Genomic DNA, 65,340 nt, shown 5'->3' on the forward strand with positions numbered 1-65,340 from the left:
TGCTGCACTACATCACCATCATCATCATGACCAAGGTGAGGAGCCACATGGGGTGCCTGGCAGGATTTCTCCACGGCCAGCCCTCCCTGCTCATCGTGTCCCTCTGTCCTGCAGGTCAACCGGTGTGTGGCCCTCTTCCTCTGTGGCCTGGGTAAGGGAAATGGGGTGTGTGCCACCTGCGGTGCCCTTTTGTCCCTGAGCACAGCCAGCCTCCCATCCCCTTCACTCCCTCCACCAGCACAAGGCAGCTCCCAGGCAGCTCCAGCCCGGGAGGCCAGCAGCCCCCAGCACACACTCACCTGTGGCCCACATGCTGTCCCACAGCCATCTTTGCAGGGACAGTCAACCTACAGGGCTGAGACCTGGCATGAGCAGGAAGCCGCCCCAGCTCCAGGAGAGGTCACAACCTGGATTTCCTCCCAGTCCTAAGGCCTCTTCTCCCTCCCAGAGCTCATGGCTCTGAGGGACCTGGACTGACCTCCATCAGAGGGCTCAGGTGGAGGGCAGAGAAGGCTTCACAAGGGGCAGACACCCTTCAGACCTTCAGAGCTGCGGTGGCACCCATGGGGGCACAGGGCAAGGTCCCGCTGCTCTGTGACCAAGCCCCTGGGCATTGCTCCCTTTCCTAGAGAAACCACGGACCTTGTCCCAGCAGGAGAACAGCTTCGCCGTGAAGATCTTCATCTTCCAGTTCTTCACAAACTTCTCCTCGCTCATCTACATCGCCTTCTTCCTGGGACGGTGAGTGGAGAACACAGGGCAGCCAGGGTTTGGGATGGATGTTGCCCAGGGTGTAAGAACACCCCAGCCCCTCTACCCTCCCCACCAGGCACAGAGGCCCCATTTGGGACTCAGGAGGGCCATGACCCCATGGATATCACTGTTGCTCCCTTGCTCAGGATCAATGGGCACCCAGGGCACTATGTGCGCATTGCTGGTCGCTGGAGGCTGGAGGAGGTGAGGCACCCACTCTCTGACCCCCCAAACAACTCCTCCTCTTCCTTTCCCTACCGCCCAGGGAGCCTCTGGGAAGCTCAGCTTTCTCCCATAGCACCTGCCAAAGGGTCCCTCGGGCCCACCCACCCTTGTTGTCCCCTCCAGTGCCACCCCAGCGGCTGCATCACCGACCTCTTCATCCAGATGGCCATCATCATGCTGCTCAAGCAGACCATCAGCAACATCATGGAGTATCTCATCCCGTAAGCTTCCCACACTGACACTTTTCAGAGAGGAACCCTGGTCGTTTTCCTTTTTCCCTTCCTCCAGGGATGTGCCGGCAGCAGCCCAGCCCTGCTGTCCTCTTCAGGCAGCCACACAAATCCATCTCTCCCACTGCAGCTTGATATCCCACCAGCTACGGAAGAAGCGCAAGCGCCCCAAGAAGAGAAGCATGATGTTAGGAGAGGAGGAGGAGGCAGAGGACCCTTGCAAAAGGAAGTGGCTGAACAACTACGAACTCAATGACGTCTACATCTTCAGCTTGTTCGACGAGTACTTGGAGATGGGTACGTGGGGCAGGGGGCAGATCCACGTGCACTCCTTGGCTGGGGAGTGACAGATGCTAGGGAGGCCGTACGCAGGCAAGGGAGAGCTCTGAGCCACAGCCCCACACCCCGTCCCCCTCCGAGAGCCCTGGGATGCCAAGATCATTCCCAAAACAGAGAGCAGGCAACTGTGCTGGCCTCGGGCCCTGCCTCGGACCTTCCTCTCCTTCCAGGGCCACAGCTGTAACCCCAGGGTGTGCCTGTGCCTGGCTGGCTCAATTATCCCCACAGATCCCACTCTCTGACAGCCCTGTGAGAGCTGGGCGTCCCCAAGACATGGCTGTCTCCCCCTTCCACCCCTGCAAACCCCCTGACCCAAGCCACAAAGCAGGACAAACCCAGTGCTTCACACCAGCACCTGGTGTGTCCCCCTCCACAGTGATCCAGTACAGCTTCACCACCATCTTCGTGGCAGCCTTTCCCCTGGCCCCGCTGCTGGCCCTCATCAACAACATCATCGAGATCCACATGGACACCATCAAGATGACGCGGCTGCACCGGCGCATGGTGCCCAGGAAGGCCAAGGACATCGGTGAGGGGGTCCTGCCAGCTGAGCCCCTGAGCACCCCATGGCCATGGGACAGCACAGGGAGAGCTGTGGGTCGGGCAAGGAGAAGCTGCTTCAGACCCTGCCAGAGGCTGAGGGGCAGCTCGGAGGCCCCTTCCTTGACCTGGCCATGCCAAAGCTGTCCCTGAGCTGGAATGGTGGCAGTGAGCTGGCAGAGGGACCTCACCGGCTGCTCCTCTCCCACAGGGATCTGGCTGCAGATCCTAGAGGCCATCGGCACCCTGGCTGTCATCGGAAACGGGCTGGTGATCGCCATCACCTCTGACTTCATCCCTGTGCAGGTCTACAAGTACATGTACAGCCCCTGCACGAGGGAGAACCACACCAGCATGGAGTGAGTTCAGTTCCGGGACAGTCCCTGCCCACAGCATCCCCACGGCCCTGTCCCCACAGCTGTGTCACCACCTGCCTCGGTGCCACCACCGCAGGAGCGTGAGGCAGCTGAGCTGTGCCCCAAAGCGAGGTGGGGGGGAAAGGGGAGCAGGGGAACATTCCCACACGGCATCACCTTCAGCCTCCCACTCACATCATCCCTGTGGTGGGTGAACTGACTGGGAAGGGCAGCGTGTGACACTGGAGAGCTGCAGGATTCCCAGGATGCAGGCACATGCTCTCTCTTGCCCTCTCCCTGTTCCTCCGAGCCTTGGCTGCCTGACCAAGTTCACTCAAACTGGACAGAAGCCTCCGAGCCCTCCATTTTCACCAGTCTTCGTGAAAGTGGGTAGTGAGAGCCCCAGGTGGGTTCTGCTTCCCCAAGACAGGAGGGTACAATCCATGCTCAGCCCGGTCCTTCCCCACAGCTGCTCCACCGGCTACATCAACAACAGCCTCTCTGTATTCCGCATCCAGGACTTCGAGCCCCACACCAGGGTGCTGCCGGAATTTAAGGGGCACCATATCAAGGAGTGCAGGTAAGAGCAGCCCCCTGCCACGCCCCGCCCCTCACCGGGACATCCGGGCTGGAATGGAGGGGCCTGGGCTGGCACCGACAGAGCTGTGCTGCAGGTACCGCGATTACCGGGATGCCGACGACTACACCTACACCGTCCAGTTCTGGCACATCTTCGCAGCCCGGCTCGCCTTCCTCATCGTCTTCGAGGTGAGCACCCGGGGAGCCAGGAGAGGGCTGGGAAAGGGGTTGGATCCGTGCCTTGTGCCCGGGCTGGGAGCCCCTGACTTCCTTTGCTTCCCACAGCACGTGGCTCTGTGCGTGAAGCTGATCGCAGCCTGGTACATCCCCGACGTCCCCCAGAGGGTCAAGAATGACATTCTGAAGGAAAAATACGAAAATCTCTGTAATGAATCAAGGTGGGTGATGCCCTGGAAGGTGCCAGGTTTCAGGATTTGTCTGCTCTGGGGCCCCTTTTCCTTTAGAAAAAGAGAAGCTCCAAGTTAAAACAAGAAGCGATTCTGCCAAGGGAAGGACTTTGCCCATGTTTTCCATCTAAACTTTGCTTAAAGAGAAAGGATTAAGTATCACAGTGGGAAACAGAACCATTGTACCTGCCCCAGTGCTGCTGTCCCACACTGACTAAGCCCTGCTCTGGCAAGGGCTCAGCCTGACCCCCCTCCATGGCCACCCTGTCCCAGCTGCCACCCATAATCCCGATGGGAGCAGACAGCAGGGTTCAGGGAACACCTGTCGTGGTTTGACACTGGCCAAATACCAGGCACCCAGGACAGCCACTCACTCACCCTCCCCTGCCACAGCTAGGCAGAGGAGAGAAAAAATTAACAAAGGGTTCATAGGTTGAGATAAGGACCCGGAGAAAACACTCCAAGGGCAAAACAGGCTCAGCTTAGAAGTACAAAGTGAATTTAACACTAACAAAACCAGAGGAGGAGGATGAGAATTAATAAGCCCTTAAAAACACCTTCTTTCCCCCAGCCCCTCCCTCCTTCCCACCAACAGTGCGGGAAAACAGGGCACGGGGGTTTGGTCAGTTCGTCACCTGAGGTTTTCTTCCACTGCTCAGGGAGAGGAGTCCTTCCCCTGCTGCACCGTGGGGTCCCTTCCCACAGGAGACAGTTCTCTGTGAACCTCTCCAGTGTGGGTCCACCCTCACGAGCAGGAGTCCTCCCAAAACTGCTGCAAAGTGAGTCCCTCCCACATGTACACAGTCCTCCCAAAACTGCTGTGGCGTGGGTCACTCTTCCACTGGGTGCAGTCCTCCAAGGCCAGGCTGCTGCAGCCTGGGAGCAGGGCACCCTCTCTCCACCGGCTCTCCCACTGGAGCACAGCCTCCTCCACGGGTGGATCTCTGCATCCCCGTGGATCCCCAGGGGCTGTGGGTGGATCTCTGCATCCCCCGTGGATCCCCAGAGGCTGTGGGTGGATCTCTGCATTCCCCGTGGATCCCCAGGGCACAGCTGCTCCACCACGGTCTCACCACGGCCTGCAGAGGAATCTCGGCTCTGGCTCCTGGAGCACCTCCTGCCCCTCCTTCTCCACTGCCCTTGGTGTCTCCCTGTTGTTTCCCTCACAGGTCTCACCTCCTTCTCTTCTCTGACTAGCAAAAAAACCCTGTGGCCCTTTTTGTTTTGATTTTCTTCTGAAATCTGTTATCACAGAGGCGTTACCAACCTCTCTCACTGGCCCAGCTTTGGCCAGCAGCATGTCCATCTTCAGAGCCATCGGGGACTGGCTCTGCTGGACATGGTGGAAGCTTCCAGCAGCTACTCGCAGAAGCCACCTCTGTGGCCCCCCTGCTACCAAAAACCAGCCCATGCCAAACCAACACAACACCACACTGCCACAGCTTTCCATCTCTGCCTTCCTATTGACTGTGGGATTTCCCACAAACAGGGGTTTCCCACAAACAGCCTGTCATTCTTTCTCCATCTATTTTGGGAAAAAAGCCCTGTTCCTGCGCAGAGTGCTTTTCCACACCTCCCAACTCAGACAGTTCCCTTCCCAGCACCTCTCTCCTCTCCTCTCTCCCCAGCATGATGGAATGTGTCTCTGAGGTGTAGCCACCACTCACCAAGGAGAAAGAGAACACGGACTCGAGCCCCTTTCCCAGCCTGGCAGTGCTGCGGGTGCTGGATGAACCCCACGACACAGGGCCACATGTCCCATCTGGGACCGAGCTGGACTTGAACTGGGAAGTGATGACAACACAGTGGCTTCACAGGAGCAGGCTGCTTTGTGACTTGGGAAGGAAGGATGCTGTGGCAGAGCCGGGATGTGCCTCCCAAGCATGGGGAGTGGCTGGGACAGAGCTGTGGCACTGGGGACAAACCCAGGGGCAGCAGCCGGCTGCTGGGCTGCAGGAGATGACCGGGCTCCTTGTCACTCACTTCCTTAAGCACAAGAAACACCACTTTACCTCATTCCAGGCTCCCTCTCCAGCCCTCTTTTTGCACCTTGGCCTCTTTTTCCACTGCCTTCCGTGACCTCCCCACTCTCGAACCACTGGGGAACCCGAGTCCCTCTTTCAGCACACTCCTCCCCGGCATGACTCCCACGTGGCTGCCGCTCCGCCCTGCTGTCCCCATGGACACAGCTCCACCCTGGTGTCTCCATGGACGTTGTTACCTTTTGCTTAGCTCCGGGCTCAGCCGGGTGCTGAGAGTTGTTGCTGGCTCAGCTGCCACCGGCCATCAGTAAATAAACACAACACCCACGTGGACACGCAGACCGTCACCTGCTGCCCAGTATTGCTCCTGCCTTCCTCCTCTGCCATCCCAAATCATCCCCCTTAACCTTTCCTTGTCTTACTGGGGACAATCACAGCAGGTGGGAGCTGGCTGGTGGGACATCAGCCTGGTAAATGTGCCAGGATAATGGAAACACCTGGGGAAAATGGGGAAAACACAGCAAATCCCAAATGATAGGGTTATCCTACCTTTTCCTTTGGAGACACCACTGCTGGCTGCCCCCCCTACTCCAGACAGAACGGGTTTGTCTGTAGCAGGAATGGGGTGACACCCCGGGGCTGGACAGGTGCCACAGCTCAGAGAGGTCTGACAGGGGATCCCAGAGGCAGAACTGGGGGGCAGCCCCCTCCTTTCCCACCGGTAGTGACCCCAACCTGGCTGGACACCAGCCTGACACTGCCCGTGTCCCTGAGGATCCTGCCACAGACGCTTCCCAAGGTGCCGGTCCTGGAGGCTGTGCCCTGGAGGTGACATACCCGAGTCAGGACTGCAGGGAAAGGCACAAGGGTTAACTGAGTCCCAAGAGCATGGAAAGCTGCTAATGATCCCAAAGGGAATGGAAAGGAGCTTGCTGAGCCCTCAGGCTGGTCCTGTTGTTGCACCATTGTGACCAAAACGCTTCTGCTCCTCCATTTAACGAACCTACCACAGGGATAACCCTGACGGACAAGGAAGGTCTCATCAGCTCCTGATTTACTCCCAAGCCTCCCCACACCCCTGCCTTGCCCAGGACCTGGGCTTGTTCCATGCAACCCTTCACCATCCCACAAATCCAACAGATTTACACTGGATTTTGCAGCTGATGCATCACAGTGTCCATGACAAGTGGCCAGCCCTCAAAAAGGGCTGCTCCAACACCTGCTGCCCCAAACACACACAGCCAGTGGCTTTGGGGCCCAGGAGCAGGGGATTCTCCCCAGAGATCCAGCAGGATTCCCTCTGTCCCTTTCCTTCCCACAAGAAGCCAGCAGCACTGCTAGTTTACATCCTAAACAATGAAGAGTCAGTGTCAGGGTGTTTCTCCATGGGAACAGGCCCACAGACCTACCAGTGACCTGTACCTGTTTATGTATATATAGATAGTTATTCAGTATACATCTACATATATTTTTATATTATTAAATATCATATTATATTATTTTATATATATATATGCATACATACACTGCACCCATGGCCCTCTTCTCCCCTTTTGGGCCTCAAATCACATGCTGGTTGATGCTTTTGCAGCTCAGGCTGGTGTTTGTCCAGAGGCTGCTGGTGCTGCTGTGACCACGTCCGTGCTCAGGGCGTGCCAAGGCTCTAATCACCTCCATGGTAATTAGCACAGGGGATACCTGCTGTCCACCAGTGGCCGCGGCAGGATCCGGCTCCCCACAGCCAGCACCAGCCGGAGCAACCACCTCCAGTACCAGCTTCATCCGGCAAAAAGGCTCTGAAGTCACGGAGAGAGGGAAAGGGAGGAGAAGGAAACAAACAGGACACCCCGTGATGCCCACGGGTACAGCCGATTGCAGGTTTCTTCTTGCCCTGACACCTCCGTGGGCTCTTCCAGCCATGGAAAAACAGGGGGCTCCTCCTTGGCCCCCAAGCCTTGTGATACCTGCTGGGTGTGCTGTGTCCCCCTTTGCTTTTCTCTTTTTTCCTCTCTTTTCCCTCCCCTGAAGCCGGAGTTGTTGGATTTTTCCCCGCAGGTTCAGGTGGAGGTGGAGCAGTGGGAGGAGGGACAGCCAGCCCTTCCCACGGGCCTGGTGCCTGGGGATTGGGGCAGCGGGAGTGCCCTGCCGAGGGCAGGGGCTGAACTGGGAGGAGAAATAGATAAACTATTAAAACAGAAAGGAAAGAAGAGAAATTCCAAGCACTGATCTGGCCAGTCCGGTTGGCTCGAGCGGGAGGCGACAGAAGGAAGCCCGCAGCTGGGGAAGCTCCAAAGGTAAAAGCAGCTCTGTTCTGCTCCCCTTTCCATGCTGAAGCCACCTCAGATGAGGTCGGCAGGGTTTCAGCCTCACCCCATTCCCTGTGGCTCTCCTCTGGCTCTCCTTCGCTCTCCTCCGGCTCTCCGTCCCGCTTGCTCCCTGGCACACCCACCCCACAACTCCCTGGCCACGGTGCTCCCTGCCCTCCTCGCTTTCCCCATGGCCGTGCTCCAGGAAATGCTGCACCCAGCCATCATTTACCACTCCACAACATCCACACAGTCCTCTGCCTTAAATCCCGGGTGTCCCCATCCCAAGATATGGGAAACAGGAGCCACTGCTGCCCGTTAGCCGGTGCTCCTCCCTCCCTGGCACTCAGCAGCCCCGGCACCCACTCACTCCCTTGTGGGCATCCAACGCTGTCATTCCCTGGAGCAAAGGGCTCCAGGGGTTTTGGGGCTCCCCACACCCCCTGGCCAGGCTGCAGCTTGTTGGAGCTTCCTTATTCCAACCATCAGAGGAAATGGCTTAGGAGTGACCCATCCAGGAGCAGAGCCGGAGCATTGTGCCAGGCAGAGACAGCCCCACGCCACACTCATGAGTGTCTCCCACCCTTTCTCTGTGTGAAATACAGGTGGGCTGGCTCATCTCCATCCTGTCCTCTTCCTTCCCTGGCCATGGAGAAACTCAGTTAATCCTTTAGGCATAAATCACTTCCAGCTGGTCAAGCTGAACATGTACCGGGCGTCTCTCGCGTACCTTGATCCCTGGTTTCACCCCACGCCTGGCACCAGGCTGTTCCAGAGGGAAGCACCGTGCCTGCATCCCTGCTCCAAGCCAGGCAGCACCACAGGCCTCCCACTTCCCATGCCACACCAACAAACACGGGGGGACCAGCCCTGCTCCCACCCAAAACCAGGAGCGCTGAAGCTCCAGAGCAAAGAGGAGCTCGGGAGAGGCTTTCACCCCTCCTGACTCCCAGAGTTAGGCCGGGTGTTTACCATGGAAACACCGGCACCGTGATGTCCCTGAGGCTCCCCCCTCAGCCCCAGCACCCGCATCTCCCGCAGCGGGCGTGTGGGCACAGAGGAGCCCAGCCTCGCCAGGCTCTGCTCCGCTCCCTGCTCCCAGCATCCGCCTCTTCCCGCGGGGCCAGCGCAGTGACACCGCTGCGTGGTGCCAGCTGGGGGGTCCCCGTGTGCCATCCCTGTGCTCCCCGCTTGCCTGGAATGCCGTGCAGCTGTGCCAATCCCTGGGCACGGCCACGGGGTAGCAACGCACTGAGGAACACCGCACCTCCAGGTGGGAGGCAGCGTTTCCATAAACAAAGCAGACCGCTGGTAATTAACAGGTTCAAGGGCATGTCAGGCTGGAGGCAGCTCTGCAGCCCAGGCAGGAGGCTGGCAGGTGAAGGGGGTCCCACTGAGACCCCGAAAGCTGCGGTTTCCCATGGCTGAGCTCATTTCCCCTCCTTGGTTTTGGATTTAGGCTGAAGCCAAATTTTTAAAATCCTGCGGCCCCCGGCTGGTCATTAATCTCCTCCCACCCATGAATTCATGGTTGGGAAAGCCAGGCTGGGAGTCAGTGCAGGGCGGGCAGGTGACACAGCGGCCACCAGGCCGTGGGTGGGACATGGCTTTGGCTTTACCGCAGAGCAGCACCCACCACCCCCAGACAGAATCGCTGCGGGGGCCGATGGGGGTGGCCGGGCCCTCCCTGTGCCAGCACTCACGGAGCCCTTCCCGGTCTGTCCCAGGCCCGGCCCGCCCTGCGGCGGAGGCAGGTGGACTTTGTCCGCCCCGGAAGACGCCGCCGCTTGCGATGCCGGCAGCGCCCGCGCCTGTCACCTGAGCGTGCCATGGCAGGTAGGTGAAAGCCCAATTCTCCCCTGTTCTCAGCTGGGAAGGATCCCTGTGCAGGCACAGCTGGGGGTCCTGCTCTGGTGTCACCTCACAGGGAGGGCGAGGGTCCTTCCCAGGCTCCCAAACCGGCTCAGCCTGCTGCTAAACAGCCACGAGCACCACTCACTGCCAGACCCCCACGGCACAGCTTGCTTTTCCGGGATGGCTATACTACTCACCTGCCCAGCGGGGAGCTGGATCAGCTTTCCCACCCAAACCCCCTCCCCTGTGTGCCCCCAGACCTTTGCAGTGTGCCCCCCGAAATCCTGGTGCCAGCTGCCAACGAGACGCTGGACCTGGTGCTGGGGAGCCAGGTGGAGCTGAACTGCACCGTGCGCTGGGCGGGCACCGAGCACTGCCAGCCCATTCCCGCCTGGAGCAAGGACGGGCAGTGGCTGGGCAGCGGGAGCAGCCAGGACACCACCTGGTAAGGAGCCTGCCCTGGGGACACCCATGCATCTGCTTTTGGGGGGTGTCACCACAGCATCCCCATGTCCCCTCAGGTCTGGCCAAAACTCCTCGGAGCAGCTCCTGGCCAGCGTCCTGCAGCTCAACCTCACCCACGATGCTGATTTTGGGGTGTTTGCCTGCTGGATCAGCAATGCCACGGCCACCTTCACCCTGCGGCGAGCGGGTAGGGACCTGCTGGGGACAGGGAGGGGGCATCCCACGGAGAGCCCAGGTGCACGGGGGATTGAGGACAGTGATAGGGGCACCGCTGCCTCTCTCGCACCGGGGTGGCAAAACCTGCGCCAAACCCAGGTGCGCTGCTCACCGTGCCCATCCCTGTCCTGGCAGAGGCGGCGGGGCACGTGCCGGCGGTGCTGGCGGCCCTCCTGGTCCTGGTGCTCCTGGTGCTCCTGGCTGTGCTCTACGTCCGGTGCCGCCTGAGCGTGCTCCTCTGGTACCGGGACCGCTACGGAGAGCTGGAGATCAACGGTGAGCCGGAGGTGACACCCCGCTGGGAACAGCCTCCCGCGCTCCGGGGGCTCACCCAGCCCTTCCCGTGTGATCCCTGCTCCCTGGCTCTCCCCAGACGGGAAGCTCTACGACGCCTACGTCTCCCACGCCCACCGCCCCCGATGACCGAAAGTTCGTTCACTTCATCGTGAAGCCGCAGCTGGAAAACCGCCACGGCTACAAGCTCTTCCTGGACGAGCAGAACATCCTGCCCAACTCAGGTAGGCACCACGCAGGGCTGGGCAGGGGGTGACACGGGGACCTGGGCGCTTGAGACCCTCTTTGCCCGCAGAGCCGTCAGCCGACCTCATCATGAACGTCAGCCGGTGCCGGCGCCTCATCGTGGTGCTCTCCGTCGCGTACCTGGAGCAGGAGTGGTGCAACAGCAGCTTCAGGTAGGAGTGGAGCAGCTCCCCCAGGAGAGGAGAGGGGCTGGCGGGTCCCTCACCCCCCTGTCTCGCAGGGAAGGGCTCTGGAGGCTGCTGGAGCTCTCCAGGAAACCCATCTTCATCGTCTTCGAGAGCCAGTACCGGGAGATCACTCACCCCGCCATCACCCTGCTGAAGCAGCACCGGAGCGCCGTGACCCTGCTGGTGTGGAGAGCCGGCTCCATGGTGAGTGCCGAGCAGGATCCTGACCCCCCTCGGCACCCCCTTTCCCTCCCCAGCACCCCACAGTGCCAGCCTCCCTGCTGCCCTTGGGGCTGCCCCACGGTGAGAGCTGAGCAGGACCCATCCCACCAGCACGCCCCTTCCCCTCCCAGCTCCCCATGTTGTGTCAGCCTCCCTGCTGCCCCCGCCGGGGATGCTCCCGGGCTCCAGGGCTAAACAGCAGGTTGGGGCACTCGCCTTTCGGAGGAAATTAAAAAACCCAACCAGAAAAGCCCTGGATCTGGGAGCTCACCCCCCCAAACCTGCACGGTCAGGACCCCATGGCACTCCAGGGTCTCCCCAGCCTCAGCTCCCGGAGCGGAGCTCTGGCCCAGGGCCACTCCGGCCCTTTCGGGGCCAGGCGGGGAGCCGGAGCCCTGGGGACTGTTCCAGCAGGTCGGGCCGGTTTCTCCGCCGGCGCCTGGGCACGGTGCCACGCCGGAGCACAGCCCTCACCTTGGCCGAGCTCCCAGCGCCGGGGAGCGGCGCCGTGCTCCGGTGGCCCCGGCCCGGCTCATCCCCGCCCGGCCCCTTCAGACCCCGTCGTCGGACTTCTGGAAGGAGCTGTGCCTGGCCCTGCCGCGCAAGGTGTCCTTCCCGGGGAGCGTGGGGGACCCGCAGACCCAGCTGCAGGAGGACAAGGACCCCATGCTGATCCTGCACAGCAGCTACCTGGACAGCGCGGGAGACCTGGACCCGGACGGGGACCTCGGCACAGGTCCGTGTCCCTGCTGCTTCTCCTGAGGGGACAGATGCGCGCTGGACGTCCCTCCTGGGCTTTGCCTCCCGCTCCTGTGGCGGCGGGGGTGGGTCCGGCCCCTTCCCTTCCACCTAAACCCATCTCCCTGCTCCTGCCAGGCCTCCGAGGGCGCGTCTTCGGAAGCCCCCCGCCCCCTCGCCTCGGCGGGCGCAGCGCTCCCAGGGCTCCGGCAGCCGGCGGGATGGAGGATGCGCAGCTGCGGGACGGGCAGCGCTCCGAGCTCGACGTCTCGGATCTGGGATCGCGCAACTACGGCGCCCGCACGGACTTCTACTGCCTGGTGACAGATGACATCTGAGCAGGGCCACAGCTGTCCCCCATCCCTGTGGGGACACACGGACCAGGACACGGCCGAGGAGCCCGGGACTTAGGATGGGACCAGAGCCGCGGCCATGCTGGGAAAGCAGGAGCTGGCTCCTAAGTGGAAAACTGGAAAACCATCACCAGGAACACCCTGCCCGTAGTGCCTCAGTGCCACCCCAGGGTGCTGGGCCCTGTCCCTTGCCCATGTGGGCAGCAGGGACCTTCCTTGCGTGATGGACAAGTGCTGGGATGGGTGATGCTCTCCGAGGAACAACGTGCCCCAGCCCCAGGGAGTGTCCGACGGGAGCGGCGGCAGGACCTTTGTCCCATGGAAACCGCCGTGAAAATAAAAGGCTGCTGCAGCCACTGGGTCTGTCCATGGTGGGGACACGGGTGACACTGGCAGGGTGACACAGGGGGGGTCTCCCCACCGCAGGCAGTGCTGTGCTCTGTCCTTCCCACGTCACTGTCCCTGTCCCACTAACTCGGAGCCACGCCGGGCACGGAGTGGCACCGTGGGGTGAGCTCACCCTGTGCTGGTGTCCCCATGGCACTGGGTGTCCCCGGGGCGCTGTCCCCCCTCCCAGGTGCCATCCAAACACAGGTGCAGATGGGCAGCACTCAAGGCCTTTATTTCAGGGGTACACAGGGCTGGGGGTTGTACACAGAGAGCTGCAGAGCCAAACACCCCCTGCCCCCGAGCTGGGACTGCACCGGTGCCGCTCACTGTGGGGACCCCTCCAGCCCCTCCGCCCACTCCCCCATCCTCCCACCCCTCCACCTACTCTACATCACCCCCCCGGGGTGCCCTGTGCCCCTCAAGCGCGGGGGCTCCCCCAGCCCCAAACCCGCCAGCAGCCCAAAGCCACCCCCAGCCCAGCCGTGTGTCCCCTCCCAGCCACCACCGCGGCACAGAGAGCTTTGGACCCGTCTGCACCCAGCAATGGGGACACCGGGGACACCCGGGGCATCTCCCCACCCACGGGGCAACACCGTTCAGCAAACACGACCCGGATGGCCCTGCCCGGATCCTGCTCCTGCTGCGCCAGCAGGGCCCAGCCCTGGCAACAGCTGGTGAGGAGCGACAGCAGCGGCTCTGCCACGCTGGGACAGTCCCCACAGGGTGACAGATGAGGCCCTGAGGCCCCCCTGGGCTTCCTGCACTGAGGGCCAGGGCAGCCCCATCAGACACAAGCCCCTGCCCACCCTCCCTAGCGAAGGGGAACACAGCACTGTCACAACATCACTTCCCAGCTCCCTGCAGCCACCGTGCCACCCCATAAACTGTGGGAAGCTGCCTCAGAGCCCTCCAAGCTCCCAAGCCATGCAAAGCCCCATCCCCACCCAGCCAGGGCACCACACAAGTGTAACGCGCAGCACATCCCACATTGGCATGGGGCACGGACACCCCCTGGCCCCGCGGCTCAGGGAGCTGGGATGAAGCACCCCCAGAAGCCCCCTTGCCCCAGAACTGCTCTACAGGAGCCTTCCCAAATCCCTGCGGCTCCTGCCCCCTTCAAGCTGCACGACAAGCCAAGTTTTGCAGACAGCTGGCTGAGAGTGGGGGAGAGCCCCACAACTGGGGTCCCAGTGGGGCCCCACAGCAGAGCCAAAAGCAGCAGCTGGGATTAAGGCTGAGCAGGAGGGAGGACAAGTGTCCCCCGGCCGGGGAAGGGGACCCGGTGGAAGGGGGAGGTGCATGGGATGTAGGGATTAGGTTACAGGGCAGGGGGCCGGCAGCGAGCAGCCTCCCCACGGCGTGGCCGGCAGCACGGAGCATCCCAGCTGGGGCATTCCAGCTCCCAGGGTGTCCTCACAGGCTGAGGAAGTCCTCCTTCCGGTACCCCTTCTGCAAGGAGACAGCCCCATCAGGCACACGGAGCCCCTCTGCTCCGGCACTGACGGGCCACGCCGTCCCCACCCCGCCTGCACAGGGACAACGCTCTGGGAAAAGCAGGCATGGAGTGGGGACCCAGCACAGGCAGCATTTGGGTGGTGTGGCTCTCCAGGATGAATCCCCTGGCCTCCATTCCCTTGGGATCCCCGCTCAGGATCTCCCCCAGGGCCTGCTGGCTGCAGGAGGCTCTGGAACGGGTACGTACCATCTTGAAGTCCCGGTGGAGCTTGGTGTACTGCCACATGTTTCCCAGGAGGCTGGCGGCGGCTCGGGAGGACTTCTCGTTGTCCGAGCTGGGAAAGGGACAGGATGCCATGAGGTTCTGGGCACCACTGAGCACGGGACAGTGCCCACCAGGCCAAGGAGACCACCCCAGAGGGGCCCGGAGGGACTGGGGGCTTAGTGTGGGTGGGGAGAGGCAGGAGGTGAATATCTTGGTCCCACCACAACAGGCAGGAGCAGAGAGAGGCTCCCTGACAGGAAAAGGCAGCTGTGGCAATGGTGGGGCATCCTTAGGGGGTGAGACAAAGGGCTGGCAGGTGGCCACAAGGCCACTCTGAGCCGGTCTGGGGACTCCCATCGCCACGGCTTGGGAAGGGACACTTGTGCCCCTCTTGCACTGTGCTGGAGCAGGGGAGGGAGGGGAGACCAGGACAGGAGCCCGGGTGTGAGCTGGGACACGGCAGCTCCGACCTGTCCCGTCGCTTCTTGATGAAGAAGAGCTTCCTGAGGCCGTCGAAGTAGACGATGTCGCGGGCGGCCATGGGGCTCTCCACCACCAGGTTGTTGAGCACCGCGATGATGTTCACGATGACATCAGCGGGCGGGGCCTTGTCCCCAACGCTCCCCGGCAGCTTCTCGATCAGGTGGCTGACCACCTTGGTGGCTGCAGGCAAAGGGCATGTCAGGGCTGGTGGCCAGAGCCGGGGGAGACAGAGCCACGTCTGGGAATAGGGGATGGAGCAGCCTGCACGCTCAGCTGTGAGCGGGGGGCACAGCAGGCAGGACAGGGCTGGGATGTGGCTGGAGGTAACGGGAGGCCAGACTGAGGAAAAGGCTGGGAGGAACCCCCCCCGGGCCTGGTTCACCCCCGGCACTCACACATCTCGTCCTTGTTGCGGGCGTGGCGGGACAGGTTGCGGATGAGGCCGGTGAGGGAGCGCAGCTGGTGGTGGTCGGCGGTGCGGACGCGGTCCAGCACGGGGTTCAGGATGCGCTCCTGCTCCAGCGCCAGCCGGCTCAGCACACCCGCCCACTGCAAGGCAAACACCCCCTTGGAGACTCCTCCTCCTCCTCCTCCCACTCACGGGAGCAGGTCAGGATGAACCCTGCCCAGGTGCCCCCCTGCCAGCACGGCTGTGGTGGGCAGGCGGTGGGGACTGCCTGGCTCTCCTCACCCTGCGGTCCCCGGCCGTGATGTTCTGCAGGGCGCCCGAGGCCGCCTCCGTCGTGTGCTTGTTGAGCTCGCAGCGCTGCAGCAGCCGGTTGTAGATGCCCACGATCTGCGGGTTCCAGAGCCACTCCATGCCCTTGGGGTCCTTGGAGACCTCCGTGAAGGTGACGATGTCCGCATTCAGGTAGTGCTGAGGGACACGGGCACTGTTAGACTCCAGGGCTGTCCCCTCCGCAGTGTCCCTCACTGCCAGCGTCCCCTTTTCCCTGCCTGCCTGGCCTGAACTGCTGGACAGGCAGCTGGCAGGTCACCCTGGCTGCATCATGCCCCATGGCATGGAAAAGCGGGGCTTCAGCACCCTGATTCACCCCAAACACCTGATTCACCCTCCGCTGAGCTCACCTGTGTCCCACCCACCAGCCGAGGCCGGCGTCCACCTCCGCCCTGGCATCGCCTCCGCTGCCAGCGCTTCCCAGCGCCAGCCCCACCCTGGTGACACGGCCACAACGTGCCCCCGCTGACCTCCCGGGCTTTCTTGCTCTGGGGGCTGAAACAGCCGACCAGCTCCCCCGTCACCGTGCCGCCGGCGTTCCTCCGGTGGCCCTCGAGGCGCTGGAGCGAGGACGGGGGCATCTCATCGTACAGGCGGTAGGAGAGGTTGCGCAGGACACAGACAGCGTTCTCCACGCTCTGGGGGGGACAGGGAACACGAGGGTGGCATCCCAGGGCCACCTGCAGGGTGTGTCCAGCTGGCACGGACGCTCCGTGACAGAGTCATGACACCGGCCGTGCCCAGTGAGCCCGGAGGTTCTGGTTCTGCCAGCATCACATCAAGGCGTGCCTGCCTTTGCACCACGGGACGGGGGAGCAGCACCTCAGCCCCCCCAGCACCAGCTCAGGAGCTCACCTTGTCCTCCGACTTGCCCACCTCCAGGGAGCTGTTCACGTAGTGGATCATGGAGTCCACCAGCCCGTGGCACTCGCGCATCTTCTGCCGGGTCTGCTGGCTGGCAGAGCTCAGGTTCCTGCATGGGAACGGGGCTGTGTCATGGAGAGGAGGGGATCCCCCACAGCCACCCCCTCCTGAGCCCAGAAATGAGCCCTGCAGACCCGGCTCCTGTCTCCTCCTCCCTTCCAAAACTTTGCTCCCAGTGGGAGGACCTGGAGGAGATACCTGAGGAAGCCTGTGGAGTTATAGAAGATCTCTGCCTCTGAGGGGTTCTGCTGGATGACACCCGAGCCCCCCAGCCCTGAGAGAGGGACCAGGACCAGGTCTGTGAGCTGCTCCAGCGTGTCCCGGGCCAGGCGATCCTTCAGGTTGTCACTGGAGGACAGATTCCACAGGATCCCTGCACAGAGGGGGCCCCTCAGTACCGGAATGGCTGGAGAGCACATCCACCCCACCTCCCCTCCCCGGGGGGCTCACACTGCCGACAACGATGCAAAGGGATCACCCCTGTGGAGCATCATCCCAGCTCCCCTCACACCAAGGGGAGTGAGGGGAGTGCCACCCCCTGGGGACGGGGGACCCCCGCTGTTGTCCCCAACCTGTGACGTTCTTGCGGAGCTCGTCGTCGGGCTCCCGCAGGGTGCGCATGAGCTCGTAGATGCCGTTCTCCTCCACCAGCGCCAGCTTGTTCTCGGCGTTGTCGTAGATGAGGTTGCGCATGGCGCCGGTGGCGTGGCGCTGCACCTCCTGGTTCGGGCTGTTGAACAGCTTCACCAGCTTGGGCATGGCCTGCAGGCTGCGGGCCTGGGGGACAGCCCAGGGGGTCAGACATGCTGCGCTCCCGGGGCTCCCTCCAGCCCCTGCGCCTGCCCGCGGTGTCGGAGGGGGTGGGAAAGCCCCTGCTCCCGCTGGGAAAATCCCTGCTCCCGCCGCTCCGGGGGCTGACCTGCTTCTTGGCGCTGCTGTCGCTGTAGCACTTGTGCTGCAGGTAGGCAGCGCCCAGCACCTGCAGGTTGGGGTCGCTGGCGATCAGGTACTTCACTGCCGAGGGCAGGTCGATGTCGTCAAACCTGGAACCACGGCCGGGTGAGGGGCAGCCCCAGCGGAGCATCCCACAGGATCCTCCAGCTCTGCACCTCACCACATTCCCCACCTCCAAGGAGCCCCACCAACCCATCTGCTTCCCACTGTGCTCTGGGTATGGGACTCCGTTCCCAGGGGAAGGGGCATCACCCTCCTGCCACATCTCAGGATGTGTCTGTGGAGGAGCCAAGACCACAGGCAGGACCCGCTCAGACATCAGCCCATGCCGTGCTCCGTAGCCACGCCGCCAAACTGCGCCCGCCGTCCCACCCCTGACACCCGCTGGGAGCTGGAGGGGTTCACCCTCCCCGGGCAGGTGACCACAGTGGGGACAAGGACCAAGACACCCCGGAGCAGCCCCCGGCACTCACCCGCCGGCGTGGTGTCCGAGCAGCGCGCCGTGCCCGTTGTACATCTCCATGGCGCGCGGCTCCGCGAGGTGGTGGCCGGACTCGGCCAGGCTGCGCACGGAGGGGGCGCGGGAGCTGTGCTCCCCCAGCCCCAGGAAGGCGCTGCTGGCTCCCGCGGGCACCGTGCCGAAGGAGCCGGCGCTCAGCCGCGAGCGGTTGTTGCTCTGGAAGCGCTGGAGCGTGCGCATGGCGGGCGCGCGGATGGTGCGGCTCGGCGGCCCCTCGGCGCCGTCCAGCCAGTCGCAGGCGGCCTTGGCGGCCGTGCCGGCGCTCAGCTGCCGCTCGAAGGCGAAGGAGCGGCCGAAGCCGCCGGCGGCCTGGCTCTTGTAGAGCTGCCGGTGCCCCGGCGCGTCCAGCTGCTCCGACAGGACGCTGTAGCGGTCGTCGGCGAGCGGGAGGGGCCCGTCGGCCAGGCGCAGGGAGCGCAGCGACAGCGTGTCCAGGTTCTGGCGGCAGCGGAAGTTGCGCTCGTGGAAGGAGCTGGGCCGCGGCGAGGCGGTGGCCGCCTGCGAGGCCGCCGTAGCCGGCGACGTACGCGCGGCCCTTGGCCAGGCCCCCGTTGCTGATGGTGGCCATGCGCTTGTGCGGGGTGAGGGTCCACGGCCGAGCGCGAGGACCAGCCGCTGCCCCGCACCGTGCCGAAATCCTTCTTGGCCAACGGCTGGTAGAGCTGCCGGGGGGAGAACGGCCGGTGAGGTGCCCGTCCCTCCACCCCCGCCGGGGGAGCCCAGAGCCCTCCTCAGCACAGCCGAGGCAGTGGGCAGGGGACAGAGGCGCGGTACGTACCGAGGCTTTGGGGTCCACGCCATTGCTCTGGGAGCGGGAGCTGAAGGAGGAGCGCAGGGTCGAGCTGTACTGACCACCTGCAGGACAGCGACAGAGGAGGCAGTGTAGGGCAGGAAGGGACCTGGAGATCAAAGATCGCCCCAGCTCATCCCAGGGGGACCTGCTGCGGGAACCACGGCAGCGCAAGCGGAGCTGGTGGGACAAAGGGGTGGGAGGAGGCTGCCTTCACCTGCCCGCTGGCCACGGGGAGCAGAAGTGGCCTCCCCGCCACGCCCCGTGCCCCGACGGCGAGGGCACTAATTGCCACCTTGGCGGGACGCCGCGGCTCAGCCCGGTCCCCCCCGCCGCAGCCGGATCGGCAGCCCAGGCATCCCCCACAGCCAGTCCCGGCTCCCCCACCCTAGGAACGGGACCCTGGCAGGGCCTGGACACCGCAGTGCGCCCCATGGCACCTCACGCTGCCCATCCGCCACCGCCCCAGGGCCGCCGGCGGGACGGGACGGGGACGCCGCCAGTGCTGGTGGTGCCAGGAGCGTGACTCACGCCTGGGGCAGCCCTCGGGGTGCCACAGGGGTCTGTCCCCACCACCGGGGTCCCCAGCACGGGGGTCAGGGCGCGGGGGATCCCGGCGGTGCCGGGCGGGGCGGCAGGGCGGAGGCGCAGACGTTAAATGGAGGAGCTGGAGCCCGGCCAGCGCTGCCGCTCAGGGCCGGGGGGGCTCCGCCAGGGCGGGAAAAGCCTCCCTCCTCCCGGCCCTGGGCAGGGTGTGGGGCCCCACCAGCCCACAGCCCTCCAAGGGCAGGTGGGGGGGACTGAGGCGGGACCCCGAGTGGGGTGAAGCGAGCCCACGCTGGGGCTGAGCTACCCCTGATCCCAGTGCCGGGGGTGCTCGGGGGCGTTCGGGGGGCTCGGCCACGGTGGGGGGGCACCCCCCAACCCGCAGCCAGGGTGTGCCCAGAGCCCAGCGCCGGCCGAGGGGCTCCCACCGCCCGTCCCACCGCGTGTTCCCAGGGGTCCCGGGGGGGGGTCTCCCACCTCTGGTGCCGTCGGCGAGGTCCTCGGGGCGGGCGGGCGCTTGCCCCCGCAGCATCATGCGGATGCGGACCTGCTCCTGGACGCGGGCGCTGCGCAGCCGCTGGGCCTCGGCCGCCTCCCGGCCACGCTCGTCCAGCTGCCGGTCCGAGGGCAAGGCCAGGGAGCAGACGCCGGCCTCGGGCTGCAGGGCCGACAGCAGGAAGGCGTTAGTCTCCTGCATGGCGGCGAGGGGCCGCGGCCAGGCCGGCCGCCCTGCGCAGGTGAGCGGCGGCAGTGGCGGCGTTCCGGCGTTCCCCAGCCGTAGGGAGGCTCCGGCCCGGCCCGTCCGTCCCGCCCCGCCGCCACGCCTCGCCGGGAAAAGGAGGGGGCCCCACCGGGGCCACTGTCACCATCGTCACCATCACCATCGTCACTGCCACAGGTGGAGGTGCCCAGGGGCGACCTCGCGGGGACGAGGGCATGGGGGAGGTGCGTGGTCCAGGGGTCTGGGGGGTCCTACCTTGGGAAAAGCCAGGATCCCCTCAGACAGCCAGCCCCTGACTCCTGGGCAGCCACACCAGTGAGCCCCAGACCCCCCCATTGTCCTGTCAGTGAGCCCAAGACCCCCAAACAACCTCGCAGAAGAGTCCTGGGCCCCCCCAGAAGCCTCCCCGTTGATCCCAGAGATTCCTGCCATTGAACCCTGGACACCCACATTGTTCCCCCAGTGAGCCTTGCAGTCTCACGTGGTCTCCTAGGAGAGTCCCAGACCCCCGGACAACCTTCCCACTGACCTCCAGAGACTCACATGGCCCTGGCACTGAGCCCCAGACCCCTACAATGTCCCCCCCAATGAGCTCAAGGCCCCCAGGAAACCTCCTCGGAGAGCACTCTGGACCCCCATACGACCTCTCTGTACGGCTCTGGACCCCCATATTGTCACTCCAATGAGCCCCAGGCCCCCACATGGCCTCCCAGGAGTGTCTCAGACCCCCATGGAGACCCCTCAGCCAGCTCTGACTGGCAGCCTCCACAGGGAGCCCCAAATCCCTCAAGCCACTTTCCAGGAGCACTCTGGACCCCCCTTGTGCACAGGGGTCCGGCCTGGAGCGGGGGCTCCGTGCAGTAAACTCCTGGCTGAGCCCTCCCTGCTTTGCTTTTCAAATCAGCCGGGGAACGAAGAAACAACAACAATAAAAAAGGGGCGGCTGAGCCGCCGCGGGCCCGCGGTGACGAACGCGGTGACTCAGGCCCCGCTGCCACCACAGGTACTAATTAGCCTCGCCCCACCCGCCGAGCCGCCCCATCGCAGCCGGACCGGGGACACCGCGTCCCCCCGGCCCGCCGTGCTCGGGAGCAGCTCCCGGGACGCCCCCGCCGCTGTCCCGCAGCCCGCTGAGCGAGCCGCCCGTTCCCGAGCAGAGCTGTGGCCCTTCTGAGCCCCTGCTCGGGGACGCGGCGGCTCCGGGTCACCGCCCGGCCGCTTTGGGGTGAGCTCTGCGGCCAGCCCCGGCTCAGCGCTGGGCGTCAGCGCTCCGGCAGCGACAGCGCGTTCGGGCTGGGCCGCGTTTACAGCAGCCGGCGGTGACACCGTGTGCGCTTCAGTCGAGGGTGAAAAGGGCGGCTGTCCCCGAGGAATGTGCCGCCGTCAGCAGGAGCCGGGGCAGGGGCGGGGTGGCAAGAGCTGCGGGCCAGCAGTTTGGGGTGACAGTCCCCTGACGGCCCCCCCAAATCCCCCGCGGTGGCACCGTCCCGATGTTTGGAGGACCGGCGTGGGGGTAACCCACCTCCCCAGCTCCGGGGTTTGTGGGAGCCCCCTTTTGCCCAGGGGGCCCCCTGAGCCTTTTGGGGTGCAGCACCCAGGAAAACCCCCGAAGCCCCCCCTCTTCTCCCACCGCGGCACCGCCCCACGGGCGCACCGAGTTTGGCAGAGCTCGGCGGGCGCTCCCAGCCCTCCGAGCCCGGATGAATCACGGGTTCCCCCCGCAGCGGGCGGAGGGGGCGGGTCGCTCCCTCTGCAAGCCAACACTTGCCCGCCGTCCCTGTGCCAGGATCCCGGGGGATCGGGGCCATCCCAGGAGCCCCCCCAGCCCCGGGGGCTCCGGGGACACCCCTGAGCCCCTTGGCAGCCCCACTCTCCCCCAGCTCTGCCTCCCTCCCAAAACCCCGTTCCCCCAGCGTAACACTGCCCTGCAGCTGACAGATGGAAATTTGGGGGTCCCGGGGGATTCAAAGAACGCTTGGAGCCGGAATGGGCAGCACTCGCCTCATCAAGAAGCTCGTTAATTGGGGAAGGGTTGGATAGGAGCGGGATACACCAGGGGGCTTAAAAACAGCAAATCAGCACAAAGAAAACATTTGAAGCAAAATCGAGGGATTCCCGAGGGGAGCCCATCACAGCTGGACTGACACAGAGTTAAATAAACCCAGTCTGGGACCCCTAAAGCAGTCGCTGACCCCCCCCCAGCCCGGAGGCACCTCTGTCACTCCCTCGCGGGGTGACAGAGCCACATTCCCGGGGAGCCCCGGCTCCCGGGAGCGCCGCGTCCTCTCCCGCCCCCCGAGCAGCGCCGAGCGCCCGTCCCCACGCCCGGGTGCCCAGGGCCGGCCGTGCCCGCCGGGGCCAGCGGCGCTGGGGCAGGGAGTGGCCGGCGTGGCCCCGCGCAGCCCGGACACGGCGCGCACGTGCCAGGAGCCACGCTGGGGACAGCGAGGCACGGGCAGGGAGGGAAAAGCCGCCCGGGGCCAGAGCTGGCCGGGGCTGGGCAGCCACCAGACGCACGCGTTGGACCCCCGGCACCAGGCGGGCCAGTGCACGGGGACAGGGTGCGGGTGACAGCGGCTCGCCCCAGGGACCCGCGGTGGGGACAGTCGCGCCGATGGCCGCGGCAGTGGCCCGCACGTACCTGGGTGGGTGGCCCCGGGGGGCCATTGTCCTGCAGCATCCTCGGGCGGGCAGGTGCAGCCCTGGGTGCTGCGGGTGCGGGTGGGCGCCGGCGTCTGCGGCGGGCGTGGGGCGCGCGGGCCCGCCCCGCACCTCGCCCAACCAGTCTCCTGGGGCCGGGGTTTTGCATGGAACCTCTCGCCTCCCCGCCGAGGCCGGGCTCTCGGGGCTCACCGGGGCTCCTCAAAATCGTCAGCGCGGCCAGGGGTCCGGGGGAGCCAGCCCCCCACAGCGGAGCCACGTCTCGGCCGCCTTCGTGATGCTGCAAAGAGTCCCCAGGGATCCCCACCGCCACCGTGGCCATGATCCAACGCGTCCTTCCCGCCACGTCCCCCTGAACACCCAGCTCGGGGCACCCATGGCTGCAACAGGGAGGGTTTGGGGGTGCCAGAAGGAGAAGATGGAGGGGAGGCAGAGCTTGGGGGGCACACACGTTTTTTGGGATGCAAGGGGCTCCCCCTGGTTCGCAGGGAGCGTGTTTGTGTGCGTGGGATGGAGCAGGAGCCCTTTGAAGCCAGATAAGCTGAGAGGGAGCGTTTGAAACGGGCCAAACCAGTTTGGGGGGGTCACCACTTAGCTCTTACCACCGCTAACCCAGGCCCCCCACCACACCCCACGCTCACTGGGGGATGCCAGGAGGGGACCCCCCGGCAAAGCCCAGCGCCGGGCAGGAGGTGCCGGGACCCTGCACACGGCCACTGCTGTCACGTGTGGCCCGTTCTCAGCCGGGGGTGTCAGGGGGTTTCTGTGCTCCCCCCCCCAGCCTCCACAACCTCCCCCCTCACGCCCGTGGCTGGGGTAGCCCCTCGGTGAGGGAACTCCAGGCTGGAGTTCGCCTCTGCCGCCCCGGACAAGCCCCGACGCCTTCGCAGTGTCCCCGCGGGGCAGGGAGGGCCAGGGCTGATCCTCCAGGAGCAGGGACCTGCCCGCGCCCCGCTGGCACCTGGGGCTCCGACGCCTGGCCCGGGAGAGGCTCCCTGTGGCTCCTGCAGTCCCCGCGATCCCTGTGTCATCCCGCGGCCACAGCTCAGCCACCGCGGCAGAAACAAGCCCTCGGGCGTTGTGCTGCTGGCCCTGTCCCAAGCAGACACCATCAGCCGGCCCCAAACTGTCCCCAGCACCGGTGGGGATGGCACTGCTGGCACCAATCCCTCCCAGCACCAGCGGCAGCTCTGCGTTTGGCTGGGCCTGGTGCCCGCTCCGATGGTGGTGGCTTTTGGAGCTCTCCCGGCTGGGAGGCTGCTGGAAAAGCTGTGCCTAAGGCCAGGCTGGTTTTGGGATGGGACTGGTGGCCCGGGGGCCGTGGGGCCACCCGCTCTGCCCAGCCACAGACCAGCTCCCGGCGCAGCGGGCACAGCCCTCGCCCACAACAAAGCGCTTCCAAAGCGCTGCAAAAAACCAGGGAGCAGGGCAAGGAGAGGGGAGAAACAACTCCTGCCTGCCGGGATGGTCCCTCCCCAACAGAGCCTGGGGCCACAGGTACCGAATTTGAGACAAAAAGCCGCCAACTGTAGCTGTTTGCTGATGGCACTGGGGTGGCTGAGCCCCCCTCGTCCATCCTCACCTCAAACTCGGGATGCTCGGAGCGAGCCTGGGGGATGCAGACGGGGCATGAAACATTTGGAGGGAAACTGCGAGGCTGTTTCAGGGAGGAGCCCAGGGGATTTGGGGGACGGGGGGACCTGGCTGAGGAGCAGGAGCCCGTGGCAGGTGGGACAGGACACAACCCTCGAGACGCCACCACAGACAGACTCGGGTGAGGGGCAGCACCAGCACAGAGGGTGGGCAAGGACAAGTGTGCCAGGACATGCAGGAGCCCAGGGAACCCAGGCAGCCCCCCATGGAGCTGGGTGGAGCCCAGGAGTGGGGCGGAGGCTCAGCAAGCCCGGGCTCGTGGCCGGGCATCAAACAGAGTGCTGCCTCCTCCTCCTCCTCCTCCTCCTCGCATGGAAACAGCACGGAAAGCTGCTGCCCACTCCCACCACAGAGGGGGGACCCTCGGGGACCAAGGGACAGAGGCCAACGCAGTTCCCATGCCCTGCATCCCCACCCGCGTGTGGGGGTGACGGAGCGGAGGGAAATCCCAGCCAAGACATTGATTTTAATTTTTTAAGAATAAAAAAAAAACCAAACCAAACAGACAAAAACTTCCTGAAAACAGCTTCCTACCTCATAATTTCACAGAAATTAGCTTGGAAACGTCATCTGCCCGTACCTGCTCCAGGCTCTGCCCCGTCCCCCCCCCAGCCCAGCCCGGCACGGGCAGCGCCAGCCTCGGGGCTCTGCCCCCCACCCACAGCGTGTCCCGAGTGCAGGGCACAGCCAGACCCCCCCTTCCCTCCGTGGGTCCTGGAAGGGGAGCAGGAGGGCTTGGGCAGCTCCAGCTGCAAAGCGATCCTGGATGCCACAATTCCACCTCCGGTATCCCCAGCCTGGCACAGCCCCCCAGGACCCAGCACAGCCCCCGGGACCCACCGGCACTAAGGAGTTAATAAATTCATTGCTGACTAAGAAATAAGACCCTCGAGAAAAAAAGCCACCACCCACCGTGGCCCTCCCCGCTCCCCCCTCCCCAGGCAGGGGGTGCTGGGTGCCCCCCGTGCCGGCACCGGGGCGCGGTGGCCGTGGTGGCGGGGCACAGGCGGGTGCTGGGGCTCGGTGGCTACGGGCCGGGCTTGGGCACTAGTCCTTGGAGGGCTTCTTGCTGCGGGCGTTCCACATGCCGCGCTTGGAGTGGTAGTAGTGGTAAAAGTTCCTGAGGCGCAAGCGCTCCACCTCCAGCCCGCTCTGGAGCACCCTGCGGACCGAGGGACACAGGGACGGGGCTCAGGGGATGGGGCTCAAGAAATGGATGGACAGAGGGACAGGGCTCCGGGTGGACGGACAGAAGGGCACAGCCCTCCCAAAGGGAGGTTTTCCCCTTCACCACCCCAGCCCCCAGCCAGCTTGATGGATGTGCCCAAATCCACGTGGCCGACCCTGCTCCTGGGGGTTCAGGGGCTGCAGGACCCCCAGGCTCACCTGTCCAGCAGCTCCCAGTCCTCCCCGCCCCAGCGGTCCCGGAACTCCTCCGTGTTCATCCCTCCCACGCGGTCAAAGTCCGACTTGTAGATGCCGAAGAGGCCGAAGCCGTTCACCTCCCAGTAGCCTGGGGGGGAACAATGAGGTGAGGGGTGGGGGGACCCCCAAATGCCCATCTCATCATCCCCTCTGTGCTCTCCCCACCACCTGGGAGCCACGGGAACTCCCCATCCCAACCCCTCTTGCCACCACGGGTCCGTCCCCACCTGCGCCACCTCCTGCGGAGGTGCACCAGGGCATGGCCCGGTTTTGGGGTGCTCCCGGCCGGACAGGGGTCCCTGCTCACCGTTGGGCTCCCGGGGGGAGCTGCCGCAGCTCAGCCTCATGACGATGGGAGCGTAGGCCAGCTTGCCCTCCACGCAGTGCTTCCGGATGCTGTCCAGGATGTTGGCAGGGAAATGGATGTGCAGGTCGCACAGGAACACGATGCTGTGCTCGTCCTGGGAGGGGACGGGCACGGTCAGGGGGATCAGAGAGGAACAGCCCCGGGGAGAGGAGCCATGGCCAGAGCTGGTCCCTGTCCCCGCTCACCTCCACCATGTCCACGCCAGCCTGGAGCCCGGCCGAGCGCTCGAAATTCCCCGTGCGCCGCAGGTACTGGAACCTGGGAGAGAGGACAGGGCAGGTAGCGCTGGGGACAGGCAGGGACACAGCCAGGAGGGGGACAGGAGCCACTGGCATGGAGAAAGAACCTTCCCAGGAAGGCCCAGGTGCTACAGCTCAAGCTGAGGCTCCCCCTGTGCAGTCACAAGTTTCTGCACCCCCAAATCCACATGGAAAAGTAGTTTAAACGCCCAAAAATGAGGAGGAGGAGGAGGAGGAGGGAAGGGGCAGCGAGGCAGGCACTGAGCAGGCGGGGAAGGAGCAGCAGGCTGTGTGAGCAGCTGTCCCACCACGGGGAGCCCCCCAGACCCCCGAGGCTGCAGGCTGGGAGTTACCGGGGCAGGCGGGCGTCCCGCAGGGCCTTCTCCACGTCCATGTCCTCGCTGTCGAAATCCACCAGGATGACGTTGAAGTTGGCGTCCCTCGTGGCCCCGTAGAGGCCGGCCATGTCCGAGATGAACTGCTGCACCCAGCGGGCCTGGTTCTTCACTGCCGGAGACACGGCCCTCAGGCTCACGTGGGGCACCCACAGCACCCCCTCCCAGCCAAGCCAGCCCCTCCTGAGGCGAGCTGACACCCTCATCATGCTGGGGGAGCCAAGGGGCTGCCTTCCTCCGGCGGGAGGATGCTGAGGGAGCAGCACAGAGCCCGGGGAGCCGTGTCCTCGCCATCACCTACCTGGCACCACGAAGTGCACCATGACGTCCTGCCTCCAGCTGAGCCGCAGGGGCCGGCACAGGACGGATTTCCCATAGAGGATGCTCCAGGCACTGGGCTGGGGCTCGGTGGCCCCCAGGGCCAGCCCGTCGGGGTTGGCCTCGGCGCTGTCGTCCTGCTTGCCCTGGTGCAGGAGGACGTAGACGTACTCGGAGAGCCGCACCGTGCGCTGGCCACGCTCCGCCAGCTCCAGCTCCAGCAGGTACCGGTTCCCCCGCGCCGTGTCCCGCCGCTTCTCCACGTTGATGATCCTCAGGAGGGTGTAGATCCTACAGGGAAAAGGGAAGCCTTGAAGTCACCGCCACCACGAGGCTCTGCTTCCCACGATCCAGGACCCGGCCCCTGAACTCCTGCCGCCATCCCGCTCCCTCCGCACCCTCCGTTCTTCTCGTTGAGCCTCTCCATGTACTGGGCCACCACGTCCACCACCTCACTCTCGCCCAGCTGCAGGTTTCCCGACACGTTGCAGCGCAGGTCGTTCCAGTCGGAGCGCAGCAGCTCGAAGTCCACCGAGCTGACGCTGAACGTCCGCTGCCAGTTGATGGAGTCCTCCAGCCAGCCCTGCTGCAGCTCCCCCGCCTCGTAGGAGTAGTCCGACACCTCCTCCTCCTCATCCTCCTCCTCCTCCTGCCCCTTCCCCTCCTCCTGCTGCGACGCCGTCGTTTCCGACACCTTCAGAAAGGACGTGGCCCGCGTCCCCTCGGAGCGCGTGGCCTCGGATGAGTTGTAGCCGGCAGTGGCTGCTGTCCTGCCCGGGGCAGGGGTCGTGTCCTCACGGCTGAAGAGCCCCTCGGTGCCCAGGGCGAGGAGGCCGGGCAGCCCCCGCTGCTTGGGCGGCCGCTCCCACCTCCTGCCGCTCTTCCGCCTGGCAGGGTCCCTCTCCTTGGAGATGTTGCTCAGGAGCCAGGGGCTCCGGCGGCCAGGGACGGCCCGGAGCTTGCTGGGGGCGACAGGATGCTTCTGCGGGGTCCTGGAGCGCAGGTGGACTCTCTTCACAGGCTTTGGGTACAGGAAGATGCCGGGGAAGGCCGGCTCCTGGGCTGGGGCTTTGCGCTTCCCAGGCTGCAGCCGGGTCACATAGACCTTCTCCTGGCTTTTCCGGGGCTTCTTGTCCTCGCTGGGAGCTGCCGGCCTGCTGGGACTCGGCGTTTTGGCTTTGCCACCAAAGATGGGCACGGAGAGGTGGGGCTGCAGGCCCAGGGCCGGGCCATGCTTCGGAGACGCCGCCGCCGGCAGCCCCAGCTCATCCTCCTCGCCCTCGTCCTGGGGCAGCCAGTGGAGCGCCCGGCCTGGGCCCCGCTCCGACGCGGGATCCTGCTGGAGGGCAGGGGCTGGGCTGGACGTGCTCCACGTCCCCAGCTGCCCAGGGGTGCCCGCCTCGGCCCGCGCCCAGCCCCGCTGCCGGCGGAAGCTGTAATAGTCCAGGTCGTCCCCGTAATCCCCGGTGACCGGCGGGGCATCCTTCCCTTTGGCTCTGGGTGCCGGCCCCAAGCTCTGCTCCTTGGCCTCGGCAGGAGGGTCTGTGGGCTCAGGGCTGTCCACTCCTTCCTCCTCCTCCTCATCCTCCAGGAAGTCTAGTGAGCGAAGGCAGAGATTAATATCCTGAGGCCAAGACAAGGAGGCAGAGCCTGACGCCACCAGGAGAGGAGCCTGTTTGTGGCTGAGGTGAGGGAGCAGGGCTGGGGCGCCAGAGGGTGCCCACCCAGGGATGCCCACCCAGGGCTGGCAGCTCCAGTTGCTACCGCTTATCCCCACCTCAAATCTCGGCACCAATCCCACCTCGTCCAGGAGCAAACCCGACCTGCCAGGGCTTTGCCAAGCGGCAAACTGACCAGGGCACGCTCCAAACAGCCTCTGGTCCCCCAGGAGCACCCCCAGGCTCCATGGACATCCCCAGACTCCACACTGGGTCCGGTTCCTGCTGCCCACTGCCGAGGCCAACCCAGGAGATACGGGAGGAAGAGCAAATCCCACTCCAGTGTCCCGCTTCCCACACCGCCCTGTGGTCACGCCAAGCAGGATGCTCGGAGGGGTGCTTTGAGGGATGCCGCTCTGCACAGCCCTGCCCTCCTGGAGCCTCTGGCACTGCTGGAGTCATCCCGCTGAGCCACAGCTCGGAGGGGATGAGCTGCCAGTGAGGCTGCCGGGAGCTCGGCCCTGTGCCCAGCGATGCCGGTGACTCACTGTCGGGGCCGAGGAAGAGAAACGCTCGCTGCCGCGGATCCTCCTCCTCCTCATCCATCTTCATGTACTTGTAGAACCCAAACCTGGGGATGGAGAGGGCAGCTGAGGGCCCGGGAGAAGGGAGGAGCAAGGCATGTGTGCGGGGAGGAGCACCCAGCTGCCAAGGGAGCCGGGGTTCCCAAATCCAGGAGCCCTGCCAGCACTCAAGCTGCTGCTGCGTGTCCAGGAGACGAGCAAAGAGCCAGCCTGGGTGGCCCTTCCGTGGGGGACAGGGACACGCGGCCGAGGACGCACCACCTCAGCGCTGTCCCAAAATCCCAGCCCCCAGTACCTACTTTTCCAGGTAGAGGGGGGACTCCCTGTAGAAGCACTTGTTCTCCGTCTCCATGTGAGTGAGGCGCGTGAAGTCGTTAGGATACACGAACGAGAGGTAGACCTGGGGGGGGGTGACGGTGCCGTGTCACCCCGAGCAGCTGGGGACCCGAGGCCACCACCAGCACCGAAGTGACCCCCGGCACCTCAAACACCCCACGGGGATTTAACCCCGAGCCGCTCGGGCCGAGCCTGGGAAGCTGAGCCCGACCCTCCAGCGAGGGACGCTTCCTCCTGGATTTTCCCCAGAGGGGAACATCCCCGCCCTGGGCTCCGCAGCGTCCCCATGGGAGCGTGGCCCTGTCCCCAGGGAGACACTTACGAACTGCAGGCCCTGGTAGCGGGCGATGGGGAAATCCTTCACCACGTAGGTGGGGCTGTAGGCACAGGGCACCAGCACGTTCTCCACGCGGGACGCCTCGATGGCAGGGGCTGTGGAGAAGCCCAAAGCGTCCCAACAGAGCCCAGCAGAGATGCCCCCACCCGAGAGACGGGCAGAGGGCGGCAGGGATGACCCAGGCGCCCACAGCAGCCTTTTTCCTCCCCAGATCCCATCAGGGATTGGCACGGAGCCATTCTGCTGGAACTTACTGAGGAAGAAGGTGTCCCTGGGGTCGGCCTTGAGCATGTCGGCCCCGTGCTCGTCCTGCTGGGCCTCCCAGAGGTGGCTCCCGCTGTGGCTGGCCAAGGTCTGCGGGATGTGCTCCACGTGGTTCATCTTCAGGGACGACTCATCTGCGGGACAGGGCCGGGGCTGAACCCCCCGGCACGCCGGGAGCACCCTCCAAGGGGGCCTTTCCCAATCCCTCCAAGAGGGCTGGGAGCACTGTGGGTTCCTCCTGCTCCCAGGGAAGCAGATGTAGCCCTCCCAGCCATCCCGCAGACCCCGTGACTAATCAGCCTAACGATTATTGCGTGGACTAATGAGGGCGAGGGCACGGCTGATCCCAGCCAGGCCACCGTGCTCCGATTACTGTGGCCTCAAAAATGCTCAGGGAACGCTCAGGGCTTTAACTCCCAAGGACACGGGGATTAAACCCTGGGTGTCCTTCCTGCAGGTAGCTGCAACACGAGCTGGGGTGCCTCCTGCCCAGGGATGAGGGTGGCATGTCACCCTTGGCCACCAGCCAGCCCCCAGGCTCCCACAGGAGGTCACCTCAGCCGTGCTCCCACGGCTGCTCCCTTCCCAGGAAGCCTTGCCTGCTGCAGAGCCACAGGGAAGCAGGATTCCCCCTTCCCAAGCCCCAAATCCTTCTGCTTGGGGCAGGGAAAGGCTTCCCAAATGTGTCCCTGCAGCTGGCTGGGGTTGGGCTGGAGCCCCTGGAAAAGTCCAGAGGAAGGGAGGAAGGATGGAAAGAAGGAAAGAAGGAGCTCTAGCTGCTGCTGGGATGGGCTCCCCAGGGGTGACATGGCTTTGCCTCGGGGTGCTGCTGGGTCTGAGGGAGCCGGGAAGCAGGAGGGAGGAGCGGGAAGAGCCGGCGCTGAGGGACAGGGATTTATCTGCACGTCATCCATCTCGTGGGCACCTGCATCAGCACCGCTGGCACCGCTCATCCCTCTTCCCCCCACGGATCCCGCCTGCTGCCTGCTCCCTCCTCCTTATCGACACCTTCCAGAGCAGGAATGATGACCGCTCCCGCTCCGTGCGGAGCGCCGGGCCAGCACCCATCCATCAAGCCCTTTCCTGCTGCCAGGGCAGGGGCAGGAAGCAGAAGATCTATAGATTTAATTAAACCTTGTGCCATCCATCCCCGCTCCCACGACAGCTCCTCATAACTCAGGGCCAGGCCCCGGAGCCAGCGGGGTCTTGGCAGCCAGGACGAGGCTGCGGCACCAGCAGAGCTGTGCTTCCTCTGTGGTGTGTTGCCTCCACATCCCACTTTCAGCAGCGCCTCAGCCCGCTCCCAGCATCCATCCTACCCACTGCAGCCCTTGCATCCCTCCCTACACCAGGCAGAAGCCCAGTGGTGGGGATTCAGAGGCTGACATCTCCCCCCATTTCCCAGGTTCTGCTCTCCTTCCCACCTCTCCCGGCACGTGCAGCCCCCGGAGAGCCCACTGGCTGTGGCTGCAGGAGCAGCCTGGCCCTTACCTGTGTACAGGGAGATGTAGGAGGAGTCGATCACCTCAAACTTCAGGCTGGGGAGGAAAACTCGCCACTGGGAAAAAATAAAAGGAGATGGGGAATGAGCGGGAGAGAGGCAGGGGTGGGGATGCAGCTGCCTAACGCCGGCACCCCAGGATGGGTCCTCCCTGCCTGCAGCTCCCAGAAACTTCCCTGCAGAAGAGGAGCAAAGAGAGAGGGGTGATCCTGCCCCATTTCCTGCAGGGTTTGGGACTAGCAGGGATCCCCGCAGGGTCAGAGAGGGAAAGGCTCCTGTGGGTGGGACACAGGCTCATGCTGCTTCCCCTCTGGGACTGCCACAAGTCCTGTGGCCAAAGGACTCCTTTCCTCACTCCAGTGCTTCATAAAGGAGAGTTTGCCTTAAGAGGGTCTCCAGAGCTGCCTGCCCTGATTGAACTCCAGCATTTTAAAAGCCAGTCTGGAGCCTTTGTCAGGACAAGCCCTTCCATGCCCCCGGGGCGAGGCACACCAGGGTCCTGCTTTTGTTGTGGATGTTGTTGTTGTCTCTCTCTGCACAGCCGAGAGGTTCCTCTGCACGGCTGAAAGGCTTCGCTCCCTCCTCCCTCCCTCCCTCCAGCAAAAACATCCCATCTCAGAAACATCTCCCCCGTCTCTTTGTTTTCCCCACTATTTGTTTTTGCCCGAAGAAACGCAGATCTTATCGGGATGGAGGGGATGGGGAGGAGGGAGGCAGCCAGCGAGGAAGGGGTGCTGCCGCTGCCGGCCTCCCTGGTGCTTTGCTGGCACCACTTTGACTCCGGTGATTAATGAGTTCTTGGGAGAAAGGAAACCTTTGCTAACGAGCCAACATCTTCCCCTCAGCCAGCCTGAGCCCCTGACACACGCTCGGGGCTCGGCCAGGGCTGCGCTGCCAAGGCAGGCAAGTTCAGATTCGAAACTCACGGTGGTTCCAAGGGGGGAAAAGAAGAAAACAGGGAATCGCTCTATCGCCTCAGCCGCCTCTCTCCCACTGCTGGGATGCAGCCAGCAAGGTGGGACCTGCCTGCTCTGCGCTCTCCTTGCCCACGGGAGGGGGATGGCAGGGTCTTTGGCTGCCCAAAGACCGCCAGCAGGAAAGGAGAATTCCACGTGTCCCAGTGCTGGAATAACCAGGGAAACGGCGACCCTGACCTGTCCCCACTGGCAGCCACGGCAGGGGGAAACCGTGGCTTTGCTCCGGGATGAAGCCCTTTGACACGCGTGGGGAAAAGCCCTGGCACTGGCTCTGCAGTCCTGGGAGGAGCCTGGCCTGGGGTAGGGGGCACTGACTCACCCCAACCTCCACGTGGTCCGAGCCCCGGTCGTCCTGCTTGTGGAGCAGCTCGAAGTAGTAACGCCGGGAGGACATGAGGCTGCAGGGGAGGGGACACAGCGGTCAGAGCCCAGGGCCAGCCTGGGAAAGCCTCCCTGCCCTGCCCATGGGTGGGCAATCCCTTCCTGGGGCAAGGAGGCCGGGAGCCGAGGAGGGTGTCTACTCCCCCCCCTGTCCCACCGCTGAGGGGTTTTGTGGGATGGGGCGGACACTGGGACATCCCCACCCCATCAGCTGCCCCGTCAAACCACGGATCTGAGGTCCAGCCCAGCCCCACGTGCCTTCTGGGAAGGGACCACGGCCCAGGGAGGTCAGAGCCAGCAGCTCCACGTCCCTGACTCCATGCCCACGGGATGATCCCCAAGGACGCACTCACCGCAGGGGCTTGGAGACTTGGGAGCTGAACTTGGTGAACTCTCCCGGCGCCGTCCACTCGGTGCCCAGCTGGGAAGGAGGGAAGGAAGGAGGAGCATGAGAGCAGCAGGACACCAACCAAAGCCCACCAGCCTCCCATCAGAGGGATTAACCCCAAGAAAACCCAGGGATAAACATTACATCTCCTAGTCTGCGGCAGCTGCAACCCAGAGGGGACCAAGGGGGCTCCTCTGGAAGCCAAGCCAGGCAGGGCCAGGGGCAGGGATGGGAGCAGGCTGAAACAGCCCGGCATTCCCAAGGGAGCAGAGAAGCCACATGTGGATCCCACACAGGTCCTTCCCCCTGGAGCAGGGAAAGGAGGAGAGGTGACACCATACCTTGCCCACGAAGGCAGCCAGCCGGGAGTTGGAGGGACTGTCATCGGAGCTGAGCCAGAACTCCGAGTTGTCATCCGATGCCACGGAAAACTGGAAATCCCCTGCGGAGAGCCACGGAGAGGGTCACCACGGAGGGACACAGGGAGCCTGGTGGCGAGGGCTCAGTCCCGGTGCCTCGTGGTGAGATGGGGAAACAGGGACGGGGCCACCCCTGACCCCACGTCACGGCTCTGTCCTGGATGGCATCAGGGCTTCGCCTCCCTTCAAAGCCACAGAGAAAAGTTCTAGGCTCCAGAAGGGCCCTCCCGCCAAGGAGCCAGGATTTGGGGACCGTCCCCAAGAGCCCTTCTGTCCTCCTGTGGCCAGGAAGGGGAAGGACACGGCGTCTGCATGTTGCTGCATGGGGAAAAAGGCCACGCCCCGTCACTCACCATCCTTGAAGGGATGGATGTAGCCAAAAATCCTCAGCCCGTAGTTCTTCCACTTGGGAGACACAGCCAGCTTCTTGACCGTGGTGCGGGTCTGCCGAGGAGACGGGCACGGATCACCTCCTCCGTGTTATCCCCATCACCACCCACCTCTCCTTCCGGCTGGGAATCACCTCCCCAAGCCAGACGCTGCCTGCCAGGGCCTAGAGGACCAGCGGAGACCCAGGGGGGGACGGGTGGAGCCTCCCGCCGACCCCCGAGCACCTGTCCCGGGACTCACGTGGGGAAAGAGCGGGAAGTGGAGGTTCTTCCTCAGGTGCCTCACGGCCCCGCCACACCAGTCCTCGAAGACGTGCAGGTTTGCCTTCCCTTTGTACTGCGAGGGAAGAGAGGGAGCTGAGTGGGGCTCCTCCTCCTCCATCCCCCCCAGGCTGCTCCCTGCCCACCCACCTGCTCGCTCCAGGGCAAGGCCTGCTTGGTCAGGTTGAGTTTGGGGCGGGTGCTGGCTCGGTTGGAACGCTGGCTTCTGGACAACCAGCCATCCACGTCCTGCCCGTCGTTCTGTGGAGGAACAGAGGGAGAGATGGGATGGGTGATGGGGGCCAGCACAGCCTGTGCTTGTGGGATGTCTCCCTGCATCTGTGGGGAGGCCCTGGCACAGGCTGCCCAGAAAAGCTGTGCCTGCCCCATCCCTGGAAAATTTCAAGGCCAGGTTGGACAGGGCTTGGAGTAGCCTGGGGTAGAGGAGGATGCCCCTGCCCACAGAACTGGATGGCTTTAAGGTCCCTTCCAACCCACACCACTCCAGGATTCCATGATCTGAACACCTCATTTTGAGCGTTGCCAAACCAAGGCCAAAGATTTCACGGCTCACAGCAAAGAAAAGCAGGAGGAGGCACAAAAGTACTGACAAGGTGGCGCAGGCAGCAGTTACAAAATGTTCCAGCTAAACTTGTTTCCCTTCCTCTGCCAAAACTTCTCCAAAACAGTGAGTTTTCTGTTCGTCCAAGATGTTCGGCCACTCTTGGGGGCTGCTGGAATTTTGGGCTCCCTCTCCAAAAGCACAGAGGTGATCTCTACGTCCTGAGCGGAGGAAGCGGGACGTCTCTCCACTCCCCCTCTTCCTTTAAAGGGGATTAGGTTAATCCCATTGCTTGTATCTCATCATGTAGAGGGATTAAGTGAGCATTCACCTGCCTCCAGCTCACTGATGGGTGACCAGGAAGAGCCAGGTACTTCTGGAGCCCCTCCAGAGCATCCCCCCTCTTCCTCAGCTTCCCTAGAGCATCATCCCCCTCCTCCTCGACCCCGCCCCGGGGCAGACACAGCTCTGTCACCACAGCACAGCCCAGGTGGATGCACAGTGCCAGGGAAATAATTAGCAATCTGCCTAAACAAACTCATTAGAGTCCCGGAGGAGGGAGCAGTGCCCTCGGAAGACCTCACGAGGGAGGGTTTTGTGCCACGCTCGCCCGCTGGAAGGATTCTCCCTCCTCCCAGGGAAAGCTGGGATGCGATTCCTGCTGTGCCCTCTGTCCTTACCCAGCACCAGCCTGTGCCTCCTCTGGGCATTCCTCCTTTGTCCATCTGTCCATCCTTATTTCTGAGGAGTGACCCACTGGTGGGATGGGGCAGGGAACACCCCGTGGCTCCCCTCCCGCCCTCCCACCCGGCTGCCCTGCCACGAGGCCTCTTGGTGACAACGGGATGCACAGGGACAGCAGGGCCTTCAACAGGGCCTCGGTGACCTGCTGGACAGGGGACAGCAGCCAGGTGTCCTCGTGGCCACAACTCCAAGTGCCTCCTGCCCGGAGGCTCCCGATGTCCGGGATGGAGCGGAGCACACGGGAGCAGCCGGCTTTGCCCAGCAAGGCAGGAAGTGCAGAGCAGATGAAGCCAGGCCCTTCTCAGGGAAGCTGTGCCAGGGCACAGGGAGCAGGGTGTGGGATGCTGGGGGGGATATCCCGCCCAGTTTCAGCGGGCGACTGGGGCTGTGCCCACTGGGAGGGCTGCTGGGCAGAATCAGCAGTCGCACCCCTGAGCCCTTGGATCCCCTCAGCTGGACAAGGCCTGCAGCGCTCTGCTCTCGCACCAGAGACCTCCACAGGCCCCTTCCCACCCCGTTACCATCGGATCTTCCTCGTGGCTCTCGCTGGAATCCTCGGCTTTCCTGCGCCGTGCCGCCGCCGGCCGCCTCCCGGGATCCGTCACCTCCCCCGGCCTCTCTCCATCTGCGAGGGCAGCAGAGAGGGGTCAGACCACGGCCCCCCATGCCCGCACCCCTTTTGGGGACACCCCTCTCCCTGGCATTGCCTCCGCTGCCAGGGGACAGCGACACGGAAAGGGGGGTGGCACGGGGGGCCCTGGCTGCCATTCCCCTCGTTCCATTTGCCCCAAGCAGCTTCGCAGCAGCTCATCAGCAGCAGGTTTAATTACACCCCCCGCAGCTCCCGGCCCTTCACATGAGAGATGCCGGGATGAGCTGTCGGGGGTCTCGCTCCCCGTCCATCCTCAGGGATGCATCCCTGCTTCCTGCCCCTCCAAACCCCAGCTCTCCCAGAGCAGAGCACCACCCTGCAGCTCTGCCCAGAGCCCCAGACCCCCCCAGACATGATTCCCCCAAACCATCTTCTCCCCACTACAGCACACTCACATCGAGACCTCGCTCCCAGACCAGTCAGCTTCGTTACCATGCCGGGTTAATTATCCCCAGCCTTCGACTCCCCTCTGCAGCTCCTTTTCCTTGGGCAGGGAATTTTAAACTGCCCCCAAAACAGTGGAGCAGACTTGGAAAATGATTTTGGGGGGGGGGGGGGGAGGCGGGCACATCCCCTTTTCCTGCCACCCCAAAACCCGGGGGGCGGGGGGAGTTTGCAGTTCAGCCACCGCTGACGGCGCGCAGCTCCGTGGTTCAATCCGGAGCCATGGGAAGCTGAAGGCAATGCTCGGAGAGGTGGGTGTCCAAAAGCCAGCTCCTGTGGGCCCCCAAAAGCCAGCCACCCCCACGTGGCAATGAGGGGGAGCCTCAGGTGCACCCAGGAATTGCGGGAAAGGGGTCACCGACCCATTCCCAAGGGTGTGGGAAGATGTCCCTGTCCCTCCACACCACCAGCGAGTCCTGGGGGCTCCCACTCCCCAAAATGAAGCGGCCTCAGCGGCTGCCACAGCCGGGGAGGGGCCCAAGGCGCCCGGAGCCCCCCGCCACACGCCTCCCACACCATTAGTATTCCAGCGGCCGCGCAGCCAGCATCTCCTTGGAGATGGCAGCACAAATCCCATCCCCACGGCAGGGACAGGAAATTAAGCTCTAAAGCCCCTTCTTCTGCTCCCGGCCATTCTTCAGCCCCTGGCAGCCCCAGCTCGCTCCTGGCAGCTCCCCCGGCCGCCCCCTCCCTTCTCCCAGCTCCGTTCCTGCATCCATCCCTCTTCCCTCAGTGAGGAGGGTGATGGGGAGCAGCAGGACCGGAGCCAGCGCTCGTCTCGCGCACTCCGCTCAGGAGTTCCCACCGCGCTGATCCGTGCGTTCACCGCGGCCACCGGGAGCCCAGCGCTCCCAAGGGACCTGCCCGGGGCTGGAAGGCAGGAGTGGCTCTGTGGCACCCACTCAGGGAGTCTCTCCCGGCCTCGGGGGAGATAAACCTGTCTCCCGTGGGATTTGCCACAGACAAACCCCCTGCCTGGCATCCCGAGGCAGCAGCATCCCTGGCTGCATCCAGAAGGATGGCTGGACGCGGCCATCCTGCTTCACTCTCCCCCAGGAGTTAACCCAAGCTGGGCAGGCTCATCCTTGGAGCTCTCAGGACCCCCACGAGCCCCCCGCGCTCTCCCCATCCCTTCTGAGGGGCTCCCACATCCAGGGAGGAGCAAAAGCACCAGCACCGCTCCAGAAAAGGCTTCCGGGCGTCCACGCAATTCCCTGGCAATGTTAATATCGGAAAACGACTGCTGGTCGGGCTGTGGGGAACTGGGAACCAGAGCCATGGGGATAATGGGCGGGGCAGGGCAGCGCCTGCTGCCAACGAGCATCACCGCTCCCAAAAATCCCTTCGGTCCCAAGCGCAGCCCTGCGGGAGGAGCGGCTCAGGGGTAGGAGAAGAGGAAGAGGAGGAAGAAGGATTCCAGTTCCTCCCAGCATCCCACCGGGATGCACAGCAGCACTGCTGCACCCATTCCCTTGCCAGCCTCCCTCCAGGAGCAGAGAGGGCGGGAGAGGGACGGCGGAAGGTCTGAGGACAAGCAGGGACCCGCTGGCCTCGGGAAGGGGATGCTCAGGGAGGGGATGGAAGCACTAAGAGCTCTTCCCTGGAGCGACGCTGATGCATCGGGAGCAGCGAGGAGGGGGCAGGAAGCACCAACCATGGCACAAACCAGCTCTGAGTCACAGCAGCCTCCAGACAGGGAGCCAGGATCCTCATCCCGGGGAGCAGGCCATGGGTACGACGGACCCACAGCGATGCCTCCCACAGGAGAAGCGCCTCCCCGCTATCCCAGCCCCATAACTCCGCTGGGAAGCACAGAGAGCCTTTCACATCCCAGCGCCCGCCTCCTCCTCCCCAGCTCCAAACACAGTCCCTTTCTTCCCTGCCGGGGTTTCTCCTGGCCCTTTTCCAAGCCCTTCGACGCGGAGGGAGGGAGGGAGGTGACATTTAAACCCCGACACAGCTGCAGCAGAGGTGGCGGCAGCGGCGGCGCCTCCATTAAACCCCGAGGTTCCATTCCCAAATCTTCCTGCCTCGGAGGAGGAGCAGCCCTGCACGAGCCTCCTAACGAGATGTCAGGCGATTATAATTAGCCAGCGAGGAATCAATACCACAAGTACCCCTGTCAGCGCCACAGAAACACGGGACAAAAATCCCGGCCACAACCCCCGGACGGAAGGTGGTGGCACGGGCTGGGTGACAGCCGGTGACACCAACGGGGCCGAGGGGAACGGGGTTTGTGTCCACCACGGGGACACGGCACCAGTCCCTGGCCACCCCTGCCTGCTCGGACCTGTCACGGCCTCGCCGAGGGAACTGGAGAAGTGAAGGGGATTTTTCCTGCCTGCCCCACTCCTTTCCAGCTGTTTTCCCGCTCCGTGACAGCCCTCTCAGCTGGAGCCGTGGAAATCGATGCGGAATCGCTCTGGCTGGCGATGGAGCTGCCATGAGACCACTCCAGCTGACAAACACCCACCAGGGGAGGCGGCTCCGACACTTCCATGCTCATAATCAGGACCTCGAATCCCTCCTGGGACCGGGCAGCCCCCAGACCACCCCCATGTCCCTCCCTGCGCGTCCGACGCCCTTCAGCCCCACCGTGCAGACCCAAAGAGAGCGGGAGCAGCTCCCACGAGACCCTGCTCCATGCCAACAGAGGCTCACTCACAGTCCCCAGCACAGCACAGAGATTCGGCTGCCTGGGATGCAGCCTCTGGAGAAGGTCCCTGTGAAATGCTGGCAACTTTAGGGTGCATTTCACCCCAGAGACATTCCAGCCCCTGATCTCCGCGCTGCCCGCGGGGTCACCATCCCAGTTCCAGCTTTCCAGCCTCTTCCAGCAGCTCCCACCTGGCTCCTCATCCAGCCAAAATCCCTGCATCCTGCCAGTGCCAAGGCCACTGATACCCCAGGGGGCTGCTCACCCCTTCCCAAGGAGCAGCTCTGGAGAGGCCCAGCTGCAGGCCCAGGGAAGGGATGGAAGAGACCCAGGGCTGCGCTGGGAAGGATAAAGCTCCCAAACACCAACGCAAAGAGCTCCCGGTGCTTGGGAAAAGCCATCCCTTGCTTCGCCCCGGCTGAAAGGGGCAGTTTTGGGGACCCTCTGGGCGCCAAGGGGGCCGGGTCACAGCCAGGCTGGGGACAGGTGCCACCCTGGGGTGGTTCAAAGCCACTCGTGCCTCTGAAGAGACACATTTTTGCCTTTGAAAAACCCAAAAGAGGCAGGTGCCAAATTTTTCCCATTGGGCACCCTAGAGGAGCAGGGCACAGAGCCTGGGGCAGCCTGGGAAGGGCTTCCCATATGGAAAAAGGGTCCCGGTGACACCCAAAGCAGCCCATTCCCCCAGCTCCAAGCTTCCCTTCCAGCAGCAGGGATGGGACCTGCTTTCCCTGGCACCAGGACCCCGTGTGGGTCCACCCAGGGAAAACAGCCTTTCCCAGCAGGGACAGGAGAGCAGGGTGATGCCAGGAGAAGAAAAAGCAGCTCCCGGCCCAGTCCCAAATCCCGCTGCCCTTCATCTTCAAAGGGCCCTTCCCATCCCCTTCCCTACCCGCTCCCGGCGTCCCCGACAAAAAGGACAGAGCCCACAGCAGGCTGCAGCATCCCAGCCTCCCAATTAAAATCAAAGGATCTGCCGAGACGGATCCCAGAGGGACACATCATCCCAAACCCTCTCCCTCCTGCTCCCCCCAAAGACGGGTCCCTGCAGGGAGCGCAGCCAAGGACAGGACACCGAGCATCCATCCCATGGCTGCCTCGGGATCAGGGGGTTTCAGGAGCCCTTTGGACCACGGCAGAGGGGTGACCCACATCCAGCAGGCAGCATCCCCCGTTTCACCCCTGGACTGCCTTTAGCACCCTTGAGCACCCATCCCGGGCTCTCCGGAACCCCAAAATCCTCCCAAAACCTCGCTCCAGCACCGCCAGCACCCTCCATGCTAAATCCCAGCAAACCCCCAGCCCCACACCCCCACCAAGAGCCACTTCAGGGTTTTATTGTCATTTTCTCCCTCTTCTTTTTGGCTTTCTCATCCTTTCCCCTTCCCTTTCCACCTGGCGCATCCACGTTTCCACCCCATTGCCTCGGTGCCGTTTCCAGCCGGGAGAGCACGGTAATGGCCTCATTATTTCCAAGAGGAACCCGTGTGTTCAATTAGGCAGAGAAGGGCAATTATCTGCTCGGAGAAGATGAGGAGAAGGGGGGTGTTTTATCAGGAGCCAGCCCAGCTCCCAGCACAGCCCCTGGATGCTCCAGGTGTCACCAACGAAGGGGCCGGGACCCCTGGGATAATCCCACTGTGCTCCCAACCCACTTGGATGGGTCTTCCCCACTTAACACCCCCCAAAACTACCTAAAATCCTCCTGCCCTGCATCTGCAGCCTCCAGAGCGTCCAGCTGCTTGCTGACACCCTGTTCAATGAGTAATTAACCTTTTTCCCTGTTAATTAACCGGGCAGCGCCCCTGGCACAGACAGACAGGTCCCGGCTCATGGTGGCCAAATCCAAAAGTCATCCCCAAACTCCTTTTGGTGTGCAGACCCTTGGGGTGATGCTCTTCCCCCAAACCCTTGCACCAAGTTTTTTCCTCAATGTGGTTTATTTCCTGTGATCTATTTTGGGGGTTTTTGGTCTGTTTTTTTTTCTACTCCGTTCAATGTTTTTCCACCTAAAACACTCCCTGGCTCTCCCACTCTGGCAGCAGCAGGATGAGGGTCCATCTGTGCACGGCTAAAGCCTTCCCCAGCTTCCACCCAACCCCTTTTCACCACCTCGTGCCCAAAAAAGCTGAATGGGACCTAAACTCTGCCTTTCCTATACCTTCACCCAGGTTTTAGGCGCCCACTGGAAAATCCCAGTGCAAGGAGCGGTATCTCCCTGGAGTCCTGTCCCGGACAACCGGATCCAGCTTTCCCTGGGGAATCAGCCACCTCTCCACACCTCAGCCAGGGAAGGAGCCCGTGTTCCCCATGGCAAGGGGCAACCCGAGCCCATCACCGGCCCAACACTTTCCCATCTCTCTTCCCCCCTCCCAGAGACCCTGTTCTCCACCAAAGCCCAGCGCCCCTCGCTCCCAGCTCGCAGCCATTCGGCCCCGCTGGCACCCAGAGCGGGGCTGGGCATCCCCTCCCTTCCTTCCTTCCACAGAAGAACCCATGGAGCACCCCAGGGGCCGGCCGGGATGCCAGGCACGAAGGGAGAGCAGGGATAAGGCACTGTGCCCGGCTCAGCACCTGGGAATATCCCGGCACACGGCATCCCTGTGCATCCTCCCGGCAGGAAAACCTCGGCTCACCCTCGCGCCGCTGCACCCCAGCACCCGGGGGGACCCCGGTCCCCGGTTTTCCCAGCCAGCCATCCACAGGGACGGCGACCCCATGCCATTTCCCCCCTGCCCGAGGCCGGACACGGCCGTCCCGAGCACTGGGATTACGGCGGGGCCAGCGGGAAGCAGCTCGGGATGACGGTGGGGACACAGGGAAAACCCCCTTGGGAACACCAGGCGGACCCTGCGGCTTTCCCACCACGGAGGATCCCGCAGGGAGCCGGCAGCCCCCGGTGCCCCCCCTCCTCCAGCAGCCTCATTTCCTGCCTCGCTCATTCGCATTATCCCGATTTTACCGTAAGGCCCAAAAATTTGCAGGATCATGCTGCTGCTCCACTCGGAAACTTTGTTTTTTCCAGCCGGGAGGCTTTGCCAACCCCCGGGACCGCTCTGACCCCCTCGGGAAAGCCTTACCCTCCCTCCATAAGCACCAAATCCCGTCCCCTTCTCATTTTTTAGGACAAAACGCGCTGGGCGAGGTCGGTCCCACCAGGAACGCTGCGGCTCAAGTTTCAGCCAGCAAATATTCCGAGCCGCTTTGTGCCCCCCGCCGCCCCCGGGCAGCCCACGGAGGTCTGCCACGGGAAAACCGGGAGCGGCTGGACACGAAGCCGAGCCTTAGGGCACCTGTCCCTCCGGAGCATCCCGGAATCCCGTCCCGGCCGCGATCCGAGGGCGGGAGAAAAAAAGGAATTTTGGTTTTTTTATACAGCAGAGAAGCACAAGCTGAGAAAGTGTTGGGATGGGATGGGGAGGGTTGGGAAGGGTTGGGAACGTCGGGAAGGGACGGGAACGAAGAGGTTGCCCCTTCCAGCAGCGGCGAGCGGCTATAAATGGCCTCTTTGTCATCGCAGCCCAGGCAGCGGGTGGAAAAATGAGGACGGAGCCGCTCGAGGGGGGACAATGAATGCCCCGGCCGGTTTGGGGGCCCTCCTGGGTGTCCCCTTCTCCCGGAGGTCCAACGCCGGGGCGCGGAGCCCACGGAGGGGTCCCGCTCGCCCCAAACCCACGCGGGTGATGCGGGACGCAAAGCCAGCGCTGCAAACGGGGGGGTCCCACCCCTGAGGGGGTGCTCCGGGGCCCCAGCGGGGCGGGGGACCCCCAAATCCCCTGGGGGCCCCCAAACCCCAGCTGCTCTGAGAGCTCGGTGAGGGGGGGAGCCCTGGCACGCCCTGGGGACCCCCAAACCTCAGGTGCTCCGGTACTCCGGCGGGGCGGGGGGGCTCCACCACCCCTTGGGGCCCCCCAAAGCCCCCCGAGGCCCCGCTCCGGGGGCTGCCGGGTCCCCATTCCCCCCGTTACCTTTGCCGTAGGCGAAGGGGAGGCGCAGGGCGCGGCCCTGGCGCACCAGGCTGATGTGCAGGTAGGTGAACCAGGCGGCCGAGGTGAGCAGCGCCAGCAGCAGCAGCAGCTTCAGCTGCTTCCGGAGCTTCTTCACCGGGAGCCGCGGCATGCTGCCGCCCGCATCGCCCCCGCCGCCGCCGCCGCCGCCGCCGCCGCCGCCACCGCCACCACCACCACCACCACCACCACCGCCGCCGCCGGGCTAACCCCGGCCCATGGGGCCCCTCGCCCGTCCAGCCCGCGCGCTCCGGGCCGGCCGCGGGGCGGCTGCGGCTCGTGGGGCCGGGGGTCGGTGCGGGGCTCGGCGGCCCCGGGCCCGCCGGTGCATGGCCCCCCCCGCGCCGCGCCCGCGGGGGCAATGAATGAGCGGGCGCTGTGCGCGGCCACGCCCCCGCCGAGGAGCGACGGCGCCCCCGGCCAATCACGGGGCGCCGGCCGCGGGCCCTCCGCCAATGGGAGCTCCGCGGGGGCGGGGCCTGCGGAGGCGCCGCGCGTCTCCACGCCAACGGTCCGGCATCCCCGCGGGGCGCCGCGGGCGCGGCCATGCGGGGCGCGGGGGGGGCGCCGTGCCCCCGGCGCTGTCCCCGGCGCCGCGCGGAGGGAGAGCGGGGCGGCGGCGGCGAGACGGAGCCGAGCGGGGTCTCAGTGCCGCGGGGACGGAGGGATCGGCGCGTTTGGTGACGCGGGGTTCGGCGGGGCCGCCCCCCGACTCCTCCCCCCGGCGGCGAGGATGGTACGTTCCCGCTTGGCAGCGGCGGGGGCTGCAGCGCCCAGCGCGGTCCGCAGGGGGGCGCTACCCGCACTCACGGGCCCCCCCGGACCCGCGGAGATCCCACGGGATCGGGGGCGGGATCCCCGGGATCAGCCCGGGAAGATGAGTGCGGGGATCCCCGGGATCAGCCCGGGAAGATGAGTGCGGGGATCCCCGGGATCAGCCCGGGAAGATGAGTGCGGGATCCCCGGGATCACCCCGGGACGATGAGTGCGGGGATCCCCGGATCACCCCGGGAAGATGAATGCGGGATCCCCGGAATCACCCCGGGAAGATGAGTGCGGGATCCCCGGAATCACCCCGGGAAGATGAGTGCGGGATCCCCGGGATCATCCCCCCGCTGGATGCGACCCCCCGACTCGCACTCACTGGGTTCAGGAGCCCCGTGGGGGCTGGATCCCCAGGATCCCCCTGGCTGGATGCAAGGGGCCCCGGGGGCCACGGCTCTGTGCCCCGCCCGGCCGCCTCTGCTCAGCCGGGCTGAGGCCGCCCACAACTCACTGCACTGATGTGCGGGCTGGTTCTTCCCTCTGCTGCTCAGGGGTGAGAAACAGTGGGACTTTTTCCCTCCTGTCCCATTCCACAGGCTGAGGCAGTGTCCCCTCCTTGCTGCGGCTCGGGCTAGGGGCAAAAAGATGGGAGAGATCTGTTACTAAAGGAAAAAATAACACTCACGGCTGGGAAAACTAGAGGGCACCAGCGCCCTGGGCTGCGAGTCCCAGAAACCAAATCCCGGTTTCCAGGGCGGGGCCATTCTTGTCCGGTTTGTTTAATCAGAAACATTCCCAGAATTGCCGGCAGGATGTTACGGGCCAGCGTGTCCTGCGGATTCCGATGCATTAACACAGCTCGAGCACTCTCACACCGTGAAGCCCGGGAGGGGGATTCCTTTAAGGGGATGCAGCCCTCGGGAAGCAGAGCTTTCCAGGGATCCCAAATGGCATCTCCAAGAAGTGGTACCTCCCGGCCTCACCCTGTATTTGTGGGACCCAGGAGAAACTTCCTCCAAAAAAATTCCGGGAGCAGCAACCTGCATCCCGTCGGCACCGAGAATACAAGCCCTGGCAGTGGGGGGTGGGAGTGCCAACGGGGGTTCCGGTGCCACGTGGAGAGGACTCTGCCTTAGGGCCTGTTGTCCCAAACGCACCCCAAAATGCTCACGGTTGTCCCCAGGTGGCTGCCTGGGAGGGGGCAAGGAAAGGGACAAGATAGGGACAGGGAAAGAGGGAGGGAAGAGAAGGGGGTACAGATAGCAGGGGAAAGAAAAAGGGGGTAAAAAGGGGGCAATGAAGGGGGGCAGAGAAAGGGAGAGGGAAAGAAGTGAGGAAAAAAAGAAAGGGCAAAGAGGGGCAACGCAGGGGAAGAGGGAAGAAAGGCACAAGTAAGGGAGGAAAAAAGACGGGAAAGAATGGGGTAAAGGATAAAGGGGGGATAGGGGGCAAAAAAGGGGACAAGGAAAGGGACAGGGGAACCAGGGGGTAAAGAAAGAAAAGGGAAAGAAAACGGTGAAGCAAAAAGGGGGCAAAGAACAGCTAAAGATGGAGACAAGGAAAGAAGCGGGCAGTGAGGGGGCAAAGAAAGAAGCGGGGAAAGGGGTAAGGAGAGGGATAGAGCAGGGAAGGAGGACAGCGGGGAGAGGAAACGTGTGCCAATGTCTTCACGAACAATTCCGTGGGTGGGGGCACGGGTGTCTTTGCAATGGGTCCCAGCGTCTGTGCTGCCTTCGGGCAGCCGGTTCGTCCCCGGGCGCGGACGGCGTGGCTGCTCAGGGAGACAGGGCTCTGCACGGGCGTGAACTCCTGACCTTGGCATGTGGGGCAGGCGGTTCGGGAAGGCTGCACCTTCCTGCTACCGCAGCCAACGGGGAAAGGAAAAGAGCAACGTGCGGCCGGGAGTTTGGGATTAAAGGAGGCTGCGTCCCCCAAAACCGAGAGAGAACCCCGCCAGCCTGTGCCCCGGTGCACTCTCTCCTTTTATTCGAATAAAGTTGGAGGAGTCCTCTGTCTCCCTTTTGGACATAAACCTCTGGCGCCGGTGGATTTTCCTGACAGCGGGTCCGGGGTTCTTCCCACGGCGGAGGAGGAGCCTCCTTTCCCCCTCACAGCGGGGTCCGGAGGGGCCGCCTCTTCCCGCTCCGTCCTGAATCTCGGGGAAACGAAACCACCGCCAGTGCATCCGCCCCGCCGTGCCTCCACCTCCCGGACAACCACGTGTCCCCCAGGTGCCACCTCTGGTGTCCCCCAGCCGGAGGCATGCAGCAGTCACTGCCGCCGTACGAGGTGCTGCCGGCGGACGTGAGCATGGAGGAGCTGCCCCGGAGCACGACGGTGATGGTGGAGGAGACGCAGCCGCCGCCCCGGGACCACCTGGTGTGGTCCCTCTTCACCACCCTGTACGGCAACTTCTGCTGCCTCGGCCTCCTGGCGTTCGTCTTCTCCGTCAAGGTGGGGAGCTCGGGGGGGCACCGGGAGGGCACCGGGGGTGGGGACGGCCCCGGGGACCCCACGGAGTCCCCGAGCTCAGGGACGCCCATAGAGCCCACTGAGCCCCCAGCCCGGGATGCCCCGTGGACCCCACTGAGCCCCCGTGGACGCCACTGAGCCCCCGGCCCCAGGGAGACCCATGGACCCCAGGGAGCCTCAGTTCAGGGGTGTCCCATGGACCCCACAGACTCCAGACCAGAGGGTGCCCCATGGACCCCACAGAGTTCCCTCTTCATGGACCACTGACCCCACAGAGTCCTGGCTGGAAGCTCTGGAGACGGCAGGGATTTGGGGGGGGGGGGGTGGGGGGGGGAGGGCAGTGGGCACTTCAGGGTATCCCCGGCGTTTTGGGGGGATTCAGCCCGCTCTGGCACCTGCAGCACCTCTCCCACCCTCCCGCAGCCCTGAGACCCCGGGGTGCCCCCGCCCAGCCCCACTGACTCTGCCTCTGCCTCCCCCCAGTCCAGGGACCGCAAAGTGCTGGGTGACTACAGCGGGGCACTGAGCTACGGCTCCACGGCCAAGTACCTGAACATCACGGCCCTGGTGATCAACATCCTCATCGTCATCATTGTTGTCACCGTCGTGGCCCTGATCGTCTCCGGCGCCATCGGAGGGATGCATCGCTACCCGTACGGCCCCACTTAGTCCCCTCCTTGCCGCGAGAGCTGTGCATTCCCCCTCCCCTCCGAGTTCCCCTCAGCCCTCGGAGCCGGCGAGTGTCTTCCGGTCACCAAAACTGCAGAGTGACAGTCCACGTGCTCCCCCGGAGCCCGCTGGCGTGCTGTCCCTCTTCCCTCGCTGCTCGGAGCTTTTGTGGGGCCCTCGCTGGAGGTGTCTGGGGACGGACACCAGGGAGGAGCTGAGCACCCCCAACCCCGCTGTTGCCTGTTTGCTGCTTTGCTCTGGGTCTGGAGCCCCAACTGCCTCAAAATAATCCCGAGGAGAAGCACCTGGTTCAGAGAAACCTCGTTGAAATAAAGGTCTCTTTCACTTTTGCCCCATCTTGGTTTCGTATCGTAGGGAAGTGGTTTTGTGTTCCTCTGCAGCTTGGCCAGATGACAAACAATATCAGCCCGTGGGATGTGCCTGAGGGAGGGGGAAACTGTCCCTCATCACAGAGACAAAGCTTGGGGGACACACCAGGCTCCACGATCCTGGATACTGCATCCGTACGGGGTGTGAAGGGTCACGCCGAGGATGCGGGTGGAACCTGATCCTTGCCGGGGTGTCACCGGGAGCACCCCCATCCTCACCGGCCCTCAGGAGGGGCTGAGGGCAAGCTGGCTTTGGTGGGGCAGGATGTGCAAAGGGCTTGAGCAGGATATGGGCTGGAATGGGATTGTGTGGGGCAGCGGGGCTGGAGAGGCTCCCAGAGGGAAGGGTCCAGCGGGTGCTGCGGGTCCATCCCAAATCCCCTCACTGGGGCTGGATTCCATGGCTCTCCCCTGCAGCCAGGCGATTTGGGATCCTGCTATGGCTCACAGCCCCCATCCTGCTTGCCTGGAGCCCGGTTTTCTTGGGAACAACTGCCCATCTGCCTGCAACGGGAAGCAGGGAATGAATTCCGTGTCTTGCTTCGCTGGCATGTGCCTTTGCTTTCGCTATTAAACTCATTCCAGCCCACCAGTTTCCTCCCATTTATGCTCCCAATTCCTTCCTCATACCACAGGGGAGGGAATTATAGCCGGAGGAAGCCACACCAAGCACCAGCCGTCCCTGTCACCCGGCTGGAAGGGCTGGCAGGGCAGCGATCCTTGCGCCTCCGGGCTGCCGCACGTGCCACCCCCTGCCCGGCTCCGGCGGAGCCTGGAGTGACCTCGGCAGGGACTTCGTGGAAAATCCTGGCCGCAGCCCATCTGGCAGAGCCTCAGCTATGCAGCTGGCCTGGCTTCCCCCTTCCCCTTCACACTCCTCACCCTCGGCAGACCCCGGTCCTCGAGGCTGGGGCCCCACAGGGATGGGAACAAAACCCTGTTTTTCCCTCGCCCCGCGAACATCGGGCTCCTGCCAGGACACCGCACTCGTAAGATGTCTGAAATCCCACTCACAAACACAGCCGATATTTGTTGCAGGATCCCTGGCACTGAGCCTCTGGTGAATCATTTTTTGCTCGCTTTTTCCTGGAAGACACGGGCTCCTCGCTGCAAGCAGGATCTGCTGCCTGCCCGGCCCCAGGCTCGGCCTGCCCAAACCCCAGCACATCCAATGGGAACTCAGGACAGCAAAGGCCACCGCCCCAAGATCCCCTCTTCCTCCTTCTCCCTGTGTTATCAACAGCTTCCAGCACAAATCCAAAGGGCAGCCCCACACAAGCCAACATGGAAAAAAATCGACCCTTTCCCAGCCCAAAGCCTCCCTCCCTCCCGCCTGTGGCCACTCCGGCCTGCCATGGAGAGCTCCCCCCAGCCCATCTGTCACCGAAACCCGGGAAGAGAATAAAACCCCTCCAGCATGATGTTTGTAGAGGCAGAGAATCAGGCATGACTTTGTTCTGGCCAGGACGTGCCATGGAGAACATCCCATCCACACACAGCTCCTTACCTGACGTTTCCCATATCTATACAGACAAAACCCCAAAGAAATCCTCGTTCACCGGTCTTAAAATTGCACAGTTCTTAGCACTCGATCTCCTGTTGGTTATTGATCCCTTCGCCTCCGGTGATAATTTGGTCCTCATTGTTCGCTTCTCTCACCGATCAATTTCCCAGCCCATGTGTCCCCGACCACGCCAGGGGACTGATGCTGGTTAATGTTCGCTACTGGCCGCTTCTCTCCTCTGTATCTTCTGGCTGCTCCCGATCTGTGCATCTTCAGATCATCGGGCCTCTCCCGGCGGACAAAGAAACTTCTCTTTTCCAAGAGAAACTTGAACTCCCCTCCCCCCGGGCGAAGGCGAACAAACCCCTGACTAAAGTTACATAAAAAAGATTAGAAGTCGTATCATTTCCAACATCCCCAACTCTCCTCAAGTCCCCTCAGAGCCTCCCAAGTCCCCCGAAGCCCCTCCGGGTCCCCAGAGCTGCCCTGCACCCCCGGGCTGCGCGGGATGGGGGTCCCGAGGGCCGTGCCCCCCTCCCCCTGCGGGGCGGTGCGGGGCCGGTCCCCCGCCCTGAGCGCGCTCCGTTCCCGTTCCAGGCGTTCATTCCCGGTCATGGAGCCTAGGCAGGCGGACGTGTTCGTCCCACTGCGGTCCTCCGGGCGGGGGCGGCACCCCCCGGCCCCCGGTCCGACCCGCAGCCCCGGGACTACGTGCTCTGGTCGGTGTTCAGTGTGCTGCTGCGGTGCGCGGGAGGTGGGCTGGGCTGCCTCGGCTTCCCCGCGCTCGTCTGCTCCGTCGTGGTGAGGGGCGAACCGGGGACCCTCACCAGGCACCCCGGATCCAGTCCCGATCGGCCCCGGCACCCCCACGCAGACCGACCCCCCAGCCAGCTCCTCCCAGGACACCCCGACTGAGCCCGGCACGGGACCCCCGGCGTTTCCCGACTCCCTCCTCAGCTCGGGACCCCCCAACCCAACCCGACCCGGGACCCCTCGACCCAGCCCGACTCGGACCTTTCCCTCACCTCGGCACCTCCCAGTCCCGTCCCCCCACCCCCAGCCCTCCCTGACACCACCCCGGTCCTCACCCCTGCCCTTGGTGACACGTCCCTGGGGTCCCAGCACAACCTTGAGGCCACCCCCGGCTGGGTTGGCCCCCCAGCCTGTCCCCCACACACTGAGCCCCCCGACTGCCCCCCAGGCCCGTGACTGCAAGTTGGTGGGGGACCTGGAGTGTGCCCGGCGTCACGGCGACCGCGCCAGGGTGGCGAACATCATCTGCTCCCTGGTGGTCGCCGTCGTCGTGGTGATCATCATCATCGTGGTCGCCGTCGTCGTGGTGATCATCATCATCATCGTCGCCGCCATCGTCATCTCCACACACAGGACCACCCTGAGTGTGCTTCCTGGCCTGGCCCCACCCGCGGGGTGCTTCCCCCCTCCTCCTGCCCCCAAAACGGGGCGCGGGGGCGATGGGTGTGACCCCCCGTCCCCTCGCTGTCCATTCCGCGGGTGTCCCCGCACAGCCGCGGGAGGGGACGGGGCGTGGGGGGCAGCCCCCGCTCTTTGCTCTGCTCACGCCCTTCCTGGCACCTGTGACACACCTGTGGGTCACCGCTGCCCCCAGGAGAGTCCGTCCCGCCCACCCCCCTCGCTGCCACCTCTTTCACCGCGGGGCGCCGCAGCGGGTCCTCGGGCATCTTTGTGGCGTCCTCCTCCTCTCCCTCCCCTCTCTGCCTCCATCCTGCCGCGGAGCAGAGCGCTTCCAGCCCACATCCCAGGGAAGTTCCTTCCCAACACCTTGGGCACGGCAGAAAAAGGAAATTAAGGCCCCTCCGTGTGTTTTGGCTGCCCACGCCCCCCACGCTGCAGCCCCGTCTCCCCCCCGCTGCTGCGGAGTCCCGTGGATGTGGCTCTTCCACCTTCCCACATCAGCTTCCCATTTCATCCCACCGGCAGCCCAAAGGTGCTGCCGAGGGGGGCTCTGGCCTGCCCAGCACACCTGGAGGGTGGGGCTGGAGGTACCTGTGCCGGCCAGCGCCGTGGTGGTCCTCGGAGTGACCCTCCCGCGGCGTCCGAGTCACGCTGGAGCCACCCGTGCTCCTCATCCCGGGAGGAAGGCTGGCTATAAAAAGCCCGTGGCCTCGCCATCCCAGCCGTTCTCCCAGCCCGGCCCGTGGGACAACCGCACGCCTCAGGGCTGTAATTTCCCAGGTTTATATTTAGCGGAGCAGGGGTATAAAAGGGACGCCGGCCGCGCTGCCCCGAGGCTGCCGGAGCCGCGGTGCCCCTCTCGGTGGCCATGGACACCTCGTATCCCCGGGAGGAGCGGCCGCCCCCCAAGCGGGGCTCGTCCCCCGCCGCCCCCGCGCCCCGCGACCACCTCGTCTGGGCCATCTTCAACACCCTCTACATGAACTTCTGCTGCCTGGGCTTCGTGGCGCTCGCCTTCGCCGTCAAGGTACCGGCACCGGCGGCACCCGAGCGCCCGGGGGGCTCCGGGAATCCCGCCCCACGCGGACGGCCGGGGAGGGATGCCCGCGGAGGCACAGAGCACTCGGGATAACTCCCGGGCGGGCAGATCCCCACACTCTCCGCAGGCAGGTGACACCTGCTGCTGGTGAATCCTCCCTGCTTTTCCTGCCACTGATTCCGGAGGTTGTGGGACAGCCCCGGATAACCACAGCCCCCTGCCCACCACCCGAGGAGCAGCTGCTTCATCCTTAAAAGGGCTGTGGGGGTCGTGACACCTCCAGCCCCTCTGGCAGGAGCAGCTAGAGCTGCAGAAAGACGCGGACGAGCAGCGGCTGGAGCCAGAGAGGCTCTGGATGAAGCAGGAGGGAAAACACGAGTGGGGAAAAATGTGGGGCTGGAGGGGAGCAGGAGCAGCCTGGGACGGATGGACGGATGGACGGATGGATGGATGGGTGGAAGAATGGATGAATTGTGGGTTGCAAGGGGGACAAAGCCCTGGAGCACGAAGGGGCTGAGGAAGGGGCTGAGGGAAGGGGCTGAGGGAAGGGGCTGAGGGAAGGGGCTGAGGGAAGGGGCTCTCCCCGGCTGTTGCAGGCTCGGGATCGGAAAGTGTCCGGGGACGTGGAAGCTGCTCGGCACTTCAGCTCCAAGGCGCGCTGCTACAACGCCCTGGCCACGGCGGGCAGCGTGGTGCTGCCGCTGCTGCTCGGTGCCCTCATTGTCACCGGTGTCATCCACCTCTCCAAGCTGGCCCAGGAGTCCGTCGGCTTCTTCACCTACCAGTTCAGCGGGAGCGACGACGAGGACCAGTGAGCCAGGGATGAAGGGCTGGCGGAACCTCCTCTGCCTCGCTGGCGGCCGCCCAAAAGGCCACCACCCCTCTCTGCCACCCCGCTGTGAGGGCAGAGTCATTTTTCTTTGTCCTGTGGGGTTTTTTTCACCTCCCGTGACCTCACGTGGAGCCCCAGCTTCCGTGATCACTGTTTAGTCATTAAACGCTTCACTGAGCGCGAGTTTCTGGGTGTGGAAAGGGACAGGGGGGTGCCAAAGGGAAAACGTAAATAGGGATTTTGGGCTCCGATCGGGCTCCTGGCAGCTGGGTGACACCATCATTCCCACAGCCTTCAGGGCCACCTCTGGCCACAGGGAGCCCCAGGACCGAGGAGGGGAGGAAGCAGAGCCGCTCCCGGGCCTCGTGGGGACAGGATGAAGAAAATGGGCTGTCACCTCCCCACCCCAAAGGGGAGCTGAGACCTGCGAACTCATTACAGCAACGCAGACATCCCCAGCCAGTCCCAGCCAGGACGGGGGGGAGTTGGGATACACCCCCACTGCTCCCTGCTCTCCCTGCCTGGGCTGGAGACGGCTCATTTTGGGACTAAAGGACCCCTTTTTTGAGGATAAACCCCCTTTACTGCCAACTAGCCCTGGCTCAGAGCTGGGCTTTATCCCAGCGCCATCCAAATCCCAATCCGGGCGCAGTGACGGGGCTGGGGACATCGTGGTCCCTTTCTCCTGCCAAGAGTTGCCTCTAATTAGGGGCCGGCGGCTCTAATGAGGCCGGAGCAGGCCCCAAGTAATTACACGGCAGCGGGAGAGTCGCTGCTCCAGCCCTAAGCAGTCCCAGATGCTTCGGGGCACGGAGCAGCCGCGGGGCTTTTTATAAACTGGGCCGAGATTCCTGGGGTCGGTTTGGCCAGGACAGACCCCGCGGGGCACGGAACGCCTTCGGCACTCCCTGCTTCCACCCGGGGCTGTCCTGCCCTCCCCGGGACAGGGATGCTGCGCAGCCCAGAGTGCGGGGCGGGGGGTGCCACGCCCGCCCTGTGCAGGCGCAGCAATTCTTGGGATTTCCGTGACACCAGCAACGCCCTGAGCAAATCCACAGCAGCTCCGGGCCCGGAAAAATGCTGCCCTTGCCACCATCTGGCAGGGTGGTTCTACAGATCACTGCCGTCCGGGCTTCCTGCAGCCCCTCAGACGCCAGGCGAGAAAGGATTTCGCGCCAAAACCGCTTGAAAAGAGGGGAAATAACGCAGATAAGGGTTTAAGAACACGTAAGGGATGTTGCACAACAAACAATGGGGAAGGAGCTGTGTGCTGCCAACACGGGGCTAAAAGGCTTTCGGCTGCACATCTTGGGGTAATACTCAGTGCCAAAACATCACTCATCTGGTGGAACAGCGCTGGCTGAGCCTCCACAGCCTTTGAGCCCACAGAGCAAAGCGGCGGGAAGGTGAGGAGTGGGGCAGGACATGCTGGAGGGGCTGGAGTCAGGATCCTGGAGTCAGGAAGGGGCTTCCTTACAAACACAAACACCTGAGAGCACAGACACCTCCTGGGTGTTTAGAAAACACGTCTGAAATGGTCGTTTTCAGGCTGGGTTTCCTCTCCTGTGCCGAGTAAGAGATGTGTGGAGGGCAGTGGGGGGCTCTGACGCGGTGACCGCTCTGGCCATGGTGACAGCTCCGGCCCCCGACCCCCGGGGCCACAGCGACAGGTGGCACACACAGTCCTGGGGGGCAAAGGCCTCCTGGCACAGCCTGGCACCCCCTCTCCACCCACTGTTACCTTTCCCCACCCCCAGCATCCCAGGTCTGCTGCTCCAAGGGGCAATGCCCGGATCAGCCAAGGTTTAGGGGGTCCTGCCGGGGGACCTCTGGATCCATCCGGGCGCTGTGGGGAAGGAGATGCTCTGCCCTGCAACACAAAACCCCTCATGTGAGATACGGGAATGGTCTTCCCAAATGATTTGATCCAGATCCGGGCGCCGCTGCCGTACCTTCCCTCAGGGGAAAGCACTGTCCCGACTCCAGCACAGCTTCCAGGGCAGACGCCGGAGGGTCCCGGCAGGTCTCAGTCACTTCCATCCTGGTCTCCTCCCTGGTGATGGTCACCCCCAGTTTGTTGCCCAAGTAGGAGACGCCGGAGATGTTCAGCTTGGTGATATCGTCGGGAAAGGCGGGATCAAAGAGGAGGCCGGACCTCGTGATCCTGGAAAGGCAGGAGCACGGCGGGGTGGGAACAGCAGGAGCCACAGAGGAGCCCAGCTCGGGCTGGGGGAGCAGCCACCTCTCCAGGCATCACCACCCCAGAGGAGTCCGAAAGGGTCCTCGGTGCACCCGGGGATCCCCGGGCAAATCCCGAACACCCCGATGGAGCACCTGAAGAGGAGCTACTGGGGCTGTGATTCCACAGCCCACCCCAGGGCACTCCTGTCCCATCCCAGTTCCACGGCTGGGACCTGGGGTTTCCGTAAGCTTGGATTTTATATTAAAACAAACGCAGCTCGGTTCCCTGCTCTGGTTCAGAGCCTGGCTTCAGCAGCAGCCGTGCTGGCAAAACCTCGGGAATGCCCTGCTCCTCTGGGAGCAGGTGACCCTCAGACACCCACCCCAGCTGCCATTCCCACGGGATGGAGGGCTGGGAGCCCAGCACCGCTGGTCATGCTCCCTGCCCAGAAACAACGGAGCAAGATCCCGGCTCGCTCCCTCCATCCCTGACCCAAAGCCGAGCTGCCTGGGTGGGCGTTGGCTCTGGGTGAGGAAAAACAACGGCCCCTCTTGTCTCCGACCCAAATCCCGGCGCACCAGAGTGCTGAGAGGGCTTGAGGGACCGGAGAGGGCTCGAGGGAGGCTTGGGGAGCCCCAGCGCTGCGCAGGATCCGTGTCCCGCGGCGGGACAGGCGGCAGCGTGGCCGCACGACGTCGCCGCCGCCTCTGGAATTTGGCCGGAGCCCCAAAGCCGTGGCTTGAGCTGGTGCCACGAGGGGCCCGAGCCGGCACACACCGGGCGCCTGGAGACCTCCCAGCTCAGCCAAAGCCGAGGTTTCCAGCTGGGAATACGGCAGCTCGCACCCAGCTCTGCCAAGGAACGGGGTGGGTTTCCCAGCAGCTCTGGCCACACACAGAGAGTAAAAACACATAGTTAGGGCTGGAAGTTTTCACCGGGAACCAAAAGGCTGGATCCAGCCTCAGTTAAACCAGGAACAGGCTGAAGAGACGGCGGCTCCAGGGTGGAAACCACCACAGCTCTGAAATTACATGAGCAGCTCCGTGTTTTCCCAGGATATTTTAAAGCTGAGGCGATGCCTGCTCAGCACCTCCCTGCAGGGAGGCTCCCAGAGCCACATGTGAGCAGGGAGCCCACAGCAAGGCTGCAGGAGGTGCTCCCTCACCACATCCAAAGGAGACGGGGTGATGTTGCTGCTGAGCCGCAGAGCAGGCTTAGGGAATGGCGTTTTGCTTCCCCAAAGTGACCGGGGACCACGAGCCTCCTACCTGTTCCCGCCTTCCCTCCAGCCAGACGGGGACATTTGAAGGGGCCAGCATTGCTCGGGAGTTGAAAGTGACACAGCAGGTCTCACCTGAACCCCGTGAAGCCGAAGAGGACGACCTGCAGGAATCCACCCATCCCCGTCAAGAAGTTCACAGCTCCCGACCCGTCCGAGTTCTCCACCCAGACCTGCTCCAGCACGAGAAAGAGATGATGCAGGAGCTGGTTTGGGATGCTCTGGGCGGTTTTGTGGGTTTCAATCCCATCGTCACCCGCCCGGGAGCAGGAGGGCTCTGCAGCCCCGCTGCTCACCTTGAAGGGCTCTGTGATGTTGCTGAAGCACTTCTGCAGCTGGCTCCGGGCTCTCTGCAGCTCCTTCAGCTCCAGCCAGCCCACGGCAAACATGCTCTGCCGGAGAGGCAAAGGTGGCAGCGCAGCGGAAGCAGCGCCGCCTCTGCCACCCCTCCGACCCGGGGCGAACACTTCCAGGGCACGTCCCAGCTCTGCAGCGTCCCCTGGATGGGGACACCCCCCCGGGGGTCAGTCCCAGGCTGGGCCCTGCCCTCTCCTCACCCAGGTCATCGCCGGCCCGGCCGGGTCGGTGACGGGCTCGTACATCTCCAGGTCGTTCCTCCGGACCTCGGCACTCATGGGATGCATCAGTGGGAAGCCCAGCAGGACCACATCAGCCTGTTTCACTGGCTCACCTGGGGACAGGGCTGGTCAGACAGGGACAGTTCCCAAATTTCCTGAGTTTTTGAGCCCGCTGATGAGAAACAATCCAGTGAGGCAGGAAAACCACCCCGAGCCCAGCTCTGTGCACTGCAGCAAGAGCAGGGACTCTTCTTTTACCATTCCCAAGTCTGAACCGGTCGGAATTCCGATCCTTCCAGGATTAAAAGTGTGATCCGTGGGCTGCTGCCACTGCCTCCCCGCTCACCTGGGCTGTAGCCATCGTACTCAGGGTGGTATTTCCTCTCCTCGTCAAAGGGCACTTTGATTTTCCTGGCACGGTCCTCCCACTCCTCCGGCACCGGGAGCAGCAGGTCCCGAGCCAGGGCAGCGGCAAAATTTAAGCTGGAAAGGAGGAGGAACAAGGTTTTATGTCAGGGATAGGTGACAGTGAGAGGAGGGAGGGGACAGAAGGAGCTGCAGAAAAAGCTGCTGTGGAAGAACAGGGGGCACAGATTGAGCCGGGCTAAGAGCTTCCATCATGGAGCCGGGAGCCCGTTCCCCTGGCTGTGGGCGTCTCCAGCTGGCTGACAGCACGGACACCTCACGGAATGCCAAGGGAAAAGCCCCGCTGCGAAGGGAGATCCCGCTCAGCCTCACTGGGCACTGAACAGGGCGGAGGAGCTGGGGGAGCCCCTGCTCCTCCTCCCACTGCAGAGGGGCGACAGGGAGAGGGCTGTGAGCAGAGGGAGGAAGGATGCCCTCGGGAGTGCCAGGGGATAGCTGGGCCGTGCTTCCAGGTGCTCCCGGGAGGCTTTCCAAGCGTTACCTGCGCCGGGCCACGGCGTTGGTGAAGGCAGAGTTATCGACCTGGCTGTGGTACTCGTCTGGGGGCATGACACCTGGGGGGACAGGAGGGGACACCTCGCACCTCAGCACACCCAGGGGCTGCCGTGGCTCTGGGCCCCTCCTTGGGGACACGGCTGAAGGAAGGGGACCCTCCTGCTGGCAGGGTCCCACACAGTCCCGGTGGGATGCTCAGTGGAGAACATGCGTGGTGCTGGTGCTGAAGGAGGAACAAGCTGGGATGCAGCTCTGGCTGGTGGATGCAGGCACCTCATCCTGAGGACATCTTGAAGGGGACCTCCAGGTCATGGAATCCCAGGGTGGTTTGGGTTGCCCTAAAGCTCATCCAGTTCCACACCCCTGCCATGGGCAGGGACAGCTTCCACTAGACCACGTGGCTCCAAACCTCTGCTTTCCACCCCATTCCCACGGCATAGGTACCTCTGATGTGGTAGAGCTGCTCCTCCTCACTCCACTCCATCCTGCTGCACCAGTACTGAGCCACGGCTTCCACCAGCTCCCAGCCCCCGTCCTCCCGGAACAGCTGCTGGTCCTGGGGCAAAAACAGGGCCATGAGGGAGACTCCGCCAGGCCCAAAGTCAGCAGGAGGATGGAGAGGAGCTCTGAGGAGATGGAGGGAGCAAGAGGAGAGACTGGCCTGCTTTGAGCCAAAAAGATGCTGAGACGCCCACGGGAGCAAGGACAGAGGAGGCAGGGCTGCAGGAGGGAGCCTGCGGACCAGCGAGAGCAGAGCTCCTCAGCAAAGGGACAGCGACAGCGTCCAGGTGTCCGGCCACCGGCCATCGGGGGCGACCCTCCCTTTACCTGCGTGGTGCAGTAATACTGCTCGAAGGCCATCAGGACATCCCCGCTGACGTGGATTTCCTGGGCTCCGTAGATCTCCTCAGGACACACCTCCCGGCCAGTGGCCGCGCTCTCCCACGGGAACTTTGCACCCTGCCGGGCGAAGCATCCATGAGCACATCCCCTTGTGCTGCGCCCCGCGGGAACAGCCCGGCATCCCCTGGGGACAGGGCTGGGGACGGGGCAGGGGACAGGGGCTGGGGAGGGGGCTGGGGACACCGTTGGGGACAGGGGCTGGGGACAGGGGCTGGGGACAGGGTTGGGGACAGGGTTGGGGACGGGGCTGGGGACAGCGCTGGGGACAGCGCTGGGGACAGCGCTGGGGACAGGGTTGGGGACGGGGCTGGGGACAGCGCTGGGGACAGCGCTGGGGACAGCGCTGGGGACAGCGCTGGGGACGGGGCTGGGGACAGCGCTGGGGACAGCCCCGCCCGGGGTCGCTGCCGCACCTCGTAGCCCTGTTCCTGCGCGTTGCGCCTGGCGCCCTCCAGCGTGCGCAGCCGGTACTGCAGGACGGCGCGGGCAGCCGCGGGATACAGCAGCAGGATGTTCGGAACACCCAGGTGTCCTGCCAGGCCACGAGGCGGGATTGGCTGCGGTGGGGACACCCAAGTGCTCCCGCCAGCTCCACCCTCCAAGGACACCCCCATCCCGACGGAAGGATGGAGTCTCCTCCATCCCTACTGAAGGATAGCCTGCTCCATCCCGACGGAGGAAGGATGGAGTCTCCTCCATCCCCCTCGCTGTGCCAAGCCCCCAGGCCAGCACGGCCCCCCTCACCTGGTCCCAGAAGACGTGTCCCCAGTAGTCCTCGCCGCGGGTGCCGTTGGACAAGCCGCCGGGGCTGATGCCGTGGAACGGGACTCCGGGGCTGTCCTGGGGCGGGACGGCGCTCAGCAGGTAGTAGAGGCAGCCGTGGAGCGCCTGGCGCAGGGCCGGGGGCCCGTCCAGCTCCACGGAGCAGCCCCGGCGCAGCGCGGCCCAGGCGCGGACGTGGGAGCGGTGCAGGGACCCCGCGGCCACCAGGGCCAGCCCCGCGCTGTAGCTCCGCTTCGCCTCCTCCTCGCTCCCGGCCACGGCCGCCAGGAACTCCCAGCACCGCTCCCGCTCCTCCCCGCCCAGCGTCAGCGACTGTGGGATGGGGGTCCACAGCATGTGGACAGTGGGACGGGGGCCGCCCTCCACCTCGGGAACCAGCGTCTGCCCGTAGATGTAGCTGTGGGAGACGGGAAGCGGTGGGGGAAGGTGTTTCTTCCCAGTATTCCATCTAACCCTGCCCTCTGGCAGTGGGAAGCTGCCACAAATGGTCTCCAGTCCCAGGAATCCAGTTCTAAAAAACATCATTCCCTCCAAACCTCCCGTTTTCCCCAGCCTCACTTCTTTGGAATCACATCTAGCCCCTGGCCCCTTCCCTGCTCTCACACATCAGAGTGAGGGATAATTCTGGACTTGCAAGGAACAAAAATGTTTCTGTGCTTAATTTCAGGGGTTTTCAGGGGTTCAGGGTGAAGCGAATGTGCAGAAGCCTCCACACCCCTCACCATTCCAGCCCCACACCCCTCACCATTCCAGCCCCACTCCAGCCTTACACCTGCAGTTCATTCCCCAGGGGAGCAGACCCCTGTGCCACAGCCCGTGGAGGGTGGGCTCAGGGCCGGGACCCCCGGCCCCCACACTCACTGCGCTCCCTGGAAGTCTGGCCCTGGGGTCAGGTCCAGGTCCTGGCTCTGCGGCACGAACAGGCTCTGGAGCTGGACAGTGACGGGATGAGTGGAGCTGTCCAAGCGCCGGACGGTGATGCTGAAGGCCATCAGGTGGACCAGGGAGTGGTGGGCATAGAGCTGGTGGGTGGCCGTGTAGCCAGGGCACTGAATCGTGTGGCTGAAGGTCCCTGCAAGCACAGCCAGAGCCACCAGCCTTTGGAAACACATGGATTCCCACCCCTGCCCTGTCTGCTGGTTCCTACTGGCCAAGGAACGGCTTTTCCCGGGTCCAGAGCCAGCTGTGGACTGGACAACACCGCTGACACCAAGTCTGGCCAAGCTGCTGAGGGATGGTCTGTGCCATCAAACATTTTGATTAAAGAGCATCGGCCGAGCCTGGCCCCAGCAGGGATAGAGCTACAGCCTGAAAATCGCTTATTCCCGCACAAAAGGGGAATTTTCCTCTTGTTCCAGGGGAGCAGCACCCCGAGGCGAAGGGAGCATGAGAGGGAAGATGCGACTGAGCGGCAGAGGCAGAAAAAGCAGAGAGAAGGGAACCTGCGGCAGAGCCCGAGGGGAAGGGGGCGGCTCGCTGCTCACCTGTCCAGGTGTCGAGGGTGAAGCTCTGGGCCGGGCAGTGGGCGCCGGGCGCTGCCATGCGCAGCCCCAGGGGGCTGGGGACATCGGCGCGGTGCGTGTCCCCCGCGGCCCCGCTGTACACGCCGGCGGCGTGCAGGATGTCCCGGAACACGCGGGTGCCCAGGAAGGCGTTGGTCACCGTGGGCAGCAGCCGCGGGTCCCCGGGCAGGGCCGTGGCCGTGAACACGCCGGGGTCGCCCTCGCCGTGGGCCATCGCCGCCGGCCCCGCCTGCGGAGCGCAGCGACGGGGCGGGGGCTGAGGGCACAAAGCGCTGCCCGCTCCCCGTCACCCCCCGCCTGCCACCAGCCGTCTCCGTCCCCTCTGGTCACCTCCAGCGGTTTTCCCCCATCCCAGCTTCCCCCCAGCCCCGGGGTGGATCCCCTCCGCTCCTCCACGCCATCTCCAGCTGTCCCAAACCCCCGACAGCTCACGGGCTTCATCACTCCCCGGCCTCCCCCCTCTTGCTCTTCTGCTGCCGCGATGGGATCGCAGCGGTTTCTCCCAACACACAGAGCCACCTTCCCCCTCCGGCCTCCTCTTCCTCCCCGTGCTGTTCCGTGGCACTTCGAAAAGCTCCCGAGACTTCCCCCTCTCCCAGCTCACTGCACCCCTCTGTTCCCCCTCGCTCCTGCATCTCCAGCTCAGCTTCCTGGGGCAGGACCTTTCTATTCCACTGGTTTGTACACAAAATCGTATTTACGTGCCACGTACAAACATCCGTGTAACTACAGACCAAAAACACGCACAGAGACGGACGCGCGTAAGCAGCCCCTGACAAAAGGGAGCTGCAGCTGCCTCCTGGCAATGCCGGGCACAGGGAAAACACAGGAATGATGAAATGGGGCTCTGAGAGACTCCAAGCGGAGCTGGGAATCCAGCCGGGGGGACGCAGGGGCAAGGAGGGCGCCCAGCCCCCAAACCCCTCCCTGAGAGCAGCCGGCTGCAGGCACAGCCCGGTTTCCTCACCGAGACTGAACTGCGAGGAAAGTCCTGCCTCCGGGAAAGTGAAAAATCCCGACCCAGCCCGAGCCCCAGGGCGCGGAAGGGAGGAGGTGGGTCTTGCCTTCGGTCCCGAGGCCGGGCTGAGCCTGTGCAGGCGGAGAGAGGCTGCTCCAGGGAAGGACGGAAGTTGCCCAACCGAGAAAGAAGGAAGGAAATCGCTTTTTTCCCCCCTCTCCTTAAAAAGAAAGTTGGAAAAACGATCCTGGACACGCAAGTGTTGGTCCAGCTGAGCTCAGTGCCCGCGGAGGGAGCCGGGGCAGGAGGAACTGAAAGAGCAAAACCAAGCCGGATGGCTCGGTGGTCCCAAAGCCGCCGGCAGAGAGCCGGGGTAGCAGCACACCCTGCTGACCTCCCGTGTCCCCAGCCACGCTCTGACCCTACCCCTCGGCTGTTTCCAGGGAGGAAAAAAATTCCATGTGGACTCTGGCTTTGGCACGCTTGTCCAAGCCCGTTCAGCGGGTTCCAGCCTGCTGGCTCAGGGATCCGGGGGCGGAGCTGCGGCCAGGCAGCACCGGCCCCTCCGAGCGGCCAGCGGCCCCGGTGCCCACAGGGGTTATGCTACTGCCCGATCCAGCCCCTACAGGACCGGCATAACACATCTGTCCTCCGCTGTAAATCCACGGAAACCCCCCATGGAGCCCGGCTGGGTCAGTCCCCATGCCCCGGGGCTGCCCTGGGGACACCCTGACAAAGGGCAGAGCCCGGGCAGGTGCTGCCAGCTCTACTGCTTTGCTGTCCCAGGGTCTAATCCCAGCTGTGCCCCAGCTGGATTCACGTCCCCTTTGGTTTGTTCCTCACAACCAGCACAGTGATGCCAGCACAGGCTGAGTCCGTGGCAGGGGCAGGGATATCCGTCCCCTGGATGGGGATATGGCTGGGCATCCACAGGGATTCTGGAGCACTGGATCCCTGTCCAGCAGCCACCGGTACACGGGGACGAGCAGCTCCTTCCCCAGCTGATCCCAGTGGCATGCACCCCACCTCCTTCCCTTCACCAGAGGAATTTGGAAATAGTCTTTCCCAGAGTGTCCTTTCTCGCTGAATGGTGTTTTGAGCGCTACAAAGTTTGTAAAAGCCCGCTGAAGAGGAGGTCCAAGGAGAGAGGAGTTCTGCTCCAGAGGAAGAGTTTTGCTCCAAGGGAAAAGGTCCTTGCAAGAGGAGGTCTCTGCTCTCCAGCAGAGCATCTCAGTGTCCCCGTGTGCTGGCTCGGGACAGTTTTTGGTCTCAGAGTCATGGGCAGTGCTGAGGGGAAAAAAATCCAAAAACAATTAAGGGAAGAAAAATCAGGCCGAGAGCAATTTGGGAAAACCTTGCCGTGCCAGGCCGTTCCTCCCCGTGCCCCTGGAGCCGTGCCGAGGGTGGCAGGGGCGTGGTGGCAGCGGTGACAGTGACAAGCTGGGCAGCTGCAGAGCCAGGAGCAGCGGGATCGCCCTGACAGCGCCATGAGGGGTTTCCAGAGGGGCTCCCAGCTCCTGGCAGCTGCCCTCCGGATCTCCCGGGTCCCCCGGGCACAGCTCCGCTCCAGCCCCCCCGAGCACCCGCTCTCTGCTGGCGTGAGTATCCTGGGGGCTGAAAAAGTGGGAACAGCCCGGTTTTTGCGGGGGGGGGGGGGGGGGGAAGGGGGCAAACCCTCTGTGGTGTCGGGGTCAAATTATTCTGGAAGGGGGTGGAAGCAAAAGGGGAGGGGGCGGAACAGGAGGAATGTGCCCTCGGGCTCCAGCCCACACCCCCGTGGTGTCCATGGACACCCCCGCGGTGTCCGTACCCTGCTCCCCACCTCTGGCTCCTGCTGCCGTTTGACTTTGTCCTTTCAGCCCCTTTCTTAACCTTTGCCCAGGGCAAGGGGCAGCCGTGACAGACCAGGACAGACCCAGACCCTGTGCCCCTGTCCTGGGACAGTCACCCCAAAGGGGTGTCCCCACGGGCAAGGACAGGGCTGCTGTCACCGCAGAGCCCAAAGTCCCTCTGACACTCCCCCTGTGGGGACAGTCCCCCCACCAAAGCAGACCCTCCTGGGCTGGGTGAAACAAGCTGGGAAAAAGGAGCTTTCTACCAAAATCCTGCCTGGTTCCCCCTCCACCCCCTTTTTTGGGGGGTTTCCGTCTGCTGCCTTTCCAAGGTCTGCAACAGAGGAGCTGCAGGAGCCTGGAGAGGCTTTTTCCAGGCAAATAAATCAAAGAAAGGTGCCAGCGCAGGGGGTTAATGCTGTCCTGGTTGCACCAGGGATATGAGGCTGCAATTCCCATCCCAAAGTCATCTGAAAGTCAGGGACACCGCAGGCCCCGGCCACAGCTTCAAGGTCATGCACTGCTCCCGTGTCCCAGAGAAACAACGAACCTGGAGAGCACCAGCTCGACCCACTGCCAGTGGGAACAGCTCTGCTCCCCAGACCTGCCTCCAGAGCCCCGGGGCGGCCCCACAGGAGGGGGAAGAGCGCAGGGGAGCGAGCTGGGGGTGCGGTGTTGGACGGCACCAGCCATGCCCCTGATTCCCGCTCCTCGTCCCCCACAGGAACAAGCCATCGCCCTCACCGTGATGTTCACCTCCTTCCTGCTGCCCACAGCCTGGGTCCTGGCCAACATCCACCACTACAGGAGCCGGCCGGAGTGAGGAGCGGCAGGAGCAGCCCGCTCCCTGCCGAGGGAATCCCGGGGGAAGAGGCCTGGGGACAGAGCCTCGCCGGGATGGAGCCCCCCGAGCCTGCTCATTAAAACCCACGTTTGCGTTCAGCAGTGGCTCGCTGGGTTTGCTCCGCCCACGGGGGTGCCCGTAGGGAATGATCCGGATTCCTGCCCGCAGCTTTCCCTCGAGGGCTGGCAGCAGGCTCCTTCCCACTGGAGCCTCTCCCAGCTGCAGCGCTGCGTGCACCCCTCCCAGCGCAAGCCAGGAAGCCAATCCAAGGTAAATTCCTGGCAGGAAAACACTCCAAGGCTGGAAGTGACATTAAAAGGGTGCCACAGGCTGGGGGCTGCACACCTGCCCGCTCCCGTCCCTGCAGGAAGGGCCTCTCCACCCGCCACATCCCAAGGTACCTGTGCCAGGGAAGCAGCCAGCACGTGGAAGATTCGGGTAGCGAGGGGTACTTCCAGGTAGCTTGGAAAAACCTCTGGAGCTGTCACAGTTCTGCAGATCTGAGCCTCATTCCCAGGAGCTGCTCAGAGCTCCACAGCCGGGAGAGCTGTCGGAATGCTCCTGGGAGAAGCTGCCACTGCTTCCCACAGCGACATTCCGGGTTTTGGATGCCGATCTCAAGCGGCAGCAGCCCCATGACTCTGACTCCAGTGGAGTTTCCTTTACTCCCTAAGGAGCAGTGACAGCCCTGGGAGTGAGGGCCAGATCTGACACAGCACTGGGAAGGAGACCGTGCTCCTTAAAGCCTTCTCCTGT

General features: G+C 64.1%; 7 protein-coding genes and 1 long non-coding RNA gene across 8 annotated transcripts in view; 5 read left to right on the forward strand and 3 right to left on the reverse strand.

Moving 5' to 3' along the window:
- The window catches only part of ANO9 (anoctamin 9), a 14,936-nt gene extending 9,178 nt beyond the window's left edge, over positions 1-5,758 (forward strand). Inside the window, exons 13-24 of the mRNA XM_019281352.3 lie at positions 1-35; positions 115-151; positions 630-741; positions 900-957; positions 1,102-1,199; positions 1,339-1,505; positions 1,924-2,076; positions 2,299-2,446; positions 2,913-3,023; positions 3,118-3,211; positions 3,308-3,420; positions 5,058-5,758. The exon at positions 1-35 is cut by the window's left edge and continues 130 nt beyond it. Of these exons, the coding sequence (XP_019136897.1) occupies positions 1-35; positions 115-151; positions 630-741; positions 900-957; positions 1,102-1,199; positions 1,339-1,505; positions 1,924-2,076; positions 2,299-2,446; positions 2,913-3,023; positions 3,118-3,211; positions 3,308-3,420; positions 5,058-5,085 (1,154 nt within the window). The 3' untranslated portion in view covers positions 5,086-5,758. The remainder of the gene's footprint in view (positions 36-114; positions 152-629; positions 742-899; positions 958-1,101; positions 1,200-1,338; positions 1,506-1,923; positions 2,077-2,298; positions 2,447-2,912; positions 3,024-3,117; positions 3,212-3,307; positions 3,421-5,057) is intronic.
- Positions 5,759-7,498: 1,740 nt separating this feature from the next.
- On the forward strand, positions 7,499-12,629 carry SIGIRR (single Ig and TIR domain containing). Its single transcript, XM_039552859.1, is given in 11 exon segments — positions 7,499-7,705; positions 9,445-9,553; positions 9,830-10,016; positions 10,093-10,223; positions 10,388-10,528; positions 10,626-10,660; positions 10,662-10,770; positions 10,842-10,944; positions 11,013-11,163; positions 11,737-11,917; positions 12,058-12,629. Coding segments are annotated over 10 exon segments (1,245 nt in total). The 5' UTR covers positions 7,499-7,705; positions 9,445-9,546; the 3' UTR covers positions 12,258-12,629.
- A 443-nt stretch (positions 12,630-13,072) lies between these two features.
- On the reverse strand, positions 13,073-23,434 carry PKP3 (plakophilin 3). The gene is given in 16 exon segments (XM_039552827.1): positions 13,073-14,111; positions 14,365-14,452; positions 14,853-15,045; positions 15,261-15,414; positions 15,557-15,742; positions 16,075-16,242; positions 16,460-16,577; positions 16,727-16,901; positions 17,101-17,305; positions 17,448-17,571; positions 17,956-18,506; positions 18,508-18,588; positions 18,590-18,664; positions 18,781-18,857; positions 19,816-19,996; positions 22,701-23,434. Coding segments are annotated over 16 exon segments (2,754 nt in total). The 5' UTR covers positions 23,043-23,434; the 3' UTR covers positions 13,073-14,075.
- A 1,390-nt stretch (positions 23,435-24,824) lies between these two features.
- On the reverse strand, positions 24,825-43,827 carry B4GALNT4 (beta-1,4-N-acetyl-galactosaminyltransferase 4). Its single transcript, XM_039552821.1, has 20 exons — positions 43,639-43,827; positions 36,440-36,543; positions 34,763-34,873; positions 34,593-34,688; positions 34,316-34,406; positions 33,885-33,985; positions 33,509-33,576; positions 33,094-33,172; positions 31,788-31,854; positions 30,287-30,430; positions 30,018-30,127; positions 29,659-29,759; positions 29,324-29,406; positions 27,516-28,713; positions 27,101-27,408; positions 26,758-26,911; positions 26,351-26,423; positions 26,106-26,259; positions 25,760-25,886; positions 24,825-25,535 (listed from the first exon to the last, which is right to left on the reverse strand). The coding sequence occupies exons 1-20, from the start codon at positions 43,787-43,789 to the stop codon at positions 25,421-25,423; spliced, it is 3,435 nt and encodes a 1,144-aa protein (XP_039408755.1). The 5' UTR covers positions 43,790-43,827; the 3' UTR covers positions 24,825-25,420.
- A 211-nt stretch (positions 43,828-44,038) lies between these two features.
- Positions 44,039-47,939, forward strand: LOC120410099. The gene is made up of 3 exons (XM_039552956.1): positions 44,039-44,413; positions 46,504-46,896; positions 47,398-47,939. The coding sequence occupies exons 1-3, from the start codon at positions 44,039-44,041 to the stop codon at positions 47,581-47,583; spliced, it is 954 nt and encodes a 317-aa protein (XP_039408890.1). The 3' UTR covers positions 47,584-47,939.
- A 3,839-nt stretch (positions 47,940-51,778) lies between these two features.
- Positions 51,779-52,949, forward strand: LOC104684541 (interferon-induced transmembrane protein 5). Its single transcript, XM_039552904.1, has 2 exons — positions 51,779-51,937; positions 52,546-52,949. Exons 1-2 carry the CDS (start codon positions 51,779-51,781, stop codon positions 52,762-52,764), a joined length of 378 nt encoding a protein of 125 aa, XP_039408838.1. The 3' UTR covers positions 52,765-52,949.
- Positions 52,950-53,982: 1,033 nt separating this feature from the next.
- PGGHG (protein-glucosylgalactosylhydroxylysine glucosidase) lies at positions 53,983-62,090 on the reverse strand. Its single transcript, XM_039552838.1, is given in 15 exon segments — positions 53,983-54,651; positions 54,734-54,945; positions 56,318-56,415; positions 56,539-56,634; positions 56,800-56,933; positions 57,167-57,303; positions 57,728-57,800; positions 58,186-58,297; positions 58,570-58,701; positions 59,058-59,164; positions 59,167-59,176; positions 59,389-59,824; positions 60,289-60,499; positions 60,912-61,179; positions 62,015-62,090. Coding segments are annotated over 14 exon segments (2,076 nt in total). The 5' UTR covers positions 61,165-61,179; positions 62,015-62,090; the 3' UTR covers positions 53,983-54,586.
- A 1,245-nt stretch (positions 62,091-63,335) lies between these two features.
- On the forward strand, positions 63,336-64,682 carry LOC120410088. Its single transcript, XR_005602035.1, has 2 exons — positions 63,336-63,506; positions 64,465-64,682. It is a non-coding gene; the product is annotated as an uncharacterized LOC120410088 (long non-coding RNA).
- The last annotated feature ends 658 nt before the right edge of the window (positions 64,683-65,340 follow it).

This window comes from Corvus cornix, chromosome 5 (assembly GCF_000738735.6).
Source record: "Corvus cornix cornix isolate S_Up_H32 chromosome 5, ASM73873v5, whole genome shotgun sequence".
In the NCBI taxonomy this organism is placed as follows: Eukaryota; Metazoa; Chordata; class Aves; order Passeriformes; family Corvidae; genus Corvus; species Corvus cornix.

Coding starts and splice junctions, on each gene's coding strand:
- B4GALNT4 (XM_039552821.1), bottom strand. CDS start 43,789: ATGCCGCGGCTCCCGGTGAAGAAGCTCCGGAAGCAGCTGAAGCTGCTG. Junction 33,986..34,315: donor CATCCATCCCTTCAAGGATG/GTGAGTGACGGG, acceptor GGCTCTCCGCAG/GGGATTTCCAGTTTTCCGTG. Junction 26,912..27,100: donor GGTGCACTTCGTGGTGCCAG/GTAGGTGATGGC, acceptor TGTCTCCGGCAG/TGAAGAACCAGGCCCGCTGG.
- LOC120410099 (XM_039552956.1), top strand. CDS start 44,039: ATGAATGAGCGGGCGCTGTGCGCGGCCACGCCCCCGCCGAGGAGCGAC. Junction 44,414..46,503: donor TCCCCCCGGCGGCGAGGATG/GTACGTTCCCGC, acceptor TTTTCCTGACAG/CGGGTCCGGGGTTCTTCCCA. Junction 46,897..47,397: donor CGTTCGTCTTCTCCGTCAAG/GTGGGGAGCTCG, acceptor GCCTCCCCCCAG/TCCAGGGACCGCAAAGTGCT.
- LOC104684541 (XM_039552904.1), top strand. CDS start 51,779: ATGGACACCTCGTATCCCCGGGAGGAGCGGCCGCCCCCCAAGCGGGGC. Junction 51,938..52,545: donor CGCTCGCCTTCGCCGTCAAG/GTACCGGCACCG, acceptor CGGCTGTTGCAG/GCTCGGGATCGGAAAGTGTC.